Source organism: Trachurus trachurus (genome assembly GCF_905171665.1).
Source record: "Trachurus trachurus genome assembly, chromosome: 18".
NCBI classification, from domain to species: Eukaryota; Metazoa; Chordata; class Actinopteri; order Carangiformes; family Carangidae; genus Trachurus; species Trachurus trachurus.
The window spans coordinates 2539371-2611124 of NC_139909.1; the positions used below are offsets into that span (position 1 = coordinate 2539371).

Genomic DNA, 71754 nt, shown 5'->3' on the forward strand with positions numbered 1-71754 from the left:
CAGAACCACGAGCATTAACACTGCAAAAACTCTGCATCTTTCCAAGAATATTTGTCTTATTTCTTGTCAAAATTTCTCATTTCTAGTCAAAACTAATCTCTTTCCACTTAAAATAAGACTCATCACATAAAAATTAACTTGTTTTTAGATAATTTTCACTTGTTTCAAACTAATTTTCACTTGAAATAAGTAGAAAAATCTGCCAAGTGAAAGTAAGTTTTTTGTGTTTGTAATAAGGAAGAAAAACTTGCTCCACTATCAGATTTTTCTACTTATTTCAAGTGAAAATCTGCTTGAAAGAAGTAAAAAGTGTCTAAAAACAAGCTGCTTTTTATGTGATGAGTCTTATTTTATGTATAATTAGGTTTGTTTTGACTAGAAATAAGACAAATATTCTTGGTAAGATGTAGAGTTTTTGCAGTGAACTGAGGGTTAGGGTAGCAACACGCTACATTTAGTCAGATACGTTTACTTGAGTAACTTTTGGGATAAACTCTACTTGTAAGAGTAGTTTTAATGCAGCATACTCTTCTATTCTTCTATTTGCCTTCATTTAATTTGTCTTCATTTATGTTATTTAGTAAAGATTTCATTGGTTGTCTTAGTTGTTAAGTGTTTGTCTTTGGCAATATCTGAATAGGTTCATTGTTATTTTATATTTTTGTGTATTTGATTACAATCGTGTGCAGATTATTAAACAAATAAATCAACTTGAGTAGTTTTTTCTCAAGTAAATATTTGGATGGCTGCTTTTTACTTTTACTTGATATAATTAATATTATTCTAAAGTAACAATACTCTTACTTGAGTAATATTTTTGGCTACTCTGCACACCTCTGTTATCTACATTAGTTATGTTAGTTGGACCATTAGGACTCTAACTCTGTCCATTTGTCTTCAGTCACGCGTCTCACAGCAGGAGGAGAGTGTCCGTCCTCTGCACCAGAGATTAACACTGCAAAAACTCACATCTTTCCAAGAATATTTGTCTTATTTCTTGTCAAAATGTCACATTTCTAGTCAAAACTAATCTCTTTCCACTTAAAATAAGACTCATCACCTACAAATTAACTTGTTTTTAGATCATTTTCACTTGTTTCAAACAAATTTTCACTTGAAATAAGTAGAAAAATCTGCCAGTGAAAGCAAGTTTTTTGTGCTTGTAATAAGAAAGAAAAACTTGCTCCACTATCAGATTTTTCTACTTATTTCAAGTGAAAATCAGCTTGAAAGAAAAAAAAAACAAGCTGCTTTTAATGTGATGAGTCTTATTTTATGTATAATTATGTTTGTTTTGACTAGAAATAAGTCAAATGTTCTTGGTAAGATGTAGAGTTTTTGCAGTGAACTGTGTTTGTTTTGTTTCCTGCCAGAGGGTTAGGGTAGCAACACGCTACATTTAGTCCGATACGTTTACTTGAGTAACTTTTGGGATAAACTCTACTTGTAAGAGTAGTTTTAGTGCAGCATACTCTTTACTTTTACTTGAGTATATTTGTGAAGAAGAAGCGGTACTTTTACTCTGTTACATTGAGCTACATTCTGCTCACTACTCGCTACTTGTTTTTATCGATCCAATGCATGATCATTGGATCAATTAGTCATTCGCTTTTGGACAGTTCATTAACTTCTGCATGCAAGTATATTTAAGTGATTTTGGCTTTGATTTTGTGTTACTTTGTAAAGATTTAATTGATTGTCTCAGTTGTTAAGTGTTTTTCTTTGGCAATATCTGAATAAGTTCATTGTTATTTTATATTTTTGTGTATTTGATTACAATCGTGTGCAGATTATTAAACAAATAAATCAACTTTAGTAGTTTTTTCTTAATCAAGTAAATATTTAGATGGCTACTTGTTACTTTTACTTGAGTAATATTATTCTAAAGTAACTTGAGTAAACTATTTGGCTACTCTGCCCACCTTTGTTATCTACATTAGTTGTGTTAGTTGGACCATTAGGACTCTAACTCTGTCCCTGTGTCTTCAGTCACGCGTGTCACAGCAGGAGGAGAGTGTCCGTCCTCTGCGCCAGAGAAGGTAAATCTTTCCTCCTATTGATCTGTGATTGATTGATTGATTGATTGATTGATTGATTGATTGATTGATTGATTGATTGATTGATTGATTGATTGATTGATTGATTGATTGATTGATTGATCTTACAGGTGGGCTATCTGGACAAAAGTATGTGGTCAGAGTCAACGTTACACTGCAAAAACTCCAAATCTTACCAAGAATATTTGTCTTATTTCTAGTCAAAACAAATCTCATTATACTTAAAATAAAACTCATCACATAAAAATGTACTTGTTTTCAGATCATTTTCACTTGTTTCAAACAAATTTTCACTTGAAATAAGTAGAAAAATCTGATAGTGGAGCAAGTTTTGCTTTCTTTTTTCAAGCACTGGCAGATTTTTCTACTTATTTCAATTGAAAATTTGTTTGAAACAAGTGAAAATGATCTAAAAACAAGTAAATTTTTAGGTGATGAGTCTTATTTTAAGTGGAAAGAGATTAGTTTTGACTAGAAATGAGACAGTTTGACCAAAAATAAGAGTTTTTGCAGTCCCGTGTCCCGTGCTGCGGCCGTTGGCTTAATAAATCGCTAAATGAATAAAGAGAACTGTCACCACTTCACCTGTTTCACATCTTCTCATTGGCGTTTCTTCCCATTTCTCTCTGTCTGTCTCTCTGTCTGTCAGAGTGTGGTCTCCGTCCGGCGGTGGGTCTCTACCCCCACAGGAAGAAGAGGATTCTGGGGGGGCGGGTGTCGCGGCGGGGGGCGTGGCCGTGGCAGTGCTCGCTGCAGAGCGGCCAGAGCGGACACGTCTGTGGCTGCGTCCTCATCGCCCGGCGCTGGGCTCTGACCGTCGCACACTGCTTCGAGGGGTGAGACGGAAACGAGAAACTATCGTCATGCTGTGTTTATCTCATGCTATTGAGTTTAATTTTGTGATTTCACTAATTTAACTCTGAAATTATCATCTATGACCACATAATAACTGGTATAACTGTATAAATACAAAATAAAAACTTAAAGAGGAATTATGCAGGATTTGTAGCGGAACTCATTGAGTGCCAACCACGTAATTTCTCGTTTTTCGTTCCCATGCGTTGAGTGCCAAAAACGAGATTTTACGTTTTTTTGCTTTTTTTTTTAATTATGAAAATAGAAATAGAACGTAGAAACAAACGGTTTGTGGCCATTTGAAGCATAAAGTTTCACCTTTCAAATGAAAAAATGAGTGGCAATAATATAGAATACACTGTGGCTCTACAAAAATCGTCAAAAGTGGTCTAAATTGCCGGTACACTTGACTAAAACTTTGGAAAGGAGCGCGGCACTCAATGAGTTAAATATGCTACATTTTTAACTTAATTAAACAGCTTTGGAATAATTGTGATGGTTTAATAAATGGCCTAACTTGTTACGAGTGAGACACAAATGTGCTCGGTAACCGGTAATCTCTTGTTTATGACAGATTAAACTACACAAATATACATGTCGTTACATCGTATATGATATATAATGTTCTCTAATAATCTCCCCTCCATTGATTGATTTCTCGTCGGCTTCAATGTAAACAAATGCACATTGCCAAGAGGGGGGCTAGCAAAACAGCGGAAAAGTGACCGTACTTGCATACTGTAGTTCCTCTTTAACTGCAGCATGTTGCTAATGCAGATAATTGCATGAATTTAAAGGAAAGGGTTTAGATAGTCACCTGGCTGTTGCTTACATTGATCGACATACAGTCAATCAGTGTGTTTTAATGTGAGCAGTAACAAACGAACAAATGATCTTAGTCTTGTTGCGTAGCGGTTCTAACAGCTAGCTTTACTAGTTTACGAGTTAAAGCAGAAGTAAGTGGAATTTTTGTGTTAATATAAGTCTTAAATAGTTGTATCTTCCGACAGCAATCACTTCTATAGAGTGTTTGGTCTGAAACACGGGTCTGTCAGTCACTCTGCTCTGCTGTAAGCCGAGGAGAACACTTTCCTTGTATCCTACAACCTTTATCCAATGAGGAGAGAGAACGGCATAAAGGGGCGGTCCTCTCTGTGTGTGCAGCCAAGGGATGTGCGTGAATGTGGTGACGTAGGGACGAGGGCGGGGACTGCTAACTCCATCTGCTGACAGGAAGTTGGACAAAACCACCGGATCACTTACTTCTGCTTTAACATCAGTTCTACGGCTAAAAGCTAAAAGTTATGACTGACTCGTAGCTGTTTCTCGTGGTGCAAATTAAAAAGGAAGATTGTGGCGGTCTGGGGGGCGGGGCAGCAGAGGTCTGAGGTCGTTGATGTTTGATGTGTGATGTCATCGCCCTCAGGAGGGAGAGCGCCGACCTGTGGAAGGTCGTGTTGGGTCTGAACAACCTGGACCACCCGGGCGTCCACAGCCAGAGCCGCGGGGTGCGCTCCATCGTCGTGCACCCGCGCTACAACCGGGCGGTGGTGGACTACGACATCAGCGTGGTGGAGCTGGACTCGGAGGTTCGGGCGCCGCCGAATGATACACGGTATTATTGATTATCAGCTGTCTGATCAGACGCGGTTGTTGATGCGGCGTGTGTGTGGTTGCAGGTGGAGGAGACGCCGTTCGTCCGGCCGGTGTGTCTCCCTCAGCCCGGACAGCTGCCCTCCCCCGACTCCTACTGCTACATCACCGGCTGGGGGCACATGGGCAACAGGAGTGAGTACACACACAAACACACACACACCTGTTTATATCAGTGGGTCTCAATTTTTTTTTACATTACAAGTCCATTAAATTGACATGCATTAGACCACGGACCCCCATTGGACAAAATTTTAAAGCAAACAACAGGAAATACACAAATATTTGTTCTGAGACTGAAGAACGTTATTTTTTTAGTCGATGTACATTCAAATTAGGGCCAATGGCGTGAATTTTTGAAATATTGTAGCGAAGTTTTTCGAAAAAACTGGTAAAATTTCTCAAAAAGAAAAATAAGAAAAGATTCTAGAAAAAAAGTGGTAAGATTAAAAAAAAAAAAAAAAAAAAAGTTAAAATCTTTCTAGAAAAAAGTGGTAAAACTTCCCCAAAACAATTCTACAAAAAGTGGTAAAACTTCTCAAAACCAAATCTAAAAAAGATGGTAAAATTTAGCAAAACAATTCTAGAAGACACTGGTAAAAATTTCTCCTAAAAGGTAAAAAAAAAAAATTCTAAAAAAAGTGGTCAAAAGTGGTTAAAAAAAAAAAAAATGTAATAAGGATTTTCAAAAAATGGGTACAAAATTCTCAAAAAACTTTAAAAATTCTAGAAAAAAGTGGTAAGATTTCAAGAAAAAGTTGGGGACCCCCTCTCAAGGACTCCCCACTCCCCGGACCCCACCAAGAGAACCATTGGTCTTTATGCACTTATGAGGACCCTCGCTAACCAGGAGTGTGTGTTTGTGTGTGTGTGTGTGTGTGTGTGTGTGTGTGTGTGTGTGTGTGTGCAGTGCCCTTCAAGCTGCAGGAGGGGGAGGTTCGCATCATCTCTCTGTCCCAGTGTCAGTCTTACTTCGACATGAAGACCATCACTCCCAGAATGCTTTGCGCCGGTTACGATGCCGGAACCGTCGACTCCTGCATGGTAAGAAAATTATTGATCCGCTGATGAGAGTTGATTTATTGATTCTGAATAGCCAGGATCTACTTTTTTTCATTATTATTACTGAGTTCTGATGTGTGTGTGTGTGTGTGTCTCCAGGGCGACAGCGGCGGCCCGTTGGTGTGCGAGGAGAACAGCGGTTACTGGACGTTGTTCGGCCTGACGTCGTGGGGCAGCGTCTGCTTCAGCAAAGTGCTCGGACCCGGAGTTTACAGCAACGTGACGCACTTCACCCCCTGGATCCAACAACAGATCTACATCCACACATACCTGAACGACTAACACACACACACACTCTCACTCACACGCTCACACTCAACACACACTGTTTCATTCCAGGAGGAAGTGATGTCATCGTCAGTCACACACACCTTCAGTTCCTCTACCTGTGCCTATAGGACGAATCTCCTTGTTGTTTACAACTACTTCCGGGTAGAAAACCAGCATGAGAACAATAGTGACGGACGAGAGTTTCGCTATATATATCAAAATTTTCAAGTCACTATTTCACCGTTTAGACTAATCTGATGTTTGTAAAGTCTATAAAACCAATGATTGGACAAACATTAGTATTTATGTGTGCACATTTTTGTAATTAGTCATGGTTATCAGAGATTAGCAGGGCTAACCGTTAGCTACCTGTTTAACTTTAATAACTCAGTGACTCAATAAACGGTCCATGAAAAAATATTTTCTCCAGCGGATATCTGAGTTCCAACATGACTGAGCTAACTGGAGTAGTTTCATGTCGTGTCCCACAACGGGAGGGTTTTAACAGCTGACGTCCTGGTGTTAACTTAGCTACCGCCGTTAGCTTAGCTACCGTTAGCTGTCCCGGTTAGCTGAGCCACTGATGCTTTCTAGACACTGTGATTCCCCCAAACTGAATAAATACAACACATAGCAACACAAAACACACACACAGAAATAGTAATGTTTCTTCAATCATTTCAGATTTGTCTAAATGGTGATAGGGCGTGAAAAATATGATATATAGCTAAACTCTCGTTCTTTACTATTGATCTCATTCAAATTACGTGCTGGTTTTCTACCCGGAAGTAGAATGTAAACAACAAGGCGATTCGGTCTATATCTATACTGATAGCCTTCGATGCTAACTGCTGTACGAGCAGCGGTCTAAAGTCCTATTACAGATGCTAACTAGTTAGCTGGTAGAGCCGTTGTTAACACGTACACGTCATCACGTTCACACGGTTTAACTGAGTTGTTATTTTTATTATTATTTTATTTTAGGACTGTAGTTGTTTTTCTGTTTGTCTTTGTCGTTGAGTTTGTCGCTCAGAAACATGTTTGGAAGCAAAACGAGGCCATAAAACAACATCTACATTTAACAAACACATAAAAAGCAGTGAGTTTAAACAGTGAACATTTAATGTTGAAATAATGTTTTATTGTGAAAAGCTGCTTCCTGCATCACAGTTTGTAGGAATAAGTGAAGTCTTTTATTTTAGTAACAACGTTAACAAACTGACTTCACTAAAAGAGTCTAATTTTTTATTGTTAAACTTTATCAAATGTATTTTTATGTTTAAATTAGACATGAGTGGAGTTTCAACTTCAACATTAAATCTTCAGTCGTGGTTAAATTTCACTTCTTGTTGATAATGATAATTATGAATATTCATTAATAAGAAGTGCCTTTGCTTCCATGAACATGTCATTTCTTGTTTGTAGTTGAGCAGCAGCAGAAACTCAGAGGAAAAACTTTCTAATCATCTTCACTTCTACTTTTCAGTCGGTGTCTGTTGCTTTAATCTGAACTCTCTAACAGGTTCAAACTTTGGCTCTTCGTTAAAACATCGTCACAAAGTTCTGACGTCCTAAAAGCTGCTAGCTAAAACAGACCAGCTGAGCACTCAACCCCCCACAATGCTTCACTCTATAGTGCCTGTACTTAAACCTTGCAGTAAAAAAAAAAAAGAAAAAACAGAACAACTCGTTACCTGTACAGTGTCGTACTGTGTGTGAGAAAGAGAGTGATGGACAGGTGATTTTTTTATTTTGCTTCCTCACACGTTGGCAACTGTGTGGGCAACTCTAGAAAACTTTATTAACACAAAGTCTGATTGAAATTGAAATTCCTACAGACAGAAACTTCACTTGTAATAAATAACTGCTTTATAAGAGACTTATTGCCAGTGTTTATTAAGGTATTTAACAATCTAAAATAAAATAAACCATCTTCAATAGGAGAATAAGTACATTAATAAACACTTCACATGTCTGTTAATGTTATAAACATGTTACATAGGATTATATCTGATAAATAAAAGCAGTGCAATGTGTTACTAATGAAAATAATTAAGTCAAATTATCTAAAATTTAAAGAAAACTGATTTAAATAGCTACCTCGCTATTGCTTAAGTTAGCTAGCACACTCGCTAACACAAACTATTTACTGCCAAATTAGCGCCAGCTAGAATATGAAGCACAAATGTAGCGCACTGACATTAATCAATGTATTTTAATAGTATCTGCAGGTGCCAGTAGGAAGCTACATTAACTTAAGCTCAGTGTCTTCGAAACCGTCCTGGTCCAGTTGTGTAGCGGTTTTAACAGCTAGCTTGACTAGCAGGCTAAGCTAATCCAGAGCGTAGCTATCAAAATCAGTTCCTTAGCTCAAAGCTGAAGTTGTGAATGACTCTTTCAGATTCAGTTTATCCTTGAAAGATTAAATGTAGTTTTCTAAAATAGTGAATAATCCATCAACTCAAACTGAATCAGTTTTTAATTTTTTGACGACGCGTTGGACCATGGATCAGTGTTTTTGTTTACAGGGTTATCAGTTGATACAAACGCCTCTCTCCAAGATTAAGATAAACCATTTTAAAATCAATATCAGACATTAAGTTAAAATGTTTACTGTTTTGTTGAACACAAAATTATTGATTTTTATGCTGCGTTTGAGACAACTCTGAACTTTCTTGAAAAACTGCAATCGAATGCCCGATTTTTTTAAGAACCAGTTGTCTGATATTGCACAACAATCCGCACCCTTGCAACCACGCGGTCAATGGTAAAACATTGATTAAAATGCATTTCCTATGCCAAAATACATTAAAACGTTATGAAATATGGGCTAAAATATTTTTTTACGGTTACAGATTAACCTACTGTTGTTCTGGATTATTATTTCTCTTTGACTTTAAATGATCGGTTTCATTATTTTAAAATGCTCCTTTTTTTAAATAGTTTTTGTGCCTTTTGTAATTGTTTTATGCCTTAGCTACGTGAAGCACTTTGAATGCAAAGTTTGTGCCGGCCCAACATGTTTGTGGTCTCGAATGCTTTGAAGGTGGAAATCTGACTTTTCAAGCGGGAGATTCAAAGTTGTGAGTTGTCTTGAACGCAGCATTGTTTCAAGAGAATGACCTCATCATCGGTTTTTATTCGGTTACTTGTGATCTAAAAGGGGGCGGAGTCAGAGAGAGTTGCCGACACGTTGCCGTTCGTCCTCCATGCTCCGGTCGAACTCAACATTCCAGGTGGTCGCTGTCGTCGTCGTCGTCGTCGTTGTTGTTTTGTGTGTTTGGTTTTTTAAGAGTATTTTTCTACAGCTTTTTGTATGTCATGCTTCTTACACAGGGCTGTCGGTGTGTATGTATATGTGTGAGTGTGTGTGTGTGTGTGTGTGTGTGTAAGAGTGTGTGTGTGTGTGTGTTTTGTGAACATACAGTCAGATATACAGACTGTGTGTTTGTTTGTGTGATCTGGCTAGTGCGTGTGTTTCTGATGTCACTTCCTGATTTTGCTGTTACTACTTAATTACCATGATGAAGATGAAGATGATGATAGTGATGATGAAGATGATGATGATGATGATGAAGAGCGTCACTGTTTGATATGGGTCTTATGCTTAATGAACAGACTGTAGCCTCTAATGTTTGTGTAAAACAGTGAATATTTGGTTTGTATCACCTTGTATCGCACCAATAAAACTATACACACACTCTGCGCTGTGTGTGTGTGTCTGTGTGTGTCTGTGTGTGTGACTCACAGCCTGTGTGCAGACCCGTCATCGTCTGTTTCCACTTCCTCTGCTCCACAAATAAAAAATAAATGGAGATATTTATCTGCTGACTGGAGCGTCACAGTCATGATGTCGTCTTAAAGAGGCTGGAAACGCTACACACAGTTTATTATTGTATTCAATGAGCTAACGGTTGCTAATGCTAATGGATATCACCATGAAACTTCCCAAGTTTATTAATTACATTAGGACAAATATACGTTTTGTGAAATTAAATATGTAAATGAGGCAATATCTAATGAAATATGCAACAATTGGCATATACAAAACAAAAATCTGAACAATGGATGAAGCTACTTTTAAAATACTTGTTTTATTTTGTTGACACAGAGAAGTTTTTACAGAGGAGGATTTTTTATCACTCTGTAAATGAGAAAATACTGTCACCAGCCCTAAAAAAGAAGAAGAAATGTTGTATAAATGAGGCTGTGAGTGATATATCAACAACCCCTTCTGTAAAAACCTTCAGAATATAGAAAGGGATTGTAATGGTAAATTTGAATATTCCTTTGCTTTAATCACTTGAGACGTCCCCCCCCTCCCACCCCCCCAAAAAAAATATCAGATCTCCTTTTGTTTGTTACCCATTTGTGTATTTTGATTTATAGACCTTGTAATTGTAATTTCAACCTCTTTGTAAAATACCCAACCTCCCACCTCCTCGCCAAGATACCAGACTTGTAATTGTAATTGTAAATCCAATTCCTTTGCATTTCAAGTACCTGAGACACCCAACCTCTCACTTTCTCATCAATATTCAGACCCTTTTGTATTTTAAATTGTGTTGACGAGACCTCTTAACTTCTCATAGATGTTTGGTCTTTCTCTCGGTCTTTCTTTACCATCACCGCTCGGGTGAGGACTGACCTTTCTTTGCAAGGAAATAAAAAGCTTGTCAGCAAGCAGTAGTCTCTATTTCATTATTCACCAACAGCAAACAGCAAAAAACTTCCACAACAGGATCAAAGTGGAAGGTTTGGTGTCTGTAAGTGCTGCTGAAGTGGAGATTTCTAGCTCAGAGTCTGAGTCTGAACAACTCTTTCTGAGAAAACGGCCTTTAAAGACTTGGACTGTAAAATTACAGAGATTGTTATTGTGAATTGTACTTTTACGAGAGACTCATTTTATTGTCACAAAGGAATATAAAAAAACAGAAATATTCACATTCAAAAAGCTGAAGCCAGAGAATTTGGACTTTTTTTCTTAAAAACTACTCAAACTGATTATTAGATGATCAGAATAGTTGATGATTAATTTAATAATCAGTTATTTTGCAATTAATTGTTGCAGCTCTACATGTGACATCACAGAGAGCGTGTGTGTGTGTGTGTGAGGTGTGTAAACGTCAGGTGTTCGTCGCTGTGTGCGCACAAACTGACACACACCTGCTATTATCCCACTGATAATAAGACGTGTGTGTTTCTGAACCGTGTGTGTGTGTGTGTTAATAACAGTGGGTTTAAACTGTTTGTCTCTGTGCTAAATGACACACATGGCGCACACACACTGTGAAGCCTGGTATTAAAGGAAACACAGGTCGTTGTCACACTGTCCACTGCATTAAAACCAGGCTGCAACACACACACACACAGACACACACTCAGTGTCTCTGTGACTAACTCCTCAGTCGTCTTTTCCTCTTTGTTCCAGTCGCAGCTCTGAATCGACTGAAGGTGAGTAACGACACAAACTACTGAAAACTAATCAACTGTAATTAATTAGCTGCTGTGTGTGTGTCTGTGTGTGTGTGTTATTGATTATGAGTGTGAGGATCTGTCAGGCTTTTGTGCACGTGCAGATCAATAATCAATATTTGATTCATTAGAACTGTTAAAAGGGACAGTTCAACATTTAGTCAAATTGGCCCATTGCCATAATCCCTATAGTCATAGCAGTAGGTTTGTTACCTTTAATTGTCGGTGCAAGCTGTTTTTAGAACGACGGAGCAGAGCCGTGAGCTGCTCAGAGCTACGCTACGGAGGCTCATTATGGGATTTCTTGGTTTCCCTCATCAAACTCATCAAATACACAATCCAACAACTCCACAACGCTCTGGTGGACAAGTTGTGAGCTGCACATTCACCACGCTATGAGATAATAACAGAACGTTACCAGACAGAGTTGTTTTAGAGGGAAATTCATGCAAAACCACTGATGCGTGTTGCCTTCAGGGACAGTTTTTCATCAAGCAGTCTCTGTATTTCCCTCTAAAACAACTCTGTCTGGTAACGTTGTGTTCTACACTTTAGAACAAAAGTCAAAAATGGATTTTTATATTTGACTTGACAAGAAATCATTTTGTTTCTGCAGCTGAATAATTATGTAAATTAGTGATTTGAATAAATGAACTGTATCCAAATCAGCTGTTTCCCTGTAATTAACTCTGTGTGTGTGTGTGTGTGTGTGTGTGTGTGTGTGTGTGTGTGTGTGTGTGTGTGTGTGTGTGTGTGTGTGTGTGTGTGTGTGTGTGTGTGTGTGTGTGTGTGTGTGTGTGTGTAGATGATGGATGAAGAAGCCACCAGACGTTACTGTCGTGACGACGAACAGAAGCAGAAACAAACTGAGGTACAGTGAGTTCACGCTTCTCTGATCAATGATCAATAATCCTCCAATAATCATCTATATCAGAGCAGCACCACTGTTCATTACATTTTACACTTTACATACACGGTCTGTATTTATGCGCTTTACTATACCTTAAAACGATAAGGTAGCCCTCTACTTTCTTTCTTAACTTGGCTGATGTAACAACTAAATTTCCCCATTGTGGGATGAATATAACATACATATAACTAACACCTTTATTAATAAGTATTTACCATAAATGCATAATCAACTGGTTCCATTCATTTATTACTGATCAATCAGTGATGGTTGACAATGAAATTACCTACATTTTCATGTGCTTATAACTGAGCTATTTTTAAGAACTTTAAACAATATCTATTTTCTTTTATTCTTCGTTGTTCCTGCTTTTAACTCTACAATCATTATTTTAATTTTTACAGAATTATTTGTTTTTATGTTGTTCTTTTTAAATGTTTTGTCATAAAGCAAATTGGGTTACATGTTTTGTCAAATTTTATGTTTAAATATGTAAATGAGGCTATATCTAATGAAATATGCACTAATTTGCATATATTTCCATCCATGTTCAGAACAATGGATAAAGCTACTTTGTTTTATTTTGTTGACATATTAGAGTCAATATTAGAGTCATTAGAGGATTTTGGATATCTCTTTTTATCACTCTGTAAATGAGAAAGTACTGTCACCAGCCCTAAAAAAAATCTAATTTCATCATGTTTTTAGGACTAAAATGTTGTCATTATTGATATTATTAATATATCGATTGAATGTGTTCTAACGTATCAATAAAGTTGATGCAGTTGTTATGAAGTGTTGCTGCTGCCCTCTAGTGGACGAGCAGGGAAATCAACCAGCTCAGTGTAGCTCCGCCCCCCCACACACCTGACAGGTGACTGAGTGTCACTGAGTTTGTGTCACACACACACAGACACACACAGTTTAATCATTACTGTGACGAAACAATAAATGTGACGGAGAGAGAGAGATGGATGGATGAGAAAGAGGAAGAATGACGGAGGAGTGTGAGAAAAACAAGAGAAGGAATGTGAGCAAACAGCTGAGTGTTTGTTTATCTTCCAGTTTTTCCCTTTTAGAAACTTTTATGTTGAAATAATTTAAATAAATCTGGACGTTGGTTGTTGAGAGTTAAAAACTTTTTCTCTTTGTTTTCTGAATGTATCAATTTTAATAGATTTTATGATCAATAAAGCAGCAATACATAGCTGCACAACTCCTCCGTCTGATTCATTCACACCCTGAACCCAGCGCTTTTAACCTTTTAATCTTTTATACACATATTTATTATTGTGTTTTAATACACTATGTGTTTTTATGTATTTTACTTAAGTGTTTTCGTGATCTGTGTTGTTGTCCCCATTGTCCCAATGTATTTTCTCTTTGCTGCTGCTTGTGACATTTTAAATTTTCCCCTTGGGGATTAAATAAAGTATTCTATTCTATTCAATTCTATTCTATTCAATAATCAGATTGATTCAAACGAGCTGTAAAACTAAAGCTGCAAATTAAAATGTGTTTTTGTTCTTTAACAGTGAATATTTTAATTATTTTATACTTTAATCATTAATAAACTCGCAGCAGAAACTAATAACACTAATGATAATACTCAGTTGTAATGCATTGATTATTATCTCTGATCACGTTCCTCGTGTTCTGTTTCCATGATGTGTGTTATGATGTGAGAAGGTCAAGGTGCAGCTCTCCACTCACCGCCCAGGTCTCTCTCCCTCTCTCTCTCTCTCTCTCTCTCTCTCTCTCTCTCTGTGTGTGTGTGTGTGTGTGTGTGTGTGTGTGTGTGTGTGTGGTGAAGCGAGGGAGTAAAGTTCAGCTCAGTCAGGACGGGCGAGAGAAAGAGAGAGAGATCACTGTGCTGCCGCGGAGAAAGACGGACGATCAGGACGAGGTGAGACACACACACACACAGACACACACACACACAGACACACATAAAAACACACACACATACATAGAAACACACACACATAGAAACACACACTGAACTCTGAGAAAGGTCGAGTATTAATAGAAGCCACAGACGTGTTGTTGATGTTTAGTTCGTAACAAACACTGAGACGGTGTTTAGATGTTACAGCAGCTGTGATCAATGATCAGCTGCGATCAATAATCAGTATCAGCTGTGATCAGCTTTAGACTGAGCCACAGTCAGCAGGTGCACTGCAAAAACTCCAAATCTTTCCAAGAATATTTGTCTTATTTCTTGTCAAAATGTCTCATTTCTAGTCAAAACTAATCTCTTTCCACTTAAAATAAGACTCATCACCTAAAAATGAACTTGTTTTTAGATCATTTTCATTTGTTTCAAACAAATTTTTATTTGAAATAAGTAGAAAAATCTGCCAGTGAAAGCAAGTTTTTTGAGCTTGTAATAAGAAAGAAAAACTTGCTCCACTATCAGATTTTTCTACTTAGTTCAAGTGAAAATCTGCTCGAAAGAAGTAAAAAAGTGTCTAAAAACAAGCTGTTTTTAATATGATGAGTCTTATTTTAAGTAGAATGAGATTTGTTTTGACTAGAAATAAAATAAGACAAATATTCTTGGTAAGATTTAGAGTTTTTGCAGTGTGTGCGGAGAGTTTTATTGTGAAGGGACAATATAAACAACTTTTTTTCTGTGTGTTTGGATCCAGGTCCAATGATTAATTATGCTGATGTTTGTCCTGTGGTTACCATGGTGATCTGCAGTGATTGATGAGACAGCAAAAACTTCAAGAACTAATTTACAGTCTCTGCTCTGTGTGTGTGTGTGTGTGTGTGTGTGTGTGTGTGTGTGTGTGTGTGTGTGTGTGTGTGTGTGTGTGTGTGTGTGTGTGTGTGTGTGTGTGTGTGTGTGTGTGTGTGTGTGTGTGTGTGTGTGTGTGTGTGTGTGTAGATGAAGATGGCGGCGGCGGCGTCCTCCTGCTGTTCGTCCTGCATCAGTCTGAAGGACCGGTGTCCTCGTCCTCGGGGACTGATCAGTCTGGTCGTCACTAAAGGTGAAAGAAGAGATCAATAAATGTAACGATCCAGTGATCAGTAACAGACCTGTCAGTGTGTGTGACCGTGTGTGTGTGTGTGTGTGTGTGTGTGTGTGCAGCGTGTCTTCTGGCGCTGCTCTTCGGCGTGGTCTGGTCCATCACAGGAAGGGAGTGTCTCCCTGGAGGGAACCTGTTCGGCCTCGTCATCCTCTTCATCTGCTCCGTGCTCGGAGGGAAGCTGGTGGGAATGATCCAACTGCCCACGCTGCCGCCATTCCCCCCGCTGCTTGGTACGACCCAACGACCCAATGACCACCTGACCACCACTCACGCAATGCAACAACTCCACAACGCTGTGCGGGACAAGTTGTGACCTGTCTCGCACACAGATGGACAGAGGGGGTCATTCCTATGTTCCCACATTTCTAACTTTTGTTGTCACTGAAAATTAGGCCCTATGTTCCCACAGCCCTTTGGTCCCACCATTGGTTGTGTTTAGGCAATGAAGAAAGGAGTTGGTTAAGTTTAGTAAAAAGACCCGGTAGAGGCTAGACAGGCCAGATAGGTAGAGAGAGTCCAGTGGGAACATAGGGCTGAGGGAACATAGGGCTGAGGGAACATAGGGCTGTGGGTACATAGGGCTGAGGGAACATAGGGCTGTGGGTACATAGGGCTGAGGGAACATAGGGCTGTGGGTACTAGGGCTGAGGGAACATAGGGCTGTGGGTACATAGGGCTGTGGGAACATAGGGCTGTGGGAACATAAGGCTGAGGGAACATAGGGCTGTGGGTACATAAGGCTGAGGGAACATAGGGCTGTGGGAACATAAGGCTGAGGGAACATAGGGCTGTGGGTACATAGGGCTGAGGGAACATAGGGCTGTGGGTACTAGGGCTGAGGGAACATAGGGCTGTGGGTACATAGGGCTGTGGGAACATAGGGCTGTGGGAACATAAGGCTGAGGGAACATAGGGCTGTGGGTACATAAGGCTGAGGGAACATAGGGCTGTGGGAACATAGGGCTGTGGGAACATAGGGCTGTGGGAACATAGGACTGTGGGAACATAGGGCTGTGGGTACATAGGGCTGTGGGTACATAGGGCTGTGGGTACATAGGGCTGTGGGAACATAGGGCTGTGGGTACATAGGGCTGAGGGAACATAGGGCTGAGGGTACATAGGGCTGTGGGTACATAGGGCTGTGGGTACATAGGGCTGTGGGAACATAGGGCTGTGGGTACATAGGGCTGAGGGAACATAGGGCTGAGGGTACATAGGGCTGTGGGAACATAGGGCTGTGGGAACATAGGCACGCTCCTGGACTAGGGCATTGACGAATAGTGGATTTTAGTATTCGCCGAATACTTCCCAATAGTCGACGAATAGTCGAATATTCGCCAGATTTTTTTTTTTCCTAATCCATACGGCACCTCAGCTGCCAGCCATAACCCTACACTGTTTGCTTCTGTTATAAAGACACAATGTATTCGCTGTCATCCATTGTGATAAGCATTTACATGTATTTAATATTTTATACATTAGGAAGTCTCACTATTATTTGCTATTCATTTCAACACGTTCTAAAATAAATATATATATATATTTTTTTATCTCTACCGGTCATAAGCAGAGCTGCGTCGGACACTCCTCCGCTCTAAATAGCCATATATCCACCTTCGGTCGTTGTTACATGCATGCTATAGAATTTAGAAATAAAATGTCATGTTGACTGATTGTAAAACATTTATTTATTGATGTAAATGTGGTGATTTACAGTACATACAGAGCCCCGGGTAACAGCGCAGCTGTTCTGTCCAATAACGTTACACACCTGAAGCTTCACTTTTCATTCAAACTAATGTTGCTGATACAGTTGTTAGATTTCATCAGTGAGAAGAACATCTCCTAAAAAATAATTTAACGAGCCGGCGGGTACGTTAATTAGCGGTGGTTTTCTCTCCGGGGATGACGAGGACGTCAGGCGGCCGACCAGCTCTGCAGCCTGGGAAAGGTGACTGGCTGCTCCCGGGGGGCTGCTCACACAGGCGGAGCTTCACTGATCCGAAAAAAGTCGGAGCAAATGTCCAAACAGGCGTCATTTGGATAAACTAACCGCACATTAAGGATCGAAGCGGTTACTTTCCCTCATGAAAAAATATTAAAACTTAATCAAGCGACACAGTGCTACCACGGTAACTTTTAGCTGCTTTGATTTAGCAGCTTTTAGCCGCTTTGGCTTCACCGGCCGCAATGCATTCTGGGAACCACAAGCACTACACTAGTCTCACACACGCCCACAGCGCCCCCTGCTGCATATCTGCTGTAGAGCATTCTACATCCATGAGAGCATTAATGTAGACGCCGTCCCACGGCTTTATTACAGCACCGGGCTTTTGAAAAAAGAAAAAAAAGGAAAAGGCGAATACTCGACTATGACTCACAGCGTCGAATAGTGGTTTTGATAGTCGAATATTCGAATATTCGACTATTCGGTGAAACCCCTATCCTGGACAGAGTACTAGACCCCAGTACTTGAGTAGGAGTACAAATACAACTGGTCAAAATTTACTCTGTTACAAGTAAAAGTAGCTCAGTCGACATGTTACTCGGGTAAGAGTAAAAAAGTACTTGCTTTTAAAGGTACTTAAGTATCCAAAAGTACATGCTTTTAAATTTACTTAAAGTAAAAGTAAGAGTAAGAGTACATTTCTTATTTTTCACATCAATGAATTACTATAATTGTTTCTATTACCCCTTTCCCACTGGCCAAAAAACCCGTTTAAACCCGCTAACAATCGGCTTTTGGTGGCAGTGGGAAAGGCGCACTGAGCCGCGTCGACCCGCGTCGACGCGGGTCAAACGACTCGGCAAGCGACGCGGGTTAAAATCGCCTTTAATCGGCTCGGCTCCGAACGGCTTGCAGTGGGAACGCCAGACCCGCGTCAACCCGCTAATTTACGTGATGACACTGAACGTTACGTGACGCTACGTCATCGCGCCGGTCGCGTCTCATATCACGTACCAAAACAAAGCTCTGCTCCGCTCTGCTCTCATCCGAGACTGGGATCAAAACATCAGAGAACACTGACCAAAAACGATAGAAAAAAAGAAAAGAAAAGAAGCGACAGTCTGTTTAACTGACGTGTTGTGCCGCGGACGTCCGTCATCCGGCCGCAGCAGACTCTCTGTCCTCCGCGGTCCTGGTGCTCCAGGTCAGCCAGCCAGAGAGTCTGCCTCGGCGGACGGACACTCCGCGGCGGGCGGCTGTGGCATGACTGTGTGTCTCTTGCACCGCGGATGAGAGCGGGGCGACTGGTTTATGCTCTGTCTGATCCCTCAGCGGGGGGGTCAGACTCGGCTCATTTTGGTCAATGGGAAAGGGGCCAAATGCCGATTGTTAGCGGGTCGACCCGCGTTTAAAAAACCCGCGTCGACCCGCTAATTTTAGTGGGAAAACGGCTTAAGTGAATGTAAGGACCTTTTAACTCTTGTTAGTGAGAATGAACTCTTTGAAAGCAGCTGCACTGATGTGCTGCTTTTAGGGGTTAGGGTTTCCTTCTCTGACAAACACAGCTTGTGTCCAATAGGATTTTAGAAAAAGACCTGAAAGTAACCAGTACTTTTCAGCCTTCCTAGAAATTAAGTAGAGTAAAAGTAAAAATATTTGTCTTGGAAATGTATTCAAGTAGTAGAGTAATAAGTACCAAAGAAATCTAATACTCAAGTAAAGTACAAATCCTCTCGATATGTACTTAAGTACAGTACTCAAGTAAATTTACTGTCCACCACTGGTCTCACATTGGTTTGTTCTTGGTCTTCAGTGAAGTGGTCTTGACTACGACACTGCTGCTTGTCGTCTGATCCATGGATGTGATTGGTTCTCCCTGGGTTCTGCAGGTATGCTGCTGGCAGGTCTGGTTCTGCGTAACGTTCCCTACATCACGGAGGCCGTCTACATCGACACCCACTGGTCTGCAGCTCTGAGGAACATCGCCCTGTCCATCATCCTGACCCGGGCCGGGCTCGGCCTCGACCCCTCGGTTTGTAACACACACACACACACACACACGTAGATTTTTAATTCAGTTTTTTTGCAAACATTACAGGACAGTATGGGACAAGGGGCAATTACAGAACAAACTAACTAACTAAGACAGAACAAAACAAAAACAGGGGTTGGAGTTGTGATAATGGGTATTGGCCATGCATTTTGAGGGGTGTTGAATAGAAGAAAAGAGAATATGTATATATATTTGTATTAAAAAAACATATGAACAGTGTGGAGTACTGCTTGGAAGGATCAGCTATGGATAGATTTCATAAATGATCAGACATTGTTGTAGCAGGTGATATTATCTTTTATGGTGAAGGTGAGTTTTCCATTTGGGTGTTTGGTTAGCAGATTGTACGGTAACACTTTACTTGAATAGGTATTAATAAGATTGACATAACACTGTCATAAACATCAATGAATACTTATGACAGCTGTCGTTAATCGGTAAGTTATGTCACTTTTAATGCAAAGTTGACATTGTTTGAGATGTTTTTGTTCTGACAACTTGACATATTTTTTTAAAGTTTGGCAATTAGGTCTGCTATGACAGTTTAAAATGTCTTTATGTCAAGTTGTTATGACAGTTTTATGTCAATCTTATGAATAAAGTGTTACCGATTGTACCAATGTTTTATTGACAGTTTTGTTCTGTCTTTCTAATTGAGTAAAGTATTTTTTTGGCAATGGTTGTAGAAAGAAGAGTTGCTGCTCATGCTGGTGTTCTTACTGAGGTGTGAATGTGTGTGTGTGTGTGTGTGTGTGTGTGCAGGCGTTGAGTCGTCTGAAGGCGGTGTGTGTGCGTCTTGCGGTCGGACCCTGCATGGTGGAGGCCTGCATCGTCGCCGTGGTTTCTCACTTCCTGTTGGGCCTGCCCTGGGTCTGGGGCTTCATCCTGGGGTAACACGCTCCGTCCACCGGCACAGAACCACAGAACCACAGCAACGTTGTTCTGAACCATTTCATCTTTATCTATGTGTGTGTGTGTGTAGGTTTGTGCTGGCAGCCGTGTCTCCGGCCGTCGTCGTTCCTTCGATGCTGCTGCTGCAGAGGGAAGGATACGGCACGGAGAAGGTGAGTCACCGTCCGTTACACAGGCAGTTCCACTCTCAGCCACCGGGGGGCGCCACCTGAGCAGCTTCACACTTGAGCTGTTACGTCCTCCTAAAGACTAAATAATTAATTTAAAGCAGAAGTAAGTGATCCGGTCGTTTTCGCTAATGCTGCGTTCCAGGCAGGCTTTTGAAATTATAAATTACAGCTTCAAGTCACGACTTACGACTTTGTAGCGTTCCAGGCAACCCACTCGTGTTTTTCCGACCTGTTTTACCTGTGAAAGTCACTATAACGGCCACTCGTAACTTCTGACCCGTGAACTCGTACCAGATCAAACTGGTACGACTTCACAGGTCGGAAAAACACGAGTTACGGGTTGCCTTGAACGCACCATAACAGTCCTCGTCCCTACGTCACCACATTCACGCGCATCCCTTGGCTGCACACACAGAGAGGACTGCCCCTTTATGCCGTTCTCTCTCCTCATTGGATAAAAACTGTAGGATACGAGAAAAGTTTTCTCCTGGGCTCAGAGCAGAGCAGAGTGACTGACAGACCCGTGTTTCAGACCAAACACTCTATAGAAGTGATTGCTGTCGGAAGATACAACTATTTAAGACTTATATTAACACAAAAATATCACTTACTTCTGCTTTAACTTGTAAGAACTTCTAAATGAGGGCTATGATCACTTTAAAGAAAGAATCCTTTCACAAGTAGAACCTTCCAAATGCTAAATGAATTACCCAAAGTACCACAAGAACCGGATGAACCAATCAGGGTCAGTGTGTCACCTCCTGAAGAACCACAAGAACCTCTTCTGGGACACTTTAAACCTTGTCAATGTCCAACAGAACTTCTTCAAATGAACCATCTTTGACGAGTAGACCCTTTCACCCTTAGGCCCTAGATTCACAGTAATGTCCCAAAGAACCACAACAGCCCCCATGAGGACAAGAACATGTGACAGTTGAGGTTCCTGTCACTATGCCCCCAATTGATTATGCGCCCTGGCTACTAGACCAAGGGGATGTCCCTTTGGCCAAGTGGCAAGTGTGCAAGTGTGCATGACTCTTAGGTGTGGGTTCAATCCCCGCCTGGGCCCTCTTCACCTTGCCACAAACATTTTCTAGTCCTTTAATGTTCTAATGATGTTCTGTTATGTTCTACCAACACTGTATCACCGGTTCTGTGTGGTTGTCCAGGGGATCCCCACCTTGCTGATGGCTGCTGGGAGTTTCGACGACATCCTGGCTATAACGGGGTTCTCCACCTGCCTGGGAATCGCCTTCTCTACAGGTCAGAGAGAACATGTTCCCCTCCTTTTCACTCTGCTTGGTTCTCCTCCACCCTCTGTTCTACATGCTGCTGTCTGTGTTTGTGCTACTAGGTTCTACGTGGATGAACATCCTGAAGGGTCTCCTGGAGGTGGTGGGAGGGGTCATAGCCGGGCTGATCCTGGGTCTGTTCCTGTGCTGCTTCCCCAGCAAAGACCAGGTTCTACTTTGATTCACACTCAGGTTTATTTGATAAAATCTAATTCAAGTTTTACTCTTGTTAACGTTCTGTTTCTCTGTCTCCCTGCAGGAGGACCTGGTGCTGAGAAGGACTCTGATGTTGTTGGGTCTGTCCATATTTTCGGTCTTTTTGAGTCACGTCGTTGGTTTTGCTGGAGCCGGTGGTCTGTGTACTCTGGTTCTGGCCTTCCTGGCTGCTCTGGGCTGGAAAACCGACAAGGTAAGCCACACCAGAACCGCTCCATTCTGGACCAGACATCTGGTCTTTGAAACAACTGAAGCAGTTGAATCCCGATGTGTTTGTCTCGCAATATTTTTTTTCGTAGGATAGGTCCGGGAAAGTCCAACCTTCCCCACCTCTGATTGGCTGGATGAGCTCTCCTCCGGCCGTCCGACGTCATCTCACAACAGTACTGCAGTAAACTAAAATATAAACAAACTGAACTTTCTAGTGTGTTCTGATGCCATGGTGTAACGGTTTGCATTTCTGCCTGCGGTGTGGAAAATCTGAGTTCGATCCCCGCTGGTTTCACATTCTGAAAAATGTAGTTTTTAAATTTATATTCCAAGTTTACATTTTGAGTTTGAGAGAAGTGTAATTTTGCCATTGGTTGGGTTTAGGCAATGAAGAAAGGAGTTGGTTAAGTTTAGTAAAAAGACCAGGTAGAGGCTAGACAGACCAGATAAGTAGAGAGAGTCCAGTAGATCTAGGCACTTATCACACTTTGCCGACAGCCTGCGTTTCACAGCCGTTTCACAGCCAAAACAAACAACCAATCAGGCGAGAGCCCTTCTAACCAATCAGAGTCGAAAATGGAGCCCATCTAGCCAATCAGAGGTGGGAAAGGCAGGAAAGGCGGGACTTTCCCGGACCTATCCTATGAAAAAAAATATCGCGTTTGTCTCTCACACCCAGGCCCCAGTGGCAGCCATGGTGGGTCTGTCCTGGGATGTGTTCCAGCCTCTGCTGTTTGGTCTGATTGGAGCAGAGATCACCATAGCAAACCTCAACCCCAGCACAGTGGGTAAGAATCATACCCAGAACGACTGCCGAATCCTTGTGTGTGGAACCACCACCACCACTCATCTTACACTGTTCGTTGGTGTGTGCTCAGGTCTGGGTCTCGCTTGCATCGGTATCGGCCTCGTGATCCGTCTGCTCGTCACCTTCCTGCTGGTCCATTTTGGAGGATTCAACCTGAAGGAAAAAATCTTTATCTCTGTGGCCTGGCTGCCCAAAGCCACTGTACAGGTTTGTGTAGGACCCCTAGAACCAAGAAGCACTAAACCACTTCTAAAACCTGTAGAACTCCAGAAACCTCCAATTTGGAGGATGAAACCTTGTAGAGAACAAAAACAACCACTTCACTGACCCATAAAACCTTCCCAGTGACCAAAAGAAGATTCTGAAAACCCTCATCCCTATGTCCTCACCTGTGACCGTTGGGCGACTTTGATGACCGACTTGAACCTTCTCTTCTAAAGAGATTCTATGATAAACCCTCTCATTTTTGGTCCAGAGTATATGACCCTTTAAGAGCCAATCAATAGCAGTCAATAGCATCACCTACTAGACAACAAGCACTAGAACTTCCTCCATAACTACTTGGCCTTTAGAAGAACCAAACTTCATTACAGGCCACAAAAATGACCAAATCTACCAAAATGACCTTAATGACCACAATAACTTTTTCAGCTGACCCCTAGAATAACCTCAATCAATTACAACCTAGAACTTTCTCATAGACCGTTAAATCCACCAGAACCTTTAATGAGGACTATTAGCACCCAGACCATAGCTACAACAATAATAACCACTTCTCTCTTTCTGATGTGTCTGTTTATGTGTCAGGCCGCCATTGGCTCGAAGGCGTTGGACATGGCGAGGGAGGAGGGGGACGACAAACTGGTAAAGTTTGGATTAGACGTGCTCACGTTAGCCGTGCTAGCCATTCTGACCACAGCTCCAATTGGAGCGCTGGGTATCGGACTGGCGGGGCCACGCCTCCTGGCTCGACAGGTCAAAGGTCAGTCGTTTCACTGATTCATGCACAAAATGAGACGAATGAGTTTAAAATGTGGACGGATTAAAAAAAAAAATCTGAATCCCACCAGATGAAGAAGAGTATGAAGTCATGCCTCCGAGCAGCAACGGGAAGGGTCAAGAAAAAGACAACGTGACTCTGGAAAGCAAACTATGAGGCCTGTGATTGGATGGACTTCGGCTGATTAAAACACTCCATGTGTGTGTCTGTGTGTGTCCACCCTTTGTAACTGCAGACGACTCAACACACCAAGTTAAACATTTAAGTTTTTCAATCCTGTAACCATCATCAAGTTTTTCTCATTATTTGGATTGGAGTATTGTTATATTTGTCATTTATTACATTTCATGTCATTTTTTTTTCTGGCTTCCATTAAAAAAACACAAATATCAGATCACATTAGAAATCTGAGTGCAGTGTTTCATCATGTTTGCTCATTGTTGCTGCAACAACAGTGGACCAGCTGCTGATGAACAGGTGATATTTTGTTTTTGAACGTTAAACTTAAATCACCGACGATGTTTAACAAGCTTTGACCAAGTATTTCTTTCTTCACTGGGGTTCAAGTGTCATAATATTAACAAATGCTAAACAGTGAAATCACATAAATCGTTGTCGCTCAGCATCTTCAGGTGTTTCCTGTTTGTCACCAGCATCACAAACCACAAAGAACAAAGTGCAGCTTAAACCTCAAACTTTGACCGACACTGATTAGGCCCGAACCGGACGGAGGTGGAGTCGGAGTCATCGTTTCCAATTTCCGATCGTTTCTCAGTAAACCTCAGAGTTTCTGAGAGTTGCAGAGATCTCGAACGCCACGGTGCTGAGAGGCTCTAGGTTGGGTGAGTCCGTTGGCGTTGACCGATGGGCGTCGACGCCTCAGTCAGAACTCAGGTCAGAGGCTGTTTCCAGGAAACAGAGTGAATCTCAACATGAAAGATGCATGATGAAACTGTTGCAGCTCAAACAGGAAGTGAAGAGCAAACCACGAGCTCCACGCCACCACACACACATTAACGTCCCTCCGATTAATGAAAAGGTTTGTAAGTCCTGTGCACAGCAAGTGCTTCTTCTCCCAGGTGCCGGCTGGTGCAGGATGAATAGAAGTCAAAAGGTCAAAAGGTTAAAAACAGCAAACAACGCGTTTCGCCTGTTGCTTTGTCTGGTTCACTGTTGGTTGTTATCACCTATGTGCTTAAGTAAACCGGTAAACAGGTGTGTGATAGCCTGACAATCATTCCATGAGATACACATACAAATGTATTCAAGCGCATGTAAATACCACAAATAGCATAAATAGAAATCCATCATCTGAATTATGTCAATATAGAAAAATGAAAGAAAAGTGAATATATATACCGTATGTATATCTATAATCAAAAGGAAATGTAATTAGGACCCATTGCAACAATGGCATATAAATGCACAATCTAATTCAACTGTACCAACTCATTATGTATACAATAAGAGAGTGTATACAGTATAGGTAATCACAAAAAAAGAAAAAGTAATCACAAAAATGGAAATACACAAAAAATTTAACTAAATAAACTAATCCTGATTAATGTTCATATACACAGTCCACTGGGCTCTATTGGCTCCGCCCCCCTGGCCCCTCCCACACCGTCCTCACAGTTTAACAGGATGTTCATCCTGTCCGCGCAGACAACTCAAGACACTGTCGACACCATGAAGACGACTCTGCCTCTTCTCTGTAAGTAGACACCACCAACAGCTTGTTAGGAATCACAGGCAATCAATCAATCCTAATGATCAATCCTAATAATCGATCACAGGTCCAATCAGCAGTTGAGTGGGTTAGGGACAAATTCAACTGCAGACAATTTGAGTTTTGACAGGAAATTTGTGTGATGGATTCTGTTTCTAATGATGAAATGATGAAATGATTGTTGTTAAGATTATTGAAGTTGTTTGTTTTAAGACTGATGTGTTTCTTTGTGTCTCAGTGCTGCTCACGTGGCCGACGTTGGCCCACAGCCGTGGTGAGTTTCCACCTGTGTGTGTGTGTTTGTGTTGTTGTTGTCTGTCAGTGTTCATATTCAACTTCCTGCTTCATAAAACCTTCATGTCTCGGTGCGGTTGGTCGACTGTGGGGGGTGAGGGGTGGGGGGGGTGCACCTACAACCTGCAACCTGGCGCCCGCCGCCCACCACCACTTCCTGTCTAACGACTGAGATAGAAAGAGGGTGAAGGTTAGAGAGAGAGAGACCACAGCTCTAAACGACGTCCGATCAGAGGTTTTCTTTTTTTTGAAAAGTCTGTTTATTGGTATTTTTTTTGTTAAACACATACACAAATCAAAAATTCAGTAAGTAAGACAATAAATGACGAGAGGTTTACTAACCCACCCACCTCCCAACCTCTGTCGGCCCCTTAGTCCGACCAAGCCTGAGCCTCAGGTTCTACAGCCATGTAGAAACCAAAGACTCTGTCTCTGTGTCTCAGTGTCCGTCACAGTCGTCCCTAACAGGTCTCAGTTCTTTGAGTACGAGGAGTTCTCTGTGAGCTGTGGACCGTCTGAGGAGTGGACGGTGTGGAGATACACCAGCAAAGGGTTAGATCGATTGACACGACACGACACAACACGACACGACACAACCAATGTTCCCTCTAATTTTCAAAACTCCTGAGCAGAAATTCAACTCCCCTGATGACCTGCTTGTGAGCGACTGTGAGGGAAAGCTCAAGCATACACAGTATGTCCACATGCTGGTGCTATGGCCTCACCTCTTCAACTCCAAATATCAATACTATTGGCTATTACTATAATGATTAATAACAGATTATTTTGACAACATTACCTAGGCTACTCCAGTTACAGTTAATGATAACAAAATACAATATTGTTTTGGCAAAATAGATTTTGCATTTATTGCCATATGAACAATATGAAAAAAATAACTAACATCAAGTTGGTGTCTTCAACTCTTGGCACAGAAGCATTCTTGATATGAACAGTAATAATAATTCTCAAGCAAAAACTTAAATCGTAGTTGCACTACAGACCACGGTTAAGGTCAGACATTCCACAATTCGAAGCGCACATTAGGGCAAAATAAACAGTAAACTAGTCGGGGATATTTGAGTGTGCAACTTTTTTTGTCTTCTGGGCAAAGAGGTGGAGCAGTAAAACACCTTAGAGGGAACAGTGGACACAACACGATACAAGCAGTGTGTGTTTGAGCTCGTAGGACTCACCCGTGTTAATCCAGACTTTGTGACCTGATGTGTTCCCAGCATGCATCTGTCCCAGTGCGGCTCGGGGTGGGGCAGCCTGACCTCCTCCTCCGCCTGCGACATGAAGACGGTGAAGGTGTTGTCCAGCGGCGTGTACTGGTGCGAGTCCAAACATGGCTGCAGCAGCAACGCCGTCAACATCACCATCAGCAGTAAGAGCTCCTCCCACGTCAAACCAAACCAAACGTCCAGATGTCCTTCATCGAACCTTCATCCTCTCCGTCTTCCCCCAGACAGCCCCGTCATCCTGCACAGTCCCGTCCTCCCCGTGGTCGAGGGACACGACGTCCCTCTGCGCTGTGAGACCAGGCCGTCCTCCACCTCTAGCGCTATCTACAAAGACGACAACATCTTGATCGAGTCCACAGGTCACACGACCTTACGCAACTTCTCCAAGGTCGACGAAGGCGCCTACAAATGTGTGATCACCAGCGACGGGGCACGCAGAGAGTCTCCGACCACCTGGCTGCTGATGAGCGGTAAAGGTCCAGATCCAACTCACTTTATTAATGTGGAGTAAAACTAATTACTGAGAAACAAAAACTAAGTACAGAAAAACGGTTGAGACTCAAGACGTATCAGCTAATGAATGTCAAAACTACAACTGAATCTGAACAAACAAAAAACACAGATGACACAACTAAACTTCAACGGACCTTATCATCAGATAGATAAGTCTTTATTGTCATTGCATAATCATACAAGTACAACAATGCAACGAAACTGGACAGCAGTCCCCCCGTCGATGCAGGACAATATCGGCAATTCAATCACACAATATACCAGCAATAAACAAATAATTAAATAAGTAGGTAAAAAAGTGCAAAGAGGCAGGTCATCGTGGTCACATTAAAAAGATTAAAAACGATATTTAAAAAAATGTACACTGATACGGGAAGTCCAAAACTATGATCAGGAGTTCGAGGTTCTCAGCTCATCAGCTACAAATCACAACAGATCAAGACATTTCTGTTTGTGTCCTTCTACAACTTCAACATCAACTCTGTGCAGTCAGGACAGATCCTCATTTTACCCCCTCCCCGACTCGTTTTGATTTAGACTGAAATAAAACCTCTGCATTTAGTTATTTCAAGTTGATCAATCATCTCTTAGTCTGTTGGCTTTTGATCCAAGGGATTACTCTTTGATAGGTTTTATTAAGACTAGAGAAGCAGTGGGGGAGGGGCTTGTAGAGCAGCAGTTTATTGATGAAGGTCACATGTCGTTGTCCTTTGGTTTGGGCTAGAGAACTGGAAAAGAGAGTAAGGACACCACCATTGACTCCCGTGGTAAGGGTTTTGCGCCCCGAGTGGCAGGATATGGGTATTGCAAAAGTGCCCAGAAAACTCATTCACTCCAATGTATGTGTGTTGCCCACTTGCTTGTAAATTGGTGAAAACGGCCGTGTTTTTGTTTCTAGGTGTCTTGGTCATATCAAATTATACTTATAATTTGTTTATTCAAAAATGTAGATAGAAACATTAATGTAGACAACTGTTTTTTTTTACTCGTCTATGTGTTAATGTTTATCTGTAAAGGATCCTCAATGATGCTATTAACGTGGGTGATCTATAAATGTCCTTAAATTATTGAAAACACCACACTGCTCATTCACCAACAATGCAGATTTGTCAGTTCTTGGGTTTTTGCGCTTTTGCAATACCCATATTCCTCCACCAGGAGGCGCTTCCATTGAACCAATGTGTGTCGTTACTCTCTTTTCCAGTGCTCTAGTTTGGGCTGTTGCCGTTGCCATGACAATCTAGCTATGTCCATCCATCTGTCCGTCCGTCCCCAGATGACTCTGACCAGGCGTCTCTCACGGTGTCTCCTGACTCGTCTCAGCTCCACGAGTACGAGGACTTGACTCTGAGCTGCGGCGCCGACAGCGGCCTCCGGGGGTGGACGGTCAGGAGGTTCACCACCACCACCACCGGCGGCGGCGGCGGCCGGTTGTCCAGCTGCGGAGACGAGTGGGGGGCGGCGACCTGGTCCGGCTGCGTCATCAACACGGTCAAGCACCCGGACAGCGCCGTCTACTGGTGCGAGTCGCCGTCGAGGCAACGCAGCAACTCCGTCAACATCACGGTGCACGGTAGGTGACACATGTCCACTTCCTGTTGATGCCAGTAAATAGTCACGGCCAGATGAAGCCTCATGAAGCCTTGTAGCTCTCCATCCAATTGGTTTGAAAAAAGGTTCAATTCCCAAGACTTGATGTGCACACAACTCCCCCTGCTGGTCAAAACCTGTATTGTCATTTCACCTATTTGTGATGGACTCTTGGCTGTCTTGCAACAGTGTCTCAATGGGAATTGTCACAGCCAAGAAAGAAATAAAAACATCTTTTATTCTGTGTGGTTCACTCATTCACTCATTCAAAAACTTATCAGTATTATTTCAGTCAATGTTTAAATAATTCCAATAGGACATGAGATATTTATTTGAAACGGTTGTTTTCAAAAGATGAGAGTTGTGCTTATGAATGCTAGAAGGATGGTGTCTTTATTCACTTTTATTAAGAAACAATATTTTTTTTACACTCTGCTTGGAAATTGGTGGAAAAGTAATGGAAATTTTGAGGGGCTCTTTATACATGTTTGTAAATCACTCTACTTACTGAACTTGCGAGGCTTCAGTCACTCGTGCTAAATGAAGCAACAAGTCTTGATACGCGCCCCAAAGGCACAGTCCGTCCCATCACTACCAGTAGATGTCATGGTGTGTTTGATAAGCTAACAAAAGCTAACAGCTAACTAAAAGAGTTGCTGCTCCAACTTGGAACGCAGTCAACATATTTAACTGGACGTCTTTGTCTTTGTCTCTGTGTTGAGGTGGACCAGTGATCCTGCAGAGTCCTGTCCTCCCTGTGATGGAGGGACATGATGTCACTCTGAGCTGTCAATCAAAGGAGACCCCTCCCTCCAACCCCCCAGCTGCTTTCTATAAAGATGGCTCCCTCATCAGGACTGAGCCTACACGTCACATGACCATCCACCATGTCAACAAGTCTGATGAAGGCCTCTACAGCTGTGACATCACAGGTCACAGGTCTCCATCCAGCTGGCTGTTTGTCGTAGGTGTGGACTGACTGCCAGTGTGTGTGTGTGTGTGTGTGTGTGGTGACATCTAGTGGTCTAAAGCTGTTACAGCAGCTCAGGTCTTTCTGCAACTTGTGAATGAGTGTTTCTCAACAATCTTCTAATACCAAAAAAACAAACAGTCAATGGATTAAATGATAGAGAAATAATGAGAATATTGATCTGTCATGAGCAGAGATCTCTGATGATTTATGTTTGTTTTGACTCATTGATCTGCAGCTGAAGCTGATCAGTTTTCTGACACTTAATTGATTATCTAATGAACCACTGACGCCTCCTCAACAACATCTTGTTACAGATGAGCTCATTGATCCACAGTTAATGACTTTTTTATTGTTTAGTTGAACTGTAACTGCGACTTTAATGTCACATGATGAAACCTTGGTGTCAAAGCATCACCTGACCACAGGTGTGTTTGTTCCTCCAGACACCCACAGCTCAGCATCTGAACCAGTGGTCACCATGGTGACCGTGATCCGCTACATCGTGGTGTCATGTCCGTACCTGGTCTCCACCGTCCTCATGGTGTCCAAATATCGGCAGCAGTCCGCAGGTAACGCTCAACCCCAACCAACCAACCAACCAACCAACCAACCAACCAACCAACCAACCCATCAATCAATCAATCAATCAATCAATCAATCAATCAATCAATCAATCAATCAATCAATCAATCAATCAATCAATCAATCAATCAATCAATCAATCAATCAATCAACCAACCAACCAACCAACCAACCAACCAACCAACCAACCAACCAACCAATCAATCAATCAATCAATCAAATTATACTTCACCAGCAGTTTCTCCTGGTTCATTTTCAAATAATTTCTCAACTCTGCAGGAAATGCCCTGCCTGTCGTCTCCATGGCGACGCTCACACCCGGCGAGGGCGACGAGGGATTGGACGAAGAGTATGATGATGTCGCTGCTGATGTCACCACCGAGCACCAGTTTTAAGATGAACTCTCTTCAGTGTTTCTGTGTCAGTGTGTGTTTATAAGTTGTGAGTCGTTTGTGTTTTTATTCTGTTAGTTGTATAAAGTTAACTCTGAATTCAATTTTTTGTAAATAATAACAAATAAAAAAAACAGAGTCATTGCTTCAACTTAAAAGAAAAACATTCTTACATGACAATCTGGAATAAAACACAAACATCTACCTTTATACTGTATGGAGCTTTAACACAAACATCTACCTTTATACTGTATGGAGCTTTAACACAAACATCTACCTTTATACTGTATGGAGCTTTAACACAAACATCTACCTTTATACTGTATGGAGCTTTAATACAAACATCTACCTTTATACTGTATGGAGCTTTAACACAAACATCTACCTTTATACTGTATGGAGCTTTAACACAAACATCTACCTTTATACTGTATGGAGCTTTAACACAAACATCTACCTTTATACTGTATGGAGCTTTAACACAAACATCTACCTTTATACTGTATGGAGCTTTAACACAAACATCTACCTTTATACTGTATGGAGCTTTAACTACATGCAGTTCCTCCTCGCCACCACTAGGTGACAGTAATCAGCCATAAATAAGAACCAGCGTCTCGAGACAAACTGAGTTCAGAGTTTCTTCAAGATGAAGTCTGAGTGACTCTGACTGGTTCACATGTGGAGATTAGTGTTTGAGTTGTGATTCATTAGTTTCATTCATTTCACAATAAGAATTATCATAGTAATAATGATAAAACTTTCAGGGTTTGTTTAATCTAACTCATTTTAACCTTCATCTTGTGTTAGCTTTCTACTGCCATCTATGGTGTTAGGGTCAGTTTTGACCCGTGTTTTAAATCAGCTGTAAAACACACTAAAACAATTATTTGTCATCCCATTTATTTCTCATCTCTTGGTTGCATTGTTAGACTTCCTTATCCATGAAAAAGTTGGTTTTGCTTATGATTTCAGTTTGAACTCTCATTATTGTTCTTATCATTATAACCGGGTCAAAATTGACCCGAACACCACAAATGTCATAATTTTAACCAGAGCATTTTAGAATTTTGTGATTGTTTTTGTTTTATTTTGTTTAAATTGAGGTTCCTGTCAAAAAGCCTTGATGCTATAAACAAATTTATGTGGTACTTGTATGCATTTAAAACCTGAAAACAGGTCACTGGTGACCCGAACACCAGAGAAGAGTTATGTGTTACATGGTTGGTTGTCTTTTATCATAAGACACAGATGGATTTATTAAAACAATATAACTCCGTCTGAACAGCAGCTGTTGTTTATGTTCTTTGGTTAGTTGATGTTTAATGAAGGATATTTACATGACAGATGAATGTAAACTTTAATAATGGATCGCTTTGTTTTTAGTTTCAGTTTCAGAAGTTAAAGAAGCTATTTCCTGATGTATTACTGCAAGTCACATGACTTACCCACAGGTGGGTGGTGTTAAACAACTACTACTCTGCACAGCATCATTCTGACACACCAAGAGGTCGATGCAGGTCACAGTCTGACTGTCTGTCTTTCTTCTTCATTGGTCTACTCTTTCAAACAAGAAAGAGCAGAAGTACAGTAGTAGTAATAGAAGAAGAAGAAGAAAAAGAAAAAGATGAAGATGTGTTCCTCCTCAGTGTTGATGGCCTCCCTTTGTCTCCTCCTGTGTGTCCCGATGTGTCTGTCCCCCCCTGAAGGTAAGGACCTTAACTCTGTCTCTGTAGTTATCATAGTTACTGTAATTATGCTTTAGTAAGTAACTATGGTTACTTAGAGTAGTTACAGTAGTTTTAGTTACCGTGGAGTGAGGCGCCGTCGTCAGCCGCAGCTGTCTCAACATGGCGGATCACTTCCTGTTATCTGGCTCTGTATCAAACCAACAGAGTTTCTGACGGTTAGGTCAGGAGACCAAGACCACTCACTGTAGGGTCCTGGTGTGACGGTGTGTTCAGGTGCAGTGGGACACGACGCCGCCTCGTGTGATGGTGCAGTTACTGTTCTCTTCCTGGTTGTCGCAGGTGGAGACAGACCTGACGAGTAATGAACAAAAGAAAACAAAGTAAAAAGAAAACGGAAAGAACAAAAAACTAAATCTGGGGTGTCGTTTAACTCCCTGTGTTGGTTCAAATTCCCCTGTGGGCCTTTGCTGCGTGTCATCCCCCACCCCAAAGTTTAACTTTGACCTCACTGATTCATTTGATGTCATCATCTGTTAGTTCATAAAGGCTCTGTGGTGAACAGTCTGCTGAGAAGTAGAGACCTCAACTTCCTGTTTGTCTTTGTCTTTTGTTAGAAACAGTGACGGTGAAACCTGGAGACTCAGTCATGTGATCAAAGTGCAGTAGATAATGTCTGACCCCTATGTGACAGCTGATACCTCACTCTGCCTCTCTCTGCAGGAGACACAGAGGAGAGAGGAGACAAGGAGGGAAGGGTCAAGGAGAGAGGAGACAAGAATCTACGCATTGGACTGGGAGTTGGTCTGCCTGCTCTGTTGGTTGTTGCTGCTCTTATCTTCTATAAACATCGTAGGGGACCCACAGAGCAGCGTTCACATCGAGCTGCTTATACACAAGCTATACTAAAACTGATCCACCCTGGTCCCCCTACTGATCCTGAATCAGTCCCAGGATCAGAGGGTCTGGAGGAACCGGGACCACAGACCCAGGATCAGCTGTGACCCTGTTGACCTGAACCAGACTCCATCCAGACAGGAGCAGGTTTCACTGAGGACTGATCCTGAGACGTCCTGAGATGTTTCTGATGCTCCTCAGCTCCACATGATCTTCTTGAAGCTCAGTCTCAGCTGGACAGAGACACAGTGATGCCTTCAGGGACCACCTCATAACGGTGCATGAGGCCGAGTTTGTTGTGACTGGTTACAGTCATCATGTTTACTCTTTAGACTCAACATACCTCGCTAACACACTAAACTCAACTCACTCCGTAGCTACAGCCCTCTCTGGTGTTGATTGGTTCACACGTTCAAACTCTTCAGGTCCATCATGGTGCTCTCTGTGATCAGAGGTTTGTTGTTGCTCTGGTGCCTTTTCTAACCTGTAGCTACAGCGCCACCATCAGGCCGACTCACAGCGTACTGTATTTCTATGTGAAGCCTTGAATCATGTGATTGTTGTTGAGTTTACATCGTCTCTGTGAATCTGGACCGACCTCAGCAAAGCTCCGCCTCCAGAACACCCGGGCTAAACTTGAAATAGCAAAAAATTATTATTATTCTTAGTTATAGATGTTGTTACTGTTATTAATATTATTATTTTTGTTGTCAGTATTATCACTACTGTGTTTACTGTTGTTTTTTTTTGTTAATATTGATGTTGACAATGAAGACATGAGTGCAGCTCATTGTTATGTGTGAATATAAACTGTGTGGCAGCTTTCAGACAGACACCAGCAGCATCACACCAGTTTTGTGGAACCAAAATGGAAGTATGTTACTCTGATGTCACTTCCTGTTTCTGTGAATCACACCGTCTCAATGAATTAAAGCTGCAACACGAAGAAATAAATGAATGTAAACTACTGCAACTTCATGTTTTCATATATTTGTGTATTTTTTTGATTTAAGTATTTATTGATTCTCAGCCTGATGCTCAGTTCTTCCATAAACTGATCTGAGAGCAGCTCTACAGAGTCACAGTCCATGTTCAGGTGAAGTGTAGTGCTGCCCCCTGCTGGCTGCTGCTGCAGGTAACACCTCACATCAGCTGACTGGCTCATATAGTGTACAAACAGTATAAACTTGATGTTTTCTTTACAAAAATAAACGGTGGAGCATTGCAGTCGTAATGTCCATAATATCTCTGACCGTTTATTTTTGCGGATAGTAATGTCTTTCCAGGATGTTTCAGAGTTGGGCTATCTGAGGTGAGTAGCTACATGCAAAAACACAAAGTTTATACTGTTTATACTCTACAGTCTACACTATATGAGTTCAGTGGTGTCTCTAAGGATTCCAGTCATGTACCAGAGATATCTGATTGTTTTCTGAGTGTTTACCTGCATCAATTGTAGTCGCGTTTTTTGCTCCCCCCAACACTGGGTGACCATCAGGACAACGATTTAGGGGGTCAAAATTGACCAGAATTCTCCTTTAATTTTCAAATTACATTTATTAACCATGAACGTAGACTCTTTTATAAACTGTTATTTATTATGCAATTAACTTATTTATTTAAATGTATGCCCTTCATGAAAGAGTTTAAATGATTTTCTATGGAGTTTTTCCTCAGTGGATGTGAGGGTCTAAGGACAGAGGATGTTGTTATGATGCCATGTGAAGCCCTTTGAGACAAACTGTTTGTGAAAACGGGCTATACAAATAAAATTGCCTTGCCTTGCCTGTACAACAGTTCCTCTGAAGGAAGGAAGGTTACACCCGGTAATCGTCTGGGCTGAGGAGACACGCAGCACTTTCCTCCTTGCTGTTGTGCAGCTGCACACCAGTACAGTAAGAATGCTAGATACTAGTTTCTACGTAATTGAGATCGTTATTATCAGATGAATCCTTCCTCTGCTGCTAGGGGAGCATACATCAGTCCAACTGCCCAAAAGTCCGACGGCTCATTTCTCCGACTACCCATTCTACAGTGTTAAGGTTAGGTTTAGGGTAAGGTTAAGGGTTAGGGCTACTTAAGTCAGAGAAGTGGGAGGTCGGACTAATGGACGCAAAAATAAAGAAATGTATGGTCGGAGAAATGGATAGTCGGACAGACGTCATGCACCTGTTCTGGTTCTGGAGTCTCAGAACCTCGGTGCTTTCCGTTGAACCAGCAGCATCAAAAGTTTTTTTTTTTTTTTTGGCGTTTTTGCCTTTATGTGATAGCACAGTGAGATAGACAGAAAAGGGGGAGGCAGAGAGAGGGGGAATGACATGCAGGAAAGGTCTGCCCGATGCGGGATTCGAACCGGGGACGCCTGCGTTGAGGACTGTAGCCTCTACATCGGGCAGCCGCCTTAACCACTGCGCCATGCACCGCCCCGAACCAGCAGCATCAAAATGGAGGTATGTTTTTCTGCTTTATTCAAACTTTTGCTTTTTTCGCTGCCTCTCTGAATGATGTTGGAGTGAACTCAGCCTCCACCTCTTCAGAGATCAGAATGACTTTATTTTAGTAATAAGCTCCAAAGATAAATTCATACAACTTGTTCTTTCTTGCTCTGCTTTCTAGCTTTTCACTGTGAAGGTCGTCTGATTTGTGGAACATGTTGATGCTGTGAGGTGGAGCCTTGCACAGACGTTATGCGCTTCCGCCACAGCTCGATGAAGATGTGTCCCTCCTCAGTGTTGTCGGTCTCCCTGTGTCTCCTGCTGTGTCTCCCTCCATATCTGTCCTCTGATGGTAAGGACTGAACTCTCTGTCTCTGTAGTTACTGTAGTTATGTCTTTACCTAGTCTAGTTACAGTAGTTTTACCGTGGAGTGAGGAGTTATCTCTGTTGAGTCGCTGTCTCAACATGGCGGATCTCTTCCTGTTTTCCGCTCCGTATCAAACCGACAGAGTTTGAGAGCGTTAGTTGAGTTGAGTTGAGTTGAGTTGAGTTGAGTTGAGTTGAGATTACTTTATTTATCCCATAGGGCAATTCTGTTTCTACAGCTGACCACCACACCAAAATCACATACACAAGCATACATACAATTGAGGAGGAAAGTGCAAGGACAGTGCAAATTTGGTCTGGTCAGGAGACCAAGACCAGCTGGACCTGGTCTGGTACCAGAACCAGCCCAGGACCTGGCAATGCGGCACCTTTCCATCGGATTGTGTATGTATGTGTGTTTACTGTGAAATGATCCGCTGGTAACAGAAACTTAGTTTGGACGTCTTCTGTTAATTCCATGCACCGGGAGATCAGGATGTTTACGGCGCTAATAATCATGGGAAATGGAGTCTTCCTTCAGGCAAAACACTACCGCTTTGGGCCACTCAACCAAAATTGAAAGTTCTTACTGCTGTAATAAATAGGAAATAAATGTTCAACATTGTCTAGAGATGAACAGAATAAAAGTCTTTCTTTCATACATGTGACACATGTCTCTGTTTTCAGTCCATGAAAACAGAAAAGTTTATAAAAAAAAATAATTACTCAGTGGTTTTCAAGTTTTCAAAGTGGGGGCGCCAGGGGGTGTTAGGGTCCTCAGCAATTTAAGGGGGGAGATGAGACAAAATAATATTGAATTTATGTATATGTTATACTATATATTGAAACCTATTTTGCCATGCTCATCTTTCTTATTGCCTGCCAGTCAAATTATGATTCATGACATCATAAACTCTTAGTGGTGACCTGGTGGTTTGTGCCTGACCCAAAAAACAGTTGGAAAAAATCCAACCAAAATCTAGTTGAGTGTTTAGTTGAACTTTGACCTGACTGATCCATTTAATAGCATCAAAATCTGTTAGTTCATAAACAGTTTGTCTGGTGAACTGAGTCGGGTGAGAAGTGAATAATGCTGTTTGTCTTCGTCTTTTGTTATAAACAGTGATGGTGAAACCTGGAGAAGACGTCACTCTGCAGTGTCAAAGTCCCAGAGACGCTGAGATCAGAGTGATGAAGTGGATCAAACCTGACCTGGAGTCAAAGTTTCACGTCTTCTTCTACAGAGAAAACCGCCCATATGACAAGTTCCTGCATCCTTCTTATCGTGGTCGAGTGGAGCTGAAAGATCCAGAGATGAAGGACGGAGACGTTTCTGTGGTTCTGAAGAACGTCAACACCAATGATGTAGGGAGATACGAGTGTTACGTTGGAGCCACAGGAAGTGAACCTAAGTTCATCAGAAGCTTCAACCTGACGGTCACAGACTCAGGTGAGTGTTGTTGATGAACCATCACAGATCAGATGTTTGTGTTTTGTCCAGATGTTGATAATGTTGACCAGTGCATTACCAGTGCCATCTAACTCCTGCTCTCGCTAGTCTGTCCACTCTGCCTTATCTGTATCTGCTTTTCTGTGTGGCCCTCCCTTGCCCATGCCGCTTTACCCCCCAACCGCCTCTAACCCACTGTCTCCAACAGCTGCCCCCAAAACTTAAAAGGATTAAATAAAGGTGATAGAGAAAATGGATGGATATAGAGGGGAAAGTAAACAATCATTGAAAATGAATTAATAAAAAAATTAACGGCGGTAATTAACACAAAAATTGAACAATTAGCCTCTTGAACAGACCCCCTCCGAATGGGTCTGGGAGTGGTTCTATGTAGGTCGGCCTCCTTGGTTTGGAAGCGGCTGAAGAGGGAGAGCCCCTGTGACTTTGCAGGGCAAAGATGTTTTTTTTTTTTTTTAATGCTCTCTTTTTCCTCTTCTCCCCTGTTATCTCTACTCGTTCTCTTCTTCTTCTCTCTTTTCTCTTTCCCTCATCATAGAGCAGCACTTTAACTTTCTTTTCTTCCCCATCTCACATTTATCTATCTCCCTTTGCTTATGCTCTGTCTTGTACGGAGCCCCTAAAGGGACATGGAAGGATTTTTTTTTTTTTTGCGAGATCTCGCAAAAAAAGTGCGCTGTCCGCTGTCTCAGTGCTGAAATGTGACAGCGTGTCACTGCCCGTGAGAGAGAGAGAGTGTGTAGAAAGTTTTGCCACCAGCGTGCGCTCCGTGCCGCTGACCCGTTAACAGCTGCAGCAACACGTCACGTTGTCACTTTCACACCTGCAGCTAATTCACAACACAGACAGAACAAGAGCACGTCAGGCTCATTGACACGCGTTCAACCGCGCACACTTGTAGGAACTCTGTGATTTATAAAGGGAAGTATGCAAGTGTGCGTGCGCAGGGTTTTACAGAGCAGCAGAGATATAGCCTTACTGCTCCACAAAATGACACAGGAAAGCTGGTGGCAAAACTCTCTACACACTCTCTCTCTCTCACGGGCAGTGACACGCTGTCACATTTCAGCACTGAGACAGCGGACAGCGCACTTTTTTTGCGAGATCTCGCAATGTGTTTTGCGAGATCTCGCAAAAGTATTGCGAGATCTCGCAAAAAAAAATAAAATCCTTCCATGTCCCTTTAGCGGCTCCGTAGTCTTGAGCACTAGTTGCTCCAGTTCCAAAACATCGACTTCCACGCACTCGTTTTGTTTTGTCTTTGTATGTGTTTGTTGTTCTCCACTTGTCTTGTATTGGCATCACTGAATAATAATAATAATAATAATAAAAAAGAAAAAGACGTTTGTGTTCTGTCCAGATGTTGGTGATGACAGACTTGACAACTGATATCTCACTCTGCTCTCTCTTCAGGAGATACAGATGAGCGAGGAGACAAGGAGGGAGGAGTCAAGAAGAGAGGAGACAAGAATCTGCACATTGGACTGGGAGTTGGTCTGACTGCTCTGTTTGTTGTTGTTGCTGTTGTTGTTGCTCTTATCTTCTATCAAAGTCGTAGATAACCCACAGAGCAGCAGGAGCATGGAAATTTGGCAAGGCAAGGCAATTTTATTTGTATAGCCCGTTTTTACAAACAGTTTGTCTCAAAGGGCTTCACATGGCATCGTAACAACATCCTCTGTCCTTAGACCCTCACATCCACTGAGGAAAAACTCCATAGTGGTGGATGGTGGATGGTCAAGCTGGGAGATGACGTTTCTGTTTTCAGTTGGTACATGAGACCGAGTTTGTTCGTTGTGGCTAACTTCTTGTCAGCAGATGGAGTTAGCAGTCCCCGCCCTCGTCCCTACGTCACCACATTCACGTGCATCCCTTGGCTGCACACACAGAGAGGACCGCCCCTCTATGCCGTTCTCTCTCCTCATTGGATAAAGGTTGTAGGATACAAGGAAAGTTTTCTCCTCGGCTTACAGCAGAGCAGAGTGACTGACTGACCCGTGTTTCAGACCAAACACTCTAAGTGATTGCTGTCGGAAGATATAACTATTTAAGACTTATATTAACACAAACATTCAGCTTACTTCTGCTTTAAGTGGGAAAATACATTTAATCTAAAGAAAAAAAATGGGATGGACTTTAAAAAGGGAGATTATTCCAATCAGATAAAGCTTTGTATGTTTAAACACTCACATCCTGATTTGGCCATAGTCACATCAAGTGAGTGTCTCCAGGCTGAAAAAATGGTGCTTCATGGGTGGAGCCTTGTGTTTATCAGAAACGGCTCTCAGCTCTCTGGGATAATTTGATTAAAATGTTGTGAGATGTTCAAGGGGATTCTTTTCAAGTTGTTTTATTGTTTAAATGCATTTTAATGTGTTTTAACATTTTAACTGACAAAAAGTTGTTGTTTTTTTGTTTGTTTTTTTGACAGTCAAATGACTGTCTGACTAGAGTCTGACTGGATCAATGGCAATCGATTGCTGATAATCAATGAGTTCATGTTGATCTTTGACATCTGGTCAAGTCTCAATGATTCTTCTGTAAAATCACATGTTGACCTCATCTGAACCCTCTCTGATGTCACTTCCTGTTTCTATGGATGCTGGAACATAAAGAATAAATGAATGTAAAAACACAGAAAAGTCTATTCAAATCCTTTATTTCCCCATATATTTGTGTATCTATTGATTGATTGATTGATTGATTTATTGATTGATTGATCTTCAGCCTGATGTTCAGTTCTTCCATAAACTGATCTGAGAGCAGCTCTACAGAGTCACAGTTCATGTTCAGGTGAAGTATGGTGCTGCCCCCTGCTGGCTGCTGCTGCAGGTAACACCTCAGATCCAAACTGGTTTACTGTAAACTGGACTTTAATTGACCCTTCGCCAACCCCTCCCACAAACGGCTATTGTCCAATCGTAACTATAGGCCTGGCAAGCTTGCCTGGAGTCATTACTTTTGCTTTTGTGGACACATTTTGAGACTAGGACGAAAAACATTTGTTTGTTGAGAAGGATGTTGTTGCTGCTGCTGCTACTACGGCGGCGGCGGCAGCAGCAATATAGAGATGTTCAGATACGAGCGGACTTTTTTTTTGACTTGAGCAAGTGTAAATATGGGGATAACCATATGTTCACCTCCGATATGACAGCTGTACTTTTAGGGCTTTTACCTGGGCTTTTACCTGGGCTGTTAGGGCTTTTAGGGCTTTTACCTGGGCTTTTAGGCGAGGGATCCTCCAGGCAGGGACTGCTTTCACTGACTGATACAGCGGTGGGAGAAAAAAAACAGCAGCGAAAGCTGTATGTGGTTCACAATCGCCCAAAAACTTGCAGTTTGACAACGTTTCATGACCAGTGAGATGACCTAAGTCTTGGTGGGTTGATAGACGGTAAAATGACCGGCCCTTACTGCTGCTCTGTACATTGTCCAGTCGTGTCGTTGAACAGATGTTTTATCCTCCTGCGCGAGTCACACGTCACTGAAAACTCTGAATGATCTTTGTGACTTCTTCTCTCTATTATCTCAGAACAGTTTATCCAGAAATTTGCTGATATTTCCTTTGAAATCGATACCAAATACTGCCAGGAGCATGGCTGGGAGTGAAAGCTTCCCCGGCGTAGCAACAGTAACCAAGGGGGCGGGGCTTACGCGAAGGGTCAATTCAGTTGTCCAGTTATAGTCGGATTAAGGCAATAATTCGTTTTTTTCAAGTGTCATGTAAACGTACTGACTGACTTAGACTGTGAGAGTTTGTTCAGGCTGTTTCTAGTCTGTGCTGGTGGTTTTGGTAGCTCTGTAGTTTCTGCTCTGAGGAGGTGTGGAGCGGTTCACCACAACCAACACGGAACCAGTCACAGTTTCCATCAGATGAATTCTGTGAAACTCAAAGAACCACACGAGAGAAAACAAGTGAAGATACCAGAGTTTATTGATGCTAATGAAAAAACAGACCTCAAAGAAAATACAGAAAAAGGAAAGACAATCAATCAGTTAACAAATGTTGAACATCATCACTTGTAGAAATGAAGGTCTGACAACACAAGAGACTCGTTGGACACTGTCCTGAAGGACTTTGACCAACTTATCTACATTGTTATTTTCATATGTTCCACTAAGAATAAACTATGATAACAAGTTGAACTGTGGGGGAGGGGCTGCAGCAGCAGGACGTCAGTGGTGGGACAGGTGTGAAGGAGTGAAGGTCTTCCCCATCAAAGTGTAGACGACCTCTGAATCCAGTGGACACTCTGAACACAAACAGTTCAGTCAATATGAGTTCTACCTGTCCTGTCCCTGTCCAAATACATGGCAGTGAGACCAGGATGTTGGTCTGTGCAGAGTCCTACACCAGGGTCTAAATACAATGTTTGAACTATGCCAAACATATGAACAATGAGATGTGTCCTCTTTTACTATGGGTAAATATTACCAGTACCTGCTGTATTTGATACTACTGCTTTAAAAACCACTGGACAAACAGACAATGGTAGAACTGGTTTGTGTTTGAGGCTGAATTATAATGTAACTACGAATTTTTCAAAGCACAAAAATGTTTGGTGTCAGATAAAGAGTTGATCACATTAAACATTTCCTATATGTGTAACTGCTTGTGTGTGCATGTTGTACGTTATGACCTAGATTGTCTTTGTTTTTTTTATTCTCCAATAATAGACTCAGAGTGGAGCGTGTGCAGTTTCACATGCAGATCACGTATGTTAATAAAAAACAGGAAGCTGGACCACAGAGCTGTTTCACCACAGAGACAGATCAGAGACCAGCAGCAGCTCTGTCTCCAACCAACAGACAACACCAGGCAGATCACAGCCCCACCCCCACAGAGACAGGCTGATCTGTCCTCTATCTGAGCTAAGCAGTGATGAACTCTGGGAATTGAGGTCCTTTTATGTGTATTATATATTTAGTTTGATTGATTTTATTCAGATTATGTTATTGTGTAAAAATGTCCCCGATTGCACCGTGGTCCCCATATCGCTCACTGTCCACCAACGTCCTCATAAACACACACACTGTAGTTTGTTTATCTACACTTGTGAGGACCGTCACTGTCTCAGTGTCCAGTCACTGAACAACAACTACAAACAACTCCATCCAAACAACAAACAAATAAACAAACAAATAAAAAAAACATTACCTCTACGCCGTCTAATTGGCTGCCGTTGGTTACGTAATATGTTCACACCACTGTGCATGATGTCATCTGTGATGTCTTTTGCTCCAACTTCTTCCACAACATAATTCACAACATGAAACTGATAATTAGCAGGTCGTCAAATAATGAAACAGTAAAATATGCATTATAAAGAACATGTTACAGAGATATGTATTATTATTTCATGTAACTGTTACAATAAAGAAACTGAAAATAAATCTGTGTCTCACCTTTAGGTTTCCTCTGGACACAGTGTCTGACCAGTAGAATCAGTAGAAACAGTAGAACCAGACCACAGACTAATACAACAGGCAACAGCACAGAGAGAGGTGGAGGAGGAGGAGGAGGAGGAGGAGGAGGAGGAGGAGGAGGAGGGGATGTTGTAGGTCCAGGTGTGGTGGTGGGACTCTCTGAAATTAAACACAATTAAATGGTTAAAAGGGTCAAACATGGAGTTGTTTTTGCTTTTTCCCAACTCTCTGAATCAATCGTCACCTATGACAGTGATCCAGCTGGGTGGAGACCCTCCATGGCCTGTGATGTTACAGCTGTAGAGGCCTTCATCAGACTTGGTAACATGGTGGATGGTCATGTGACGTGTAGGCTCAGTCCTGATGAGGGAGCCATCTTTATAGAAAGCAGCTGGGGGGTTGGAGGGAGGGGTCTCCTTTGATTGACAGCTCAGAGTGACATCATGTCCCTCCATCACAGGGAGGACAGGACTCTGCAGGATCACTGGTCCACCTCAACACAGAGACAAAGTACAGCAGTTGATCCATTTCCACACAGCTTCATCAACACTGACTCACAGTCTGATCTTACCAGTCACAGTGATGTTGATGCTGCTGCTGCTGCTTGTTGCTCCCTCTCTCAGCTCACACCAGTAAACTCCACTGTCTCCTGTGAGGAGGAAGCTGATGCTGCAGGAGGAACCAGTTGATCTTCCCCAGTCGACTCCACACTGATCTCTGGTGTCTCTGGTTGTGTTCCTCATCACCTTCCATCCAGCAGAGCTGTCGTCCTCCTCACAGCTCAGAGACACTGAGTCTCCATCAAACATCTGAGAACTGTTGGGACTCACAGTCAGACGAGCTGAGAACACATTATTTGTATTAAAACATAAAGTCACACATTAAAACATCAGGTTTACATCACATATATCCTGATGTTGCTGTCAGTGAGTGAATATCAAGTGTTTTAGTCAAATAATTTGTCTGGAGTGAATCACAGAACAAACATTAATGATGTTAAAACTCGTAAGTGCAGAGTTCATCACATGTTTATGATCTTTACTCAGTTCAAAGAGCCAATCAGAGAGTGAGTATGAGTCCATTAAGAAGTCTGTGTTAGTTAACTGTTTCATCCATGATTATTGACCTGCTCACTGAACCATTCAACAGTTCAGTCACTGCTACAACCTGAGTTCATCCTGTTGTTGATCACATTCAGACTGAGAAAAGAGGCGTTCACTGACCTGTGTGTGTTGTGCAGCAGAGCAGAGACATCAGACCTGCAGAGACATGACATCAGCTTTAACAGGTCGACCTCCACAACACTTTAATACAAACATGAATAAACACCAGTTCCTGTTCCTCTGACGGATATCGAACACTGATCACCATTATCTTGAAACTGGCATCATCCAAAGTTATAGTTCAACATTTAGTCAAATTGGCCCATTGCCATAATCCCTATAGTCATAGCAGTAGGTTCGTTACCTTTAATTATCGGTGTAAGCTGTTTTTAGAACGGTGGAGCAGAGCCGTGAGCTGCTCAGAGCTACGCTACGGAGGCTAATGGGATTTCTTGGTTTCCCTCATCAAACTCATCAAATACACAATCCAACAACTCCACAACGCTCTGGTGGACAAGTTGTGACCTGCACATTCACCACGCTATGAGATAATAACACAACGTTACCAGACAGAGTTGTTTTAGAGGGAAATTCATGCAAAACCGCTGATGCACGTTGCCTTCAGGGGCAGTTTTTCAGCAGCAGTCCCTGCAAAACAACTCTGTCTGGTAACGGTCTGTTATTATCTCATAGCGTGGTGAATGTGCCGCTTCTTCAGTTCTAAAAACACATTGCTCAGACTGCAGACAAAGGTCCGAACATTACAGAGCAGTGCAGAAGTGTTTTTCTAAACTGATGTTAAGATGATCAAAGATGTTCAGTGTTTCCAGCTGTTCTCACGGTAAAAAGAGGAACTGAAGTTCTTTTTTTAAACCGTCTTCATGTTGTCTTAGGTAGTTACTGCTGAAGGGTGAACAGAACACACTATCAGGTCTTGATATGTGGAAATGCTTCACAGTTGAGTACTAGAGAGCATTAATTTAAAATTAAGAAAAGTATGGGCGGTGTGTGGTGCAACCTGTTCACGCAGGCCCCCTAGTGGTTGGGACGCCGGCGTCCCAAATCAATAACACACGAACGGCGTCCTTAATATAACGAAAAGTATACACGCTGTAATTAAAACTCCACCACAGACCTTTTAAGGACACTTTCAGCAACAGGTAGAAAAAAAAATGAAGTTTCTAGGTGCTACGGTTTTTTCACAGTCACTGAAAATGTCTCAAACAATATCAGACTACGGCAGCCCGCAAGTGACGTCACGTCAACAACGAAGGTGATTTTAACATATATGTACCATCTGTACACCTCTTCTTTCACCACCAAAAAATCATAAACTGTCATATAAACAAAAGCAAAGCACAAAAATGCAGTTTTTACCCCATCAAAGGTTTAAACAAGCCTGCTCACTCAACAAAAACAAACCCGGAAGTCATTTTCGAGTGCCGAAAAAGACGGACAATAATCAATAATAGACCCACTAAAACACTGAATAAAATTACAAGCTTACCCTTTTTAAAAAGCTGAACATGTGCTCGAAAATAATCCATTGATTGATTTTATCCATCGTGACCAGATATTCCACGGCGTTTTACGTAACTCCGCAGTTCTAATACTACTCGCATTCTCCGGCAGACTGCGAACCCGCTTTGCGCATCTCTCGTCGCCTGTCAATCAAAGTCACGGGGGTGAAAACTTTTTGGTCCAATAGCAGAGACTCTAAGGTGTGACCTGATATATAATGATCCCTGATTGGGCAAAGCTTAAGCCTGCACCCAGCTGGTTCATGTGGTTCCCTCTCCCCCTAGTGTCAACATGTAAGCAATACAAGTCGACACAAAAAGTGTGTTTTTACTGCCCCAAGTTTAATTAAAAATAATAATAAAAGACAAAATGAACTATTTCAAATGTCCTTGTTAATTTAAGCCATCACTGATGGTTGTGGGATGTTTACTTCTGGAGTTTTAAAGGAAAATAACAATATAATACAGGCGAAAATAGGTAAATTCATGTTTGGATGGGTTTTGGACACTAAATATTCATCCCCAGAAATAAAATTTTCAAATGGCATTTTACTTATGTAACTGGTGTTCCTAAAACCCATCAAGTGTGTGATTGGCCCCAATAGGTTATCTGTTGGAAAAAAAAAAATCTCACTAAAATCTTGCAGTGTGCATTTTAGCCAAATTGGACAATTTTGGACGGGTTTTGCACACTGTACATCGCCAAGGGACACTGTTTGGAAAAACTCTATAGTGCCTCAGTAGTTTTACATATCAACCTAAAATTTGGTACACATGTGGACAGGGAGTGTGTGAACCATATATGTAAAATTCAACCTGTTTTATAATTAGGATTTTGATATATCACCTTTTCACCAAAAATTTCAAACTCGTTTTTTTTTTTTTCAAAAAAAAATAGCAATTCCAGAAGCCCATTTTTTTATGGAATGACTCAATTCAATATTTTATACATATAGATGTAAAGGGACAAAGGTTGTCTTTCATTTAAGCCATAAACCATAGTTGTGGGATTAGTACTTCTGTGGCTATTAAGCTTTAATTGCAGTGATACAAAAACAGGCGGAAATTGCCAAAAATGGCCTCTGCATGAAGAGGTTGGTCGCCCCATGTAGAGGCTACAGTCCTCAACGCAGGCGTCCCCGGTTCGAATCCTGCGTCGGGCAGACCTTTCCTGCAAGTCATTCCCCCTCTCTCTGCCTGCCCTTTTCCTGTCTATCTCTACTGTGCTATCAAAAACGCCAAAAAATATACTTAAAAAAAAAAAAAATTAAGAAAAGTAATCAAATGCAATAAGTTACATTATTTTTTGAAAAGTAGGTAATTGAAATAGTTACACTACTATTACATTTTCAACAGTGTAACTTGTAATTGCACCAACTGTATTTCCAAAGAAATCTTCCCAACACGTTTAACTAATATTGATAAGTGTGTCAGTGTGTACTTACAGAGCAGCCTCAGCAGAGATGTGTCGTCCATTGTTCCTCCTGTTAAATGAGCTCCTCACTCTGCGTGGTCACAGTAGTCTGTCTACACTTCCTTCCTCTCTCTAGCTTTTGAAGGTGTTGGAGACGCTGCTATTTACAGATGTCCCTGAACGCCTCACATGTAGACTCAGAGACAGTGATGCTGCTATTTACAGATGTCCCTGAACGCCTCACATGTAGACTCAGAGACAGTGATGCTGAACTTTACAGTAGTTCCCTGAATGTGTTCCTGTACAGACAGAGTGGATGTAGCTACAGCTGCAGTCAGACTCTGGAGGGTTAACATGGTTTACAGTCCTCACTGTATAAAGAGTGAAATGTCCTATTAACATAAACATAGATGTAAAATAATTAGATTGAGTTTCTTGATGAAATTCATCAGGGTATGAAAAGTATTGTCAGTTGTGTGTTAGTGAATGAGCATGTTATCTATTGTGGTGCAGCAGCAGCAACTGGCCAGTAGAGGGAGACACATGACACCTGACCTCACATCCTCCACCCTCAGCACTGAGACTGAGTGAAGTTTCAACTACATTACAGTAACTAAATGTCAGGGACCAAACAGTAAAGGCTTGTAGCGCCCGCCAATGTAATAATGCCCACAAACGTAATAAACCACAAACGTAATAAAAATATGCAGCTTTTAATGTAATAATCCTGCAAACGTAATACATTTTCCACAAACGTAATAGCCGCTGCCTACTACAAACGTAATACGCGATTTCCCACAAATGTAATAACTATTACGTTTGTAGAGGTTTATTACGTTTGTGGGGAAGTGAAAATCTCCAACTTTCAATGTTGTAATAACTTCCCACAAATGTAATAACGCAATGAATAATGGTCGTTGTGTTGGTTGTTGTTTGATTGTTGTTGTTGTTGTTTATACCCACGAAGAGCCTATACTGACCGTGCGAAATCCAGCTGCTGACTCTCCACTCCACGATCACGGAGACCCCCCCTATTAAAACAATTAAATAAGAAAATAAAGGATGCGCTAATTCGCTCTCCACCTGGCTCACCTGAGCTTATGTTTCATTTTTACCATCATTAAATTGCTTGGGACTAATTGTAATGACAAAGCTTGATCACCAATTAAGCATGCCCATCCCTAGGAACGGACTGCTGCTCTTCTGACTCATTTTGATGTAACACATAGGCCTAATGGAGAACATCATTTTTGCAGTTACACCGTTCTAAAGTCACCATCACAAAATAAACCCAGACATTGTGATGAGAAAAAAGGGTAAGTTACATTTCTTACAAAATGAAAACATCAAAATGAAATACTGTACTGTATAGAGCTGGCAGCAGGGGCTGCAGGAGAAGTTAGTTTTTAAGTTGACAGACATTTTGCCTCGAGTTCACCTCTGTTCCACCAAGCCCGAGCCAGACACCCCAAGATTCCACGTGCACCCCAGTATTACAGACTTAACAGTAAACACACAGAGATGGCTACAGCGTCATACTACTTCTTCTTTTAGGGTGTATTCACACCTGCAGTGTTAGTGCGCACTAAATCTGGTGCTGATTACCGAGCAGCAGCAGCAGAGGTCCGCCGTGTTTAACATTTAACCGGGAACTAACGGACCGAGCAGGGTGAACGCAACCGGAAACCAGCCGGAAGTACCAAACAGAGTTATACATGCAAACAATATAGAAATAAATGACCAGAGCTACTAACAACCGGCTCTACTTGAGTCTCCATCATGAAAGTTTTATCAATCAGCGCTTCCAGACGTGACGTTCTCCAAGTTGGGTACCGAGTGACAAAAAGCAGGTGTGAACGCAACCGCACTAACTGAAAAATGAAACAATGTATCATTTTAACATTTGGTGCGCACCAAACAGGTGTGAATACACCCTTAATTATTTTTTTTAGTAGTAAAAAGCGTTAAAAATGTTAAATAAATAAATAATTAAGTAGGAAAAGGAAAAAGAGGAGAATGTGGCACACTCCGTAGCCTCGGATGCAAAAATATATTTATCCAAGGTTTAACCATGCACAGTTGGGTCGATAAGTAAATATGTATTAATCTGTAGCTGTATTCTCTTACTGTAGGGTACCTGTTTATTCATGTGATGTTGTTCTCATTGCCTGTCATCGGGCTCTTTTTTCGTGCGACTGTGTAGTGTATAGCAGTATTGGATGTTTTTGTTTATAATTTTTTTCTCAATGAAAACACTCTGCCTTTTTTTCTTGTGTACGGGCAGAGGGGCAGGTCCACACCTCTGCCAATCAGGCCCAGCTGTGGACACACCCCCCCTCATTAGCCCCTGATTAATTTGTTCCCCCTTTTGAAACATTGTAATGTAACACAGTCAACTTTACCCTGACGAACACCTCTATGCTGGTCGAAACGTTGTTTTTTTTAACCTTGAATAAATATATTTTTGCATCCGAGGCTACGCAGTGTGCCACATTCTCCTCTTTTTCCTAAATAAATAAAATGTGTAGACCTATCTCACCCACCCTATATAGTAACATGATTCCACAACTAAAATGTTAAGATTTTCATGTAAAATTGGCTACATTACGCTACATCTCATCCAGTTGGTGTAGTAGCACAATCCCACACTGATTTTGAGGCAATGATGATCTGATCTGGAAGCTGACCAAACATTTTGTTTTCATTCATGTATTATTAATTGTTGGGTTATAATTGAGAAAATTACTTCAGTGTGGATAGATATTTATACAATATAATATTTGTGTTCTCACAGATTGAAGATGATTCTGCGCATTACGTTACTACTGTCCACACTCTGTGTGATATGTGTTGGACAAGGCTTACGGCCTATGGATGATGAGACCTACAGTGTTATACTGAAGGTACTCAAGGGAGAATTTGATGTCCCTGTTGCAGACAGGACAAAAACTCAATGGGCAGCTCTTGTCAGAGCATGGAGACACAGGCACCAATATTCCTTAAGTGATGATGGAAAATCCATTTTGTGCAACGGGAAGATTGTGGCAAAGAAGTCTGATATCCCGGATCTTGCTAAGAAAGGATGTGATGCCACTAAAGGTTCTAATGCCCGAAAAGTTAACATCAGACTGAGAGAGAAGTAGGCTACTCTGGGTTGAGTGAGAAAGCTGTTCAACGAGTATTCCATTCATCCAGACAGTACCAGTTGCTGAAGGCAAACTTTCCAAACAGGCCACCCTTGAAGCCAGTTACAGCTAAACAGTTCAGGAAAGGCACCAAATCGATCTTCTTGATATGACCGGATGGAAGATTACACATGGGAGAGTCACCTACAAGTATGTCCTCACGGTGCAGGATGTGTTCAGTCGATATGTGTGGTTGAAGCCATTAAAGGGGAAGAGCAGTCACGAAATAGCTCGGCATTTGCAAGATATTTACATGGAACATGGACCACCAAAGGTTTTACAACACGACCAGGGGTGTGAATTCAAAGGTGCTGTGAAAAGCCTCATGGAAAGCATGAAGGTAAAAGTCATCCAAAGCTCACCTTATCACCCTCAAAGCCAGGAAAAAATTGAGAGGATGCACAGAGCATTGAGAAAGAAGATACTGTATGATCTCATCAACATAGAAAGACGAGGGGTGAACTGGGTTAGTCATTTACCCAAATATGCTCAAGTCCTCAATGAAGATCCTAAACAACAGTTGGGTTGGATGACACCATTCCATGTATATTATGGCCGTAAAAGCAACAACATACTTCTGGCTCAAAGCCCACATACATCGCCTGCCACCATAGATGATTGTATGGCTAATGCAGACACACTGCTTCCTTCAAGAAAACAAAGGGATTTGTTTGAAAAAAAGAGAAACAGAGTGAGAAGAAGAGCAAAAAATGCAACTAAGCATTGTAATGAAAAAATGGTTCAGAAAGCATGTACTGCAAATCCTCCATCCATCTATAATGTCAATGATGAAGTTTTGGTGAGAATTAGGTGCAAGACCCATAGACTCACAAAGAAACATGCAGTTCTAAATGGAGTCATTGTAAAAACGAATCTGAGACTATCCAAGTACAAAGTTAAGTTTACACCTCTTGGGAAAACAGCTTGTAGCCTGAAGTGGTTTTCAGTCAAAGACATCACCAGTGGTGAAGAACGCAGGCGACATAAGTCAAAACAAAGACACTTCTGGATCCCTTATACACATGAGGACCGGTTAGAGTCATTTAGCTCATCAGGTTTCTCCACAGAACTAGATCCACAGCCCAATGGTAATTGTCAGTTTGCAGCACTTGCTGACCAGTTGATGAACCTTGGGATATTTCGGTCATCTACATCCCTTAGGCACAAGATTGTCATGGATTTGCAGTCAAATCCTCAAACAACACATGGAACCCCACTTGCTCATTATGTGGAGGGGAACTGGGATACTTACCTACAGAGCATGGGTCAGCAAGGCACGTATGGGGACCATATCACACTGCGAAGAGCCTCTGAAATGTTTAATGTGCAGGTGCTAATAATTTCAACTCTGGGTCCAGATGCAACATCTCTCATATCGCCTTCAAACACTTACAGTGATGATTTGCCGCTTCTCATTCTAGGCCATATCGCCGAAGGTCATGGAGAGCACTATGTTAGTCTCAGGGGACCAGTTAGTCAGTACATTGACTCAATTCAGGAGGCAGAAAGAGTAAGGACACATCGCGATGCTATTGAGGCCGAACTCTCCAATCTTGATGAGGCCGAAGTACCTGATCCTGATGAGGCTGAACTCTGCCGTGATGGTGAGGCTGAACTCTCCGGGCCTGATGAGGCTGAACTCTGCCGTGATGGTGAGGCTGAACTCTCCGGGCCTGATGAGGCTGAACTCTGCCGTGATGGTGAGGCTGAACTCTCCGGTCCTCATGAAGCTGAAATCTCTGATACTGATGAGGCCAAACTCTCAGATCATCATGATGCTGAACTATCTAATCCTCATGAGGCCACACTCTCCAATCCCAGTGAGGCTGAAAGGTCTGGTATTCCTGAAGAAGATATACCGTTTCTTCCAGAAGAAATTATGTCCATGATTATTAGACTCACCCTCAATCTGGACATGTCCATGATTGGCACATTCAATAGAGTGTCTCCACAGTTTAGAGAATTAACTGGAAGACACCTTCCCTCGATCTATATCAGGCCTCTGTTGTCTGAGCATCTTGATTTATCTCAAAATCATGACACAGATATCAGTGTTATGAAAGTTTACAAAGCAGCTGGTCGGAACAGCGGTTTGGCACAACGCATCAAGTAACTTTTTGCCAAGAACAAAAAATGGATGAAAGCGTGGATGACCCTAAAATGCTTCACTCTTGGCCACTACAGAGTTAAGGATTTATTTTGGAAGTAGCCTACTGTATGTTATCACACTTATCCTCTTTTGTCCCAGAAATGTCCCATTGTTATTCATAGGCTATATTTAATTTGTTTATGAAATGCACAGGTTATTTATATTTACATTTATTTACAGGGTTCAGACATAGGCCTAGTGTGAGGATAAGGAATATCCAGTTGGCCCCTTATAGCGTAGCCTACTGTGCATTTTTTTTTGGTTATCAGCCTCTTTGCTATTATATTATATAGCCAGTTTACAGTTAACCTACAGTGAGTTTGACAGTGGATAATTCACTCAGTTGTTTCACTAGTTTTGCAATAAAGATGTTGAGAAATCTTGATTAATTGCTCATTTGTAAACACAACACTTAAATAGGCAAGATCTGACTCAATTTAATTCAATTCAAATTAATAGGCATGTGTGTCTGTGTTAGCTAGCCTAAATTGTTATGTTGTATGTGGCAACCTTGACATTTCAGTATATTATTTATTTATTTATTTTGTATTAGGCTTGTTTTTGACTAACCTGAGTTCAGACCAGACTGCCTAGGCCCAATTGCTACTTTACGCCAGTAGATGGCAGTAGCAACCTGTTAGCTGACGGTTGCTGCTTTGTCGTTGTCATGGCGACCACTGTAGTCCAGAGGAAGTCCGGTTCAAGTTGCTACAGATTAAATCAGACCGTCAGACAGCGGTGAGAGAGATGACATATCTTAGATTGTGGATAGCTTGATTAAAAAAAGTTTAAAAAAAAATCCCGTGACAATTTATTTCAAACTCCTGTCCGCTATGAAAAAAATGAAGAAAACTGGATTCATTGCTCATTTGTAAACACACCACATATCAGTCTAAATAGGCAAAAAAAAAAAAAAAAGCTTAGCTATTAATTCAATTCAATTTACCCCAGACAGCGGCGAGAGAGAGAGAGAGAGAGAGAGAGAGCTAATTTTTTAAATAGGGCACCGCCCGTCCTTACAGGTGAAGCATAAGCACACAGACGTTCCGCTTTTCGGGGTTCTCACATTTTATTTCAAAGTCCGCTATAAAGGAATGATGAAGAAATCTGGATTGATTGATCATTTGTAAACACACCACATATCAGTCTAAATAGGCAAAAAAAAAAGTTTATGAATTCAATTCAATTTACCGCAGACAGCGGCGAGAGAGAGAGAGAGAGAGAGAGAGAGAGAGAGAGAGAGAGAGAGAGAGAGAGAGAACTGAAAGCTGCGGGGGGGGGGGGGGGGGGGGGGTCTCCGTGATCTTGGAGTGGAGTCAGCAGCTGGATTTCGCACGGTCAGTATAGGCTCTTCGTGGGTATAAACAACAACAACAACAATCAAACAACAACCAACACAACGACCATTATTCATTGCGTTATTACATTTGTGGGAAGTTATTACAACATTGAAAGTTGGAGATTTTCACTTCCCCACAAACGTAATAAACCTCTACAAACGTAATAGTTATTACATTTGTGGGAAATCGCGTATTACGTTTGTAGTAGGCAGCGGCTATTACGTTTGTGGAAAATGTATTACGTTTGCAGGATTATTACATTAAAAGCTGCATATTTTTATTACGTTTGTGGTTTATTACGTTTGTGGGCATTATTACATTGGCGGGCGTTACAAGGCTCAAGAACACAAGGTGTAAATGTGGAAAAAGATGATGATTTATTTTCCAACTCAAGTCAAAGTAACAATAATACAAACACAAAAAATAGGAAAAAATAATAACTCTAAATGAGGGCCCTAATAACTTCAACTGAGGTCAACTTAACTCAACATAACTGACCTAACAAATGAGACAATAGGTGGGGCAGACATAAACCATTAATTCTCTAACACAAACAAAACAAATGAATGAACAAAGACTACAAATAGAAACTTATTTCTACTCATATATAAATACTCAAATGATGAAGCAAACTTAACATTCTTAATCAACTTAAATCAAAATGAATCTCCAAGAAAAAGACAGCCTCCCCGTTGGCACCTCCAAGGTGGCCTCCTCCATTTCCTCCCCTGCTCCTACAAGAGGCTATCTTGGACGGCGCCGCATCCTTTCCTGGGCTGGGGAGCTGCTAACAAAAAGACACACATGGTGAGTTAACTCAAACAAAGAAAATGTAAATTAACAGTCTGCCAACCAAAATGCGTGCACTCAAATCAACTAACTGTCAATAAACATAGTATTTGAAAAGAAAAGACTGTGTGTGTCATAATTTAAAACAAAAGAAAAAGAAACTACTTAACTTAAAGCAGAAGTGAGTGATATATTTATGTTAATATAAGTCTTAAATAGTTATATCTTCCGACAGCAATCACTTACATAGAGTGTTTGGACTGAAACACGGGTCTGTCAGTCCCTCTGCTCTGCTCTGAGCCGAGGAGAAAACATTTATCGTATCCTACGGTTTTTATCCAATGAGGAGAGAGAACGGCATGCAGGGCTGTGTGTGCAGCCAAGGGACGCCGTGAATGTGGTGACGTAGCGACGAGGACTGTTATGGTGCGTTCAAGGAAACTCGTATTTTTCCGACCGTGAAGTGGTACTAGTTCGATCTGGTACGAGTTCACGGGTCAGAAGTTACGAGTGGCCGTTATAGTGACTTTCACCGGTAAAACAGGTCGGAAAAACACGAGTGGGTTGCCTGGAACGCTACAAAGTCGTAAGTTGTGACTTGAAGCTGTAATTTACGATTTCAAAAGCCTGCCTGGAACGCAGCATTAGCGAAAACGACCGGATCACTCACTTCTGCTTTAATGGTGCTCACTATGTGGGACCACCACCCTAAACAGCCACTTATAATAATGTGAATGAGTACTCTTACCCATTGTACTGTTACACAACGATACAACAATGTTACCTGAACATCCCACATCCACTCACACAAACATCTTTCCTCATTCTGTTGTTTGTACTGCACCACTGCAAGATTAAAGCAAAAAGAAACTTCTTGAAAAGCTCCTAAAAATCATGTTGAAAACACATCATCCATCTATTGTCTACAGCTCTTATCCTGTCTGTAACAACATCTCTGTCCCGTCTGTCCGTCCTGGGTGAGGGATCCCTCCTCTGTTGCTCACCCTGAGGTTTCTCCTGGTTTTCCCTGTTAAAAGGGTTTTCCATGGAGTTTTTCCTCAGTGGATGTGAGGGTCTAAGGACAGAGGATGTTGTTGTGATGCCATGTAAAGCCCTTTGAGACGAACTGGTGGTAAAAATGGGCTATACAAATAAAATTGCCTTGACAGGACAAAGGCAAGTCACCAGTCATCAGTCCACCACCTGATGATACATTTACTTCCGAATTCCGAATTAAAATCATTTAATTCCGAATTAAAGTTAATTCCGCTTTAAAAAGATCATGTAAACACTTAATTCCGAGTGAAAATTTAATTCGGAATTAAACTTAATTCCGAATTAAAGCAGCACTAAGTAACTTTTCAACCTTCATAAAATATTTTCATAACTTTTGTGATGATACATCGACTTACAACAAGTTGAATGACACCTCTGTCGTGGTCTGAGGGGGTCTGTATCATTATGGTCTGTATCTCTTTCTCTGGCACTAAGCAGCTTTGAGGAGCATGGTAGGAACCCTGCTCTCACTTTACTTTCACTTTCACTTTTGCGAGTCACAACAAGGAGGGAACAGGCAAAACGGCACTTTAGCAATGGATTATGTTTGTGTTTTCACTTTGAAATGATCCACTGGAAACAGAAACTTAGTTTTGATGTCTTCTGTTAATTTTAATGCAGGATATTTACAGGGCTTCACACTAGTGTTCATGGGAAATGGAGTCTTCCTTCAGGCAAAACACTACCGCTTTGGTCCACAGGCGCCGCCAAACTCAACCAAAACTGAAAGTTCTTTAGTACTGCTTCAAGTGGGTGGTTTATTCCTATTTTAAAGCGGAATTAATTAATTCCTCTATCATGTAAACGTTTATTCTTTTTAAAAATAATTCCGGTCGTTCTGCGCATGCGTATTAAATGACTCGCCGCTCTATGTGTGTGTCGCGGTGATAATTTAACCGTGAAAAGTAGGCTACAACACACACAACATAACGTTACAGCCGCAGTGTTGTGAGTGAATCATGTCGGGACAACCAGGCTTCATGAACCCGCTTCACAGACCCCGGTGGTTGGCCGCCGCCGCCGCCGCCACTAGACTAAGTTGTTAGCTTCACACACTGGGAATGGAGTTTGTTTTCTTCCGGTAGACGTAAACACGTGTACCCTCTGTCCAATCAGAACGCTTCCCGACCTCCAGACGTTGAGCGGAATTAAATAAAGGCGAACCTCTTCATGCAGAGGCAATTTTTGGCAATTTCCGCCTGTTTTTGTATCACTGCAATTAAAGCTTTTTATTTACAGAAGTACTAATCCCACAACTATGGTTAATGGCTTAAATGAAAGAAAACCTTTGTCCCTTTACATCTATATCTATAAAATATTGAATTGAGTCATTCCATAAAAAAATGGGCTTCTGAAATTACAATTTTTTTTTGAAAAAAAAACAAAACGAGTTTGAAATTTTTGGTGAAAAGGTGATATATCAAAATCCTAATTATAAAACAGGTTGAATTTTACATATATGGTTCACACACTCCCTGTCCACATATGTACCAAATTTTAGGTTGATATGTAAAACTACTGAGGCACTATAGAGTTTTTCCAAACAGTGTCCCTTGGCGATGTACAGCGTGCAAAAACTGTCCAAAATTGTCCAATTTGGCTAAAATGCACACTGCAAGATTTTAGTGAGATTTTTTTTTTTTCCAACAGATAACTTACTGGGGCCAATCACATACTTGATGGCTTTTAGGAACACCAGTTGCATAAGTAAAATGCCATTTGAAAATTTAATTTATGGGGATGAATATTTAGTGTCCAAAACCCATCCAAACATGAATTTACCTATTTTCGCCTGTATTATATTGTTATTTTCCTTTAAAACTCCAGAAGTAAACATCCCACAACCATCAGTGATGGCTTAAATTAACAAGGACATTTGAAATAGTTCATTTTGTCTTTTATTATTATTTTAATTAAACTTGGGGCAGTAAAAACACACTTTTTGTGGATACTTGTATTGCTTACTTGTTGACACTAGGGGGAGAGGGAACCACATGAACCAGCTTGGTGCAGGCTTAAGCTTTGCCCAATCAGGGATCATTATACGTCAGGTCCCACCTTAGAATCTCTGCTATTGGACCAAAAAGTTTTCACCCCCGTGACTTTGATTGACAGGCGACGAGAGATGCGCAAAGCGGGTGCGCAGTCTGACGGATAATAGCTCATAGCATTAGCACTGCGGGTAAACGTAACCATTAATGGATTATCTGGTCACGATGGATTAAATGGCCCATGCCTGTTTTGTCGAGCACATCTTCAGCTTTAACAAGAGGGTAAGCTTGTAATTTTATTCAGTGTTTTAGTGGGTCTATCATTGACAAATGTCCGTCTTTTTCGGCACTCGAAAATGACTTCCGGGTTTGTGTGTGTTGAGTGAGCAGGCTGGTTTAAACCTTTAATGGGGTAAAAACTGCATTTTTGTGCTTTGCTTTTGTTTATATGACAGTTTATGATTTTTTGGTGGTGAAAGAAGAGGTGTACAGATGGTACATATATGTTAAAATCACCTTCGTTGTTGACGTGACGTCACTTGTGGGCTGCCGTAGTCTGATATTGTTTGAGACATTTTCAGTGACTGTGAAAAAACCGTAGCACCCAGAAACTTCTTTTTTTTTTCTACATGTTGCCGAAGGTGTCCTTAAAAGGTCTGTGGTGGAGTTTTCATTACAGCATGCCTACGTTTCGTTATATTAAGGACGCCGTTCATGTGTTATTGATTTGGGACGCCGGCGTCCCAACCACTAGGGGGCCTGCGTGAACAGGTTAACGTGTTTTCCATGTAAACCCTAATTCGGAATTATTATGTCCATGTAAACTCGAAGGAAAATATTTTAATTCCGAACTATTTAATTCGGAATTAATTAATTCCGCTTTAAAAACATCATGTAAACGTGGTAATTGAGGAGCAGAGACAGACATGGCCGCACTCAGAGGCTTATTCTGTAAATTCTGTAAGTCTCTCTGATATTTTGAGCACATGATAAGAGAGATAACAAGTTTGTCTTACAAATTCTGAAAAAATTATGTGTGTAGAGTGTAAATTGTGGCCGGGCCGAGTGTGGAAAGAGAAAAAATCTGGAGTTTTTCTGGCATCTCTCCCACTCTAACCGATGATGTCACGAACATTCCGTGCAATACACAACCATTGTAATCTCATAATTTCTCCAAAAATGATCATGGTCATTGAACAGGAATTGATCAAAAACTATATGACCTATCAAAACGTGGAGTAATACGACAATACACAAGACTTGTGTCTACTGTTTAAAGTTTAAATGGAGTCTCTAGGTGAAAGTATGCCTGAGCAGTAGACGTTTGTTAAACTCCAATGATTGGTCTTTTTCGCTCTTTTTTTCCCGCCCGTCCCATTGACTTCAATGCAAAATTTTGCACAGTTTTTCGCGACTTACGGGCTTTGCCCGGGCACTGGTCCCTGCAGCTATTTCATAGCTGTTGGGACCAGTGCCCGGTGCGATTGCCCGTGGCCCTAATAATAGCCAGAGCCTTGTCACATGGATGGTCGGCATATTACATGTTTCTTTGCCCTAACTGGCTTCACAACACACAAGGTGATTCTGGAAAAACAGTCATTCAAAGCTGGCTATCATGAATCACTCATTTAATTAAATAAATAAATGAAACAAGCAAATCACACATTCACTTATTTGTTTAGCTGGAATGAAAGTAAAATGTCAATCATGAGCTGTTCAACAACTAAAGATGTATTTCTGATAATGTTTTTTGTGTTTGTTTGAGCTTAGACACAGTTGAATTTCACTGTAGATTTAATATTTCTGCCAAAAGTGGCTATAAAACAAACACCTCCTGAGATGACATGGGAAAAAGGCACAAGCTCTTTGTAAATGCTCATTTTTCACTGGCCTTAATGGCTATCAAACTACCGGTATAAAATTGTAGGTTTACACCAGAGGTCCCCAAACTTTTTGCAAAGAGGGACAGATTTGGTGAGGTAAAATGTGTGGGGGCCGAGTCGGCCGACCATTCAGCCTGACATCCTTTGAACCATTAACATTAAATGCAAATTAACTATTTAATACTTTTTTTTTTCATTGTAAATGGAATTATTTTCATTTCTTCACATAGATAAATAAATCTAAACATGTTTTTACCAAAATCACTCTGCTTTTCATATTTGAAGACCACATAAAATGATATACATGTCAAAAGGAAGCTTAAACATATCTAGGTTAATTTGAAACATTATTATATTTTATATTATATTATATTTAAAAAAAATCAAAAATTGCACTTGAATAAAAATCACAACCAAAAACAAGAATAGACCCTGTCCTCTGTTAAGAAAAGATGCACTCAAATATAAAACCACGCACAACCAAAACAATAAATACAATGGCTTATCAAGTCTCAACAAAACTGCACTTGAATAGATATTGACCGTGTCATCACAGTAGATGAGGTGAGTAGTGACTGAGGCTGTGTATGTCGCTCTAAGATGGGTGTGGTGGGGGTGTCAGCGGCGTGGAGCGGGTCTCTGTAGCGGGGACAGCTCCGTGACACCGCCGGTGGGGGCTGTAGGGACGGGGGCGGGGGGCTCACGGCAGCACCGCTGCTCGGTGGAAACAGCAGTGATGACGTGCTTTCACATCCGAGTCTCCAAACCAGAAACATTTGTAACAGTAACAGCTAGATTCAGACAATCTTGTTGTTGTTGTCACCGTGGCAAAGTGCCGTGTGTGTACGGGGGAAGGGAGGGGCGGGGGGAACGGGGGTGACACATCCAGCAGGAGGACAAACTATCCTGCGTTTAAATAACATGTCGAAAATATCTGCTTGACAACTCATGGAGCTGGAAGCAGCCCTAAATAAGTAACTACACTTTAACAACAAGCCCAAAAACCCGCAACCCACGACTACCAATATAAGCGACTTCACAGAAAAACAAGCCCAAAGTCACGTATAATAAGCGGACTTGGCAACCCGCTCCCTCACTATTTTGGCAGCTATCTTCCGGGTATTCGCGAATACCCGGAAGATGTCGTAGTATGGTCCCGCCCACAACTCAGTGGAATATGATTGGCTAAGACACCTGTCAATCTCAAATTCATGCCCACATTGACTTGCATTACACGGGCCTTCAGTCACAGCCACTGAAGGCCCTGCAGGGGGAGTCGATGATTTACTGCCCAGATACCGTTGGAAGAAAAATTGTGATTGGTCCATTTCCCGTTACATTATATTAACCCATTGTTTCCCAATAAATATTAGTCCAACTTTATAACAATGATCTAGAAAATATTACTTGTGTGTTACTCACTGTATAAAGTAAATAAATAAAAAAAAATAAAAAAATAAATATATAGTAGTACAATATTTCAATATTTTTTCTTAGGCCTTCACTGAATACCTTGAAGGCCCAGAGGGTTCCCCTCTGAGAAAACTCACAGAGCAGAGTTTACCTGAAGTTCGCTATACAGCAGCTAAGACTGATGTGAAACCTTGAATCATGTGAGTGAGATCATACAGTAGATATTGCACGGATGTATATATATTTTTTGCCCTCAGGGGATTTAGTGATTATCACTGTTTGTCCTTGCAGGCCACCGTGTTTTAAGGTATTTGCCCCGCTAGCACCATTTTTGCTCTAAGGCCCCATAGGATTGGTGGAACTGGTACTGTGGTTGAAAAGAGCAACTTTCTGTTGCTGTGTCTTTCCCAGAGAAGCACAGTAGCCCAGGTCCCTGTTGCCGGTACCGGTGCTGAGCAAAGCTCCAGAGCTCGAGGGAGGCTGGTTGGCTGTGCAGCCCAGCTCAAGGCTGCAGCCGCGGCACCATTCATCCTATTAACCATTTTTCTACCACTTCAATGAGTTTAGAAACACTATTTTAAGGTCATAAAACTACATAGTGGTAATATTGTTGTTTTCTTATTGCTCATAAGGTAAATGCTATAAATGGTTCTGGTATAGTAAAAATATTCTGACTGTGTGTGTGTGTGTGTGTGTGTGTGCTCACATACACATACATTCATATACAGTACATACCCCCATTACAAAACACAAAACAAAATCAACAACACAAACACCTTGTGCTTAAGTGGGAAAATACATTTAATCTAAAGAAAACAAGTGGGAATGGATTTTAAAATGGGAGGAAGTTTATTCCAATGAGATAGAGCTTTGTATGTTTAAACACTCACATCCTGATTGGTCCACAGAGGTCACATCAAGTGAGTGTCTCCAGGCTGAAACATGATGCTTCATGGGAGGAGCCTTGTGTTTATCAGATACTTCTCTCAGCTCTCAGGAAGTTAAAATGTTGTGAGATGTTCAAGGGGATTCTTTTCAAGTTGTGTTATTGTTTAAATGCATTTTATTGTGTTTTAACATTTTAACTAACAAGAAGCGTTTTTTTGACAGTCAAGTGACTGTCTGACTGGATCAATGACAATCAATAATCAATGAGTTCATGTTGATCTTTGACATCTGGTCAAGTCTCAATGATTCTTCAGTAAAATCACATGTTGACCAGACCTGAACTCTCTCTGATGTCACTTCCTGTTTCTATGGATCACAATGCTGGAACACAAACAAAGAATAAATGAATGTAAAAACACAGAAAAGACTTTCCAAATCCCTTTTTTTCATATATTTGTTATTGATTGCTTGATTGATTGATTGATCCTAAGCCAGATGTTCAGTTCTTCGATAACCTGATCTGAGAGCAGCTCTACAGAGTCAAAGTGTGTTGATGTTCAGGGTGAAGTGTGGTGCTGCCACCTGCTGGCTGCTGCTGCAGGTAACACCTTACATCAAAACTGGTTTAAACTGGACTTTAAGTAATCATGGATGTCGAGCAGTTCAGACTCTGTGAACATAATGATTGATACATTTTATTTGTTGGGCACCTTGCACAGCATTCAAAGTCACTGTACAGATAAAAACAATAGCAACAATAGATATAAAATACAACAGCACAAGAAATACACATAGAAATACAAAGAAAACACAATGTGGCTAAACGAATAGACAAGGATGATAAAACAGTTGGGGGACAAGGTGTTATAGGAAGTACAAGATTTGAAAACGGTGCAGGTGGGACTTGAAGGTCTCAATAGAGTCCAGAGTCCAGATGTGACTTCCAGAGTCTCGTTGCTGAACAGCACTCATTTAACTGAGTCTAAGGATTCATTCAGACAGTTCGTTCACTTTGTTCCGATTTAGTGGCTAAAACTTGTTGTGTTTTTCTTTTGGGTCATTTGTGTTCACATAGTAGCAGCTCAAAATTGTTAACAAATGCCATGTGTGAACCAGCTGTTCTCTCATTGGTCAGAAATATTACCCTGAAGGAGGAGGAGGGGAGGTTACCCAGGAAAAACAAAAAATATGACACAGGGGTCTCAACGGGCTGGAAAATGAATTACTGTAAATCAACCTGGTACAAACCGCAATCGAAGTCCGGACATGACCCGATATGAAACATTTGTACAGTTTGTAGTTTGCAGATCAGGTTGTAAGGTTACTAGAGGGTGATGTCATGTCCGGTTTGGTGGTGATGTAGATTTGAGTGTTGTCAGCATAACTATGAAAGTGGAAATACCAAAATAACAGAAAATATTGCCAAGAGAGAGGATATAGATGATGAAGAGTAGAGGACCCAGTAAAGAACCTTGTGGAACACCGCGAGCGTTCACTTTGGTTCAGCAGTTTGACTGGAGTTTGGTTCCAGCTGACGATGATGAAGATGATGAAGATGTTGGTTCTGGTCAGAAGTGGTGCTCAGTGGTGACCGCCATGATGTCATCATAGTCCTCAGCCAATGGCTGCTCAGCACGGGTGGGTGTGGCTGTTGCCGTGGAGATAGTTGAGGAGGAGGAGTTGGTAAGATTTAGATTCAGTTTACAAACAGTAAGAGGCTGATAATTAATCTATAATCAATAACAATCAACAACACATAATGGAGACAGTGACTGAGGAATAAAATACTATAATACTTTATGATTGATTGATTGATTGATTGATTGATTGATTGATTGATTGATTGATTGATTGATTGATAGCCTACCTAAGGCTCTCTGTCGATACAGAGACACCATGATGACAGTGGAGACGACGTACGGACAGATGACCACCAGGTGACGGAGCACAGTGAGGACAAGATGGAGAGTGGTGGAGATGGTGGGCGGGGCTAAGGGAGGGGGCGGAGCTGAGGCCGTGGGTGGAGCTGTAGCAGGACTTTCTGTAGAGAGATTCACCTGGTCAGGTAAATATGTGGATGAATAAGTGGTGAAATGGTGAAACCTCCTGACCTGTGACAGTGATCCAGCTGGGTGGAGACCCTCCATGGCCTGTGATGTTACAGCTGTAGAGGCCTTCATCAGACTTGGTAACATGGTGGATGGTCATGTGACGTGTAGGCTCAGTCCTGATGAGGGAGCCATCTTTATAGAAAGCAGCTGGGGGGTTGGAGGGAGGGGTCTCCTTTGATTGACAGCTCAGAGTGACATCATGTCCCTCCATCACAGGGAGGACAGGACTCTGCAGGATCACTGGTCCACCTCAACACAGAGACAAAGTACAGCAGTTGATCCATTTCCACACAGCTTCATCAACACTGACTCCACAGTCTGATCTTACCAGTCACAGTGATGTTGATGCTGCTGCTGCTTGTTGCTCCCTCTCTCAGCTCACACCAGTAAACTCCACTGTCCAGTGGGTCGATGGAGCTGATGTTACAGGATGAACCGTTTGGTTTTCCCCAGTGGACTCCGCACTCAGCTCTGCTTTCAATGGTTGTGTTCCTCATCACCTTCCATCCAGCAGAGCTGTCGTCCTCTTCACAGCTCAGAGACACAGAGTGTCCAATGAACAGCTGAGAGCTGTTGGGACTCACAATCAGACGAGCTGAGAGAGGATTCATGATAAATCTGACTTTAATCTTCAGTGATGTGAATCCAGAAAAGTGACATTGATGAGAATAAAGTAGGAAGTAGTGGGTGCATGACGTCTGTCCGACTACCCATTTCTCCGACCATACCTTTCATTATTTTTGCATCCATTAGTCCGACCTCCCACTTCTCCGACTTAAGTAGCCCTAACCCTTAACCTTACCCTAAACCTAACCTTAACACTGTAGAATGGGTAGTCGGAGAAATGAGCTGTCAGACTTTTGGGCAGTCGGACTGACGTATGCTCCCCAGAAGTAGTCCTGAGTAAACAGGGAGTAGAAAAGGGAGCGTGAATCAGAGATGCTGTGAAGCCTCCACAGCAGGTGACTGCATGTGTTTGCTGTACCAACCTGGTGTGTGTCTGCAGCAGCACAGGGTTGTGGTCAGGCCTGAGGGGAAACGACACGAGCGTGAAGTTTCACATGCAGCAAAGGTGTGAACTTCAGTCGATAGTCTATAAGTCAGTGGCTTCATGTCAACATATAACTCTCAACTACAACAACAACACTACTTTAGTTTGACCTCGGAGATAAAGACAAGTCAAGTCAAATTTTATTTCTAGAGCACATTTAAAATGACCGAAGTCGTCAAAGTGTTGTACAGATAGAAAGTTAAAACAATACACAAAGCAATACAGCACACACATACAATTTATTGTACAAACATGCATGCATACATTGGGACAAAGCAAAAGCAAAAGGCAAGAAGGGCTCTGCCTCAAACTGAGTTGAATGCCATGTCGAATGAATGGTTCTTCAGAGGACACTTAAACACCTCTAGCGTCAGGGCCGATCTTAAGTGGAAGGGCAGGCTATTCCAGAGCCACACCAAAGTCTTGGTCGCCTTTGGTCCTGAGCCTGTCCAATCCATGAACGGCTTTAAAAACTAACAATACAATTCATAAATTAATTCTAAGATGCACCGGAAGCCAGTGGAGTGAGGCCAGGACTGGAGTGACGTGGTTGTGGTTACGTGTAGCTACCAGTGAGGAGGCGGGCAGCTGAGTTTTGAACAAGTTTTGATAAAGACAAATCCAGAACACAGATGAACTCCTACGTCCATTGATAAACTTTGTTAATGTTACACCTGAGCTGAGGAGAAGTTGGTCACATGATCACATCAACGATCTGAAACACATCACACCACCTGTCTGAGTTTCATCCATCTGACGTCCAACTTCTAATAATCAGGTGGTGTTGCGGATGAGAGAAGTAGTCAAAGTTGTTTATTTTCGTAGGATAAGCCCCTCGAGTTAGAAGTGAGAAGTGGATCGTGAACATTTACTTACAGAGCAGCAGCTGAAGAGACGTGCGCATCGTTCTGATGTTAAGGGATGTTTGATCATCAGGTCCTTCCTGTTCACAGATGTCAGTGGTTTCTGCAGCCTGGGGTGTGGGGGTGGTTGGTGTTGGTGGAGAGACATGAACACATGGGGGGGGGGGGGGGGAGTCAGTCGGCAATGAGGACAACAGTTAGCTTTTTCAAAAAAGGGGTTTTTATTTACCCAAAGTATAAAGCAATCAACATTTCTCAAGACTGGGCCCATAATAGAGTTCAAATAACTCTACAAAAGCCAACTGAACAAACCAACAGAAGACAAACAGAACGAAACAGACCTAAACTACTGAACACAAGAGGGATTAACATAAACACTGAACACAAAAGACAACAGCTAATTTACAAACAAAGCAAATCAGGAAAATTAACTAATTAGAACAAACACAATCTATTCCTAACCAAACCAAATGAAATTACTAATTGTCTAAGCAAAATAATAAATGTAATTAAAGCACTAAATCGTCACCCTCATGGTTTACCGGCCATTTGGGTTGGCCAATTAGCATTCCCTGCTATAAATGGCCCCGACATTGTGGAGCAGCCTACCTCTGCATATTAGGACTGCACAAACACTCGAGCACTTTAAATCTCTTTTAAAAACTCATCTCTTTTCCTTGGCAATTTAGTTTTATATGTCTCCACTCTTGTTTTATTGTTGTATTGCATGCTTTTATTGTAACTACATTACCTGTTCCATCTAGTTGTATTGCCACTAGTTTGCTTGTGTGTTTATTGTACAGTACTTTGGTCAACCTGGGTTGTATTTTTAAATGTGCTATATAAATAAATATGTATCGTATTGTAGGCTATTGTAAATGGCTGAGCTTTTGGGGGCGGATCCTTTTGCCTGGTTCCAGGATCCCAGCAGGAGCACCAACAGCAGCACCGGTAACTCAAAGAAAACAAACTATTATAAAACTGAAACAAAGACTGTAAAAAAGCATTGAGTGACCATGATCCAGAGGATCTTCTAGGACCCTTGAGTTGGATGTAGCACCATCTAGTGGTGAGGTTGTTCACTACAAACAGCTGAAGACCCCTCCCTTCTGTTCAGCCTCTTCTGTACAGTGATAGATGAACCCACTCAGACCCGCCGACATTCAGCTGCTGTTCATTCATGTCATCATCATCATCGGTTGTCAGTTTTCTGTCTCTATTTCCTGTCTGACTCATTTGGAGACTGGTTTGTCTCCAGCAGGTTGAGCCATGACGCTTCAGTCGCCGTTGAACTTGCAGAGTCGTGCAACACCAAGAAGAAGAAGAAGAAGAAGAAGGTGCGGCCTTTGGCGCTGATTCATTTGTAACCTGCAGCTGTTGTGTTGTAATATTGAAACTGACGTTGCTATGGTAACAACCCAGGGGTTGTAAATAACTCTGTGAGTGAGTAAGACAAATCATCATCATCATATACACACATCTGTAGTTCAAACTGCACAGTGACACCTGATCCAGAGTCACATGATCATGTTCCATAACAGTAAATTATTTTTTTAATCTCCAGAGAAGTTGTTCAATGGTAATCTGATCATATTTTGGATAATGGATTGGATCAAATCTTCAAAATGGGTTGTTCAAAACTAGAGACGGATTCTGAGATAATATTAGGTCAGTCACATGATCCAGTCTTGGTGGGGTTTTTTTTGTTTTTTTTAATCAGTTTGTGTTGTTCAAAACTTTTAATATAGGAGAATAAGATCCAAAAAATCTAAATTATTCTCATCCCAGAAACCATTTTTAACAGTGATAAAGTTAATAAAGTTTACTTATTCCACAAATTTAGATTTTTCCCTGGCTACTGGATAATTGATTAAGTTTGAATTTCGATATCTGAAGTTTGAATATGAAAAAAAATATTCACAATGTGTTTGACTATTTTAATTTATTTAAACAGCCAGACCAGATAAGGTCTAAACAAAGAACAGCACAGAAAATAATAAAAACACTCCATTTTCAGACCCAGCAGCCTTCAGTGTGATACACAGTCCCATTTATCACTCATCATCTGGATTTGGTAATCTTGAAAAGTTTGTATCTGTATCATACTGATCCAATCCAGTTTTGCTTTGAACAGTTGGGTATAAAGGTGGATTAGGTGATCCTGGGTTGAAAAAACAAGGGATTTTAAAATCTGTATCACTTGATCCAGATTGAACCTTTTGAACTTGAATTTGGTGTCAAATCAAATCAAAATCAATCAAATAAACTTTATTTGTCCCACCAGGGGAAATTTGTTTCTTGACATGACCCCTGACTTTCACCCTCATGTCTGGACGAAAGAAGTGGATCACTGTGCAACCACATCCTGTTGGAAAGAGACTGATTTACTTTCACTTTTGACTGTCTACATGAGAGGATGTGGAGGTTTGTAATTTCTTGTAAATCGGTCAGAGAGAAGGTAGATCCTCCTCTGTCTGACTTCTCAGCTGCTTTTCACAGCTTCATCCGACTCTGAACAGAAGAAGACGGCGATGAAGATCAGTGGGACATTGTTGGCTGTTGGTGTGTGTCTGCTCGCCTGGCTCCTGCTTTGTCAGGACTCCGTAGGTAAGCTCTGTGTGTGTGTGTGTGTGTGTGTGTGTGTGCGTGCGTGTGTGTGAGAGAGAAGAGGTTTGTCGAACTGAGGACAAACTAAACTCTTTTGTCCATGTGGTAGACTGTAGTTGTAATATTACTCTAGTTGCTGTGGTTACTGTTGTTATTGTGGTTAATATAGTTCCCGTAGTAGACTGTGGTTAATGTAGTTAGTGTTATTAATATGTTACTATAGTAGACTGAAGCTACAGTAGTAGATTGTGTATTACTGTAGTTAATGTGTAGTAATGTAGTTACTGTAGTAGTCTATGTAGCAACTGTGGTTAGTGTAGTTACTGTAGTCAGTATAGTTACTTTAGTGACTGTTTGGTTGTTTGTATGTTTATTTTCACATATCAAAAAGTTAAAAAAAGATATAACATATAAAATCCAAGACAATGTGAAGGGGAAATGCCAAAAAAAAAAAACCACTCCAGGGGCTTGTAGGCTTGTAGGCTTGTAATTAGTGTAGTTTATGTTCAGTTTTGACTTGAATTACTGTATTTCCACACTCTTGAAAAAAAAAAAAAAGTCTATATTTCAAGCTTGTTTTGTAGCGGAAGCTTCTCAAAGCTCCTCTTCCCGGTTCGTCAGCCCTTAGTCCACATGAGGGGGAGGAGATAATTTCAATTTTGAGTGAACTATCCCTTTAAAGGGACAACGAGGAGTTTTGGAAAAGCGAAGCGTTTTCACACTACATTTATGAGCCTCCGCGCGCACCGTAAAATTCTTTTGACCGGCGCAAGACAGACTCATGTTTTCATTCATCAATAATTAAAGTCAGAGGTTCAAAGAGGTTCAGATACCACCGTAGTTCCGACCATAAACGGAGATTCAGCTACGTTATTCTCATGACTCGTTGCGAAACTGAAAGTCAAGAAACGCTGGCCGGCTCGACCAGCATTTCCACCACCACTAATAATAACAAAATAACCATAGAGACAGAATGATATATTTATTGAAAATGGGCCCATTAACAAGTGTGGGTAGCGGAGATTCATCCACATTAACGTGAGACTTTTTTATAACCGATTAGAAACTCCTCGTTGTCCCTTTAACTTCCTGTTTGTCTCTTTGTTTTTTCTTTTGTGGTTCAAACTAAAAGTGAAACCTGGTGAAGATGCCGCTCTGGAGTGTCGAGGCCCTGAGGACGCTGACGTCACTCTGTTGAAGTGGACCAAACCTGACCTGGAGTCAGATCGTTACGTCTTCTTCTACAGAGAAAACCGTCTGTATGAAAACTACCAGCATCCGTCTTATCGTGGTCGAGTGGAGCTGAAAGATCCAGAGATGAAGGACGGAGACGTTTCTGTGGTTCTGAAGAACGTCACCACCAACGACACCGGGAGATACGAGTGTTTCATTGGAGACACAGGAAGTGAACCTAAGTTCATCAGAAGCTTCAACCTGAAGGTCACAGACTCAGGTGAGTCCTGCTGTGAAACTCATAGATAACTTGCTTGGCTTGTCACTGTGAATAGTTCCCCTTTATGATATCTCGGTTCACTGTTCATCTCCTGGTCAGCAGCTGCAGTCAGAGAAATCAACTCTACAGCTGGGGACACACAATTTGCACAGTCGTGGCCGATTTAGAAAAGACTTGGAAGAACGACTGGCTTCAGCAGATTTTTATGATGACTGGGGATCACACGCTTAACGACTGCTCCAGATAAGTGCACACCGTTGAAATTTGTGCACTACAGCAGTAAGTAGATAGTGTAGATAGTATAGTTCATGACAGTGTAATCTAGTATTCGAATTGAGACACAGCAACAGATTCTCTATGATGAGTTCTCAAACTGATCTGAGAGCAGTTTTGCAGAAGCCTGTTGATGTTGATGCTCAGTCGGAGAAAAGTGCTGCCACCTGCTGGTTAACACATGTACTGATGGACAGAGCAGGTGTCAGAGCAGGGGGCGGGGCATATGTTTTCTAAAGCAGATGTTGGCATCAGTGTTTGACTTTGAGAATGTGTTAACGGCTAAAATGTTTTATATTATTTATATTTATGTGTATATACCCTATTAATGAGATGGTCTCAATGAAAATAAAGAATCTTGAATCTTGAATGTTGAGTTCCTGCTTCATCAGTGACTTTAGTCTTTAGGGTGTGAAGAGATGCATCTCACTCTGTCCGAGAAAATCAAACCACAATGAGTTTTAAACCTTCCACGTGACTAAAGTGTGAAAACACAGAGAAACAAAGAAATCAGGAGGAAGTACTGCTACTTCAAATGTACAAAACTTTATTCAACATGTTCAGAGTCACAGAAACAGCAGGAATGGTTCAAACATAAAGGAGTTATGTGACATCCTGACTCCTCTTCAGCAGGTCACATGGTCAAATACCAAAGACCATGAGTTCAAACACTGTTGTTACATGAAGCTACAAAATATGATCCACACACAAACTACAGGGGAGTTTCAGCTTCTTACTGAAACTCTGGTGGAGTGACAGTTTCAGGAGTAGAGATGTGTAGTTAGATGTGGTTAGTTGAGTTAACTTGTGACTCGCTTTATCAGCCTCCTGCCAACAACATACAGCACCTTCTAACTCCTAGGCAACCATATCAACACATTCTACAAAGTGTAAAAAAACATAGACGACATACTTGCTGCTGTTGTTTGTGCAGCGATCTGCTATGAGATATCCATTAAAGTAATAGTTCACTCAAAATTGAAATTTCTCTTCTATGAGTTAGGGGGTCTCGGCGTAGCAGTGCATGTCCATATAACGGTTGCAAATGGATACCAACTGTCTTCGTAACAAAAAGACACACCAAAAAACATCCAAATACCTCCATGCTGCTCTTATGTAATGTCCGTCTTGTATTGA

At 41.5% G+C, this 71754-nt stretch overlaps 5 protein-coding genes across 5 annotated transcripts in view; 3 read left to right on the forward strand and 2 right to left on the reverse strand.

The window, feature by feature from the left end:
- The window catches only part of corin (corin, serine peptidase), a 33623-nt gene extending 27372 nt beyond the window's left edge, over positions 1–6251 (forward strand). Inside the window, exons 19-24 of the mRNA XM_083992613.1 lie at positions 1990–2039; positions 2707–2893; positions 4339–4501; positions 4592–4700; positions 5476–5609; positions 5727–6251. Of these exons, the coding sequence (XP_083848739.1) occupies positions 1990–2039; positions 2707–2893; positions 4339–4501; positions 4592–4700; positions 5476–5609; positions 5727–5909 (826 nt within the window). The 3' untranslated portion in view covers positions 5910–6251. The remainder of the gene's footprint in view (positions 1–1989; positions 2040–2706; positions 2894–4338; positions 4502–4591; positions 4701–5475; positions 5610–5726) is intronic.
- A 7874-nt stretch (positions 6252–14125) lies between these two features.
- On the forward strand, positions 14126–24328 carry LOC311001329 (sodium/hydrogen exchanger 9B2). Its single transcript, XM_083992386.1, has 13 exons — positions 14126–14188; positions 15176–15278; positions 15380–15550; positions 19158–19300; positions 20084–20211; positions 20304–20385; positions 21573–21666; positions 21758–21864; positions 21955–22104; positions 22801–22909; positions 23000–23136; positions 23737–23911; positions 24000–24328. Exons 2-13 carry the CDS (start codon positions 15176–15178, stop codon positions 24083–24085), a joined length of 1485 nt encoding a protein of 494 aa, XP_083848512.1. The 5' UTR covers positions 14126–14188; the 3' UTR covers positions 24086–24328.
- Positions 24329–25573: 1245 nt separating this feature from the next.
- LOC311001528 (high affinity immunoglobulin gamma Fc receptor I-like) lies at positions 25574–31319 on the forward strand (the record flags this gene model as incomplete). The annotated part of the gene is made up of 8 exons (XM_083992614.1): positions 25574–25643; positions 25897–25932; positions 26396–26504; positions 27188–27666; positions 28986–29282; positions 30022–30267; positions 30716–30841; positions 31134–31319. 8 exons carry the CDS (start codon positions 25574–25576, stop codon positions 31247–31249), a joined length of 1479 nt encoding a protein of 492 aa, XP_083848740.1. The 3' UTR covers positions 31250–31319.
- A 10958-nt stretch (positions 31320–42277) lies between these two features.
- Positions 42278–47627, reverse strand: LOC311001529 (cell adhesion molecule CEACAM20-like; the record flags this gene model as incomplete). The annotated part of the gene is made up of 4 exons (XM_083992615.1): positions 42278–42354; positions 43773–44021; positions 44100–44369; positions 47597–47627. The coding sequence occupies 4 exons, from the start codon at positions 47625–47627 to the stop codon at positions 42278–42280; spliced, it is 627 nt and encodes a 208-aa protein (XP_083848741.1).
- Positions 47628–63097: 15470 nt separating this feature from the next.
- LOC311001372 (sialoadhesin-like) lies at positions 63098–66323 on the reverse strand. Its single transcript, XM_083992454.1, has 5 exons — positions 66298–66323; positions 65360–65398; positions 64371–64965; positions 64127–64300; positions 63098–63907 (listed from the first exon to the last, which is right to left on the reverse strand). Exons 3-5 carry the CDS (start codon positions 64579–64581, stop codon positions 63828–63830), a joined length of 465 nt encoding a protein of 154 aa, XP_083848580.1. The 5' UTR covers positions 64582–64965; positions 65360–65398; positions 66298–66323; the 3' UTR covers positions 63098–63827.
- Between the last annotated feature and the right edge of the window lie 5431 nt (positions 66324–71754).

Coding starts and splice junctions, on each gene's coding strand:
- LOC311001329 (XM_083992386.1), top strand. CDS start 15,176: ATGAAGATGGCGGCGGCGGCGTCCTCCTGCTGTTCGTCCTGCATCAGT. Junction 21,865..21,954: donor GCTTCCCCAGCAAAGACCAG/GTTCTACTTTGA, acceptor GTCTCCCTGCAG/GAGGACCTGGTGCTGAGAAG. Junction 22,910..22,999: donor CCTCAACCCCAGCACAGTGG/GTAAGAATCATA, acceptor GTGTGTGCTCAG/GTCTGGGTCTCGCTTGCATC.
- LOC311001372 (XM_083992454.1), bottom strand. CDS start 64,581: ATGGAGGGACATGATGTCACTCTGAGCTGTCAATCAAAGGAGACCCCT. Junction 64,301..64,370: donor CAGCTGGATCACTGTCACAG/GTCAGGAGGTTT, acceptor ATCTCTCTACAG/AAAGTCCTGCTACAGCTCCA. Junction 63,908..64,126: donor GTATCGACAGAGAGCCTTAG/GTAGGCTATCAA, acceptor CCACGGCAACAG/CCACACCCACCCGTGCTGAG.